Source organism: Apium graveolens, chromosome 11 (genome assembly GCF_009905375.1).
Source record: "Apium graveolens cultivar Ventura chromosome 11, ASM990537v1, whole genome shotgun sequence".
NCBI lineage: Eukaryota > Viridiplantae > Streptophyta > Magnoliopsida > Apiales > Apiaceae > Apium > Apium graveolens.
Window position 1 is genome coordinate 135,569,924 of NC_133657.1, and position 72,089 is coordinate 135,642,012.

The 72,089-nt window shown below is 34.9% G+C and overlaps 1 protein-coding gene across 2 annotated transcripts; it reads right to left on the minus strand.

Moving 5' to 3' along the window:
* Positions 1-26,901: 26,901 nt before the first annotated feature.
* On the minus strand, positions 26,902-45,490 carry LOC141697081 (nodulin homeobox). 2 transcript variants are annotated; one of them, XR_012564581.1, is made up of 18 exons: positions 45,275-45,490; positions 45,120-45,165; positions 43,721-43,846; positions 43,402-43,557; positions 42,594-42,677; positions 42,371-42,499; positions 42,092-42,301; positions 41,469-41,594; positions 40,857-40,952; positions 37,316-37,477; positions 36,805-37,087; positions 36,538-36,660; positions 36,386-36,455; positions 35,050-35,098; positions 30,771-31,268; positions 30,633-30,667; positions 27,290-27,960; positions 26,902-27,223 (listed from the first exon to the last, which is right to left on the minus strand). XR_012564581.1 is itself a non-coding variant. In XM_074501291.1 (17 exons), exons 2-17 carry the CDS (start codon positions 45,159-45,161, stop codon positions 27,426-27,428), a joined length of 2,724 nt encoding a protein of 907 aa, XP_074357392.1. In that variant the 5' UTR covers positions 45,162-45,165; positions 45,275-45,489; the 3' UTR covers positions 26,902-27,425. The 2 variants fall into 2 exon arrangements, 1 of the variants encoding a protein (XP_074357392.1); XM_074501291.1 differs by having other exon boundaries at positions 26,902-27,960; positions 45,275-45,489.
* Positions 45,491-72,089: the final 26,599 nt, after the last annotated feature.

A 72,089-nucleotide genomic window follows, 5' to 3' on the forward strand; every position in this document is an offset into this window, starting at 1 on the left:
TTATTATGAATTTTTGAACATTTTTCGGAATAAAACGGGTCTCCAAATCATTTAATAATTAAATAATAGGGCTTGAACACTCGAAAATAATTTTATAAAAATTATCGAGTTTGGAAAATAATTTAAAATAATATTTTAAAGCTCGAATTTATTTTTCGGAATTTTTAAATCAATTTTAAATAATTAAATCTAATTAAATAATCAATTAAAATTAATTAATAACTAATTAAATTAATTAATCAATTAATATTTAAATTAATTGACTAATTAAATAATTAATTATCAACTAAAATTAATTAACTAAATAATTTTGATTTATTTTTGAATTAAAATAAATTTTCAGAATTGAAATAATGATTTTCAAAATAAATAAAATGAATTTTCAGAAATTAAAATAGGATTTTTGAATTATTTTTAAATCAGAAATTCAGAAACCGTTTTCAGATGTTTGCAACTGGGTTTATAGGATTAAAATCGGGTCGAAATCCGGGTCAAAAACCGACCCAAACGGGTCACCAAGAAACTGAAGAAACCCGCCGGAAAATTGCAGAATCCGGCGAGGTTCTGTTTCCCGACGAAGTTCCGGCGAAGCGAAACACTCCCCTTCAGGCTTTTTTCTGCCGTTTTCACTACCCCAATTCGTTCGTGACTCTACCAGCAACATCACCATGTCAACTGCAGCCACAGCTGATCTACCGTTCGTCTTCTCAGGCGAATTCTCAATCAAAACCGGCGACCTCGAACGACCTCCGGCCACTATCCCGTTTTCATTCGTTTCAACACTAAAATCACTGATTTTACTACCAAAATAAAGCTTGTGCAATATACAATCTATATACATCATCAAAACAAGCCAAATATTGCTTAATCAAAAACCCCCAAATTCGGATATAAACCCTAAAATTACGAATTTCCAAATCACTAGTCCGTTGAATGATTTGAGGGCATAAACAGAAAAAACATGAAAATCTGAACATTTTGGTTACTCATACTTCAAATTCTGAAGTCTGCATCACCCTCAAATTTGGGTTTGATTCTCGGAACTTTTTAAGAACACCAAGAACACATATTCAAAGAATTTTCAGAAAATCAAACCTTAATTTCTATATGATACCGAACCCTATTTTTGAAGTATAATATACCAAATTGACCAGAAAAAACATACTCTACAATATGGAAGCATCAAATCACATCAACAACATCAAGAATAAATTTTCATAATTTAATTATCAAATAATTCGAATATAAATAATTAAATAAGAAAATTACTGTGATTTCTGGGCAGAAACTGATGATTGATTCAGAAAGAAGATTTCGAGAGCTTCGTTTGGATATGCTGCACGCCCGAATCGGAGTTCGATAACGCCTTCGTTCGTGTGTTTGATTCTGGGGAATGTATCGGTTTCTCGGGTTTTTCTCTGTATTTACGGTATTTTAACTGGTTGCAAATGAATAAATGGAATAAATGAAATAATAAATAGGCTATTTATATTTATGAAATATTGGATCGTTCTGGATCGTTTTGGATCGTTAAATTAGTTGCTTAGCCGCTAAGTAACTGTAAAAACGATACAATTCAATACCAGAATTGGATAATTATCAAAACTGGGCTTTTTATAAAACACCATATACGAAAATAACGTAAAAATATCCCGTCTTTTAAGAATACGGGTTTTGTTAATCACCGAAATGATTATCGTATTGAAAATATTGCGCCGGGCCGTACACGGGTCAAACCGTAATCCGGATCGAAAAAGTCAAAACACGGAAAATGTCCGAAATTACCAAATTAGGTTAGGAAGGAGTTTTCGGAAGAGTTTCGGGTTGTAAAAACGCAAAAACGGTTGAAGTTGGAAGATTCCCGGCTTTATAAAATAATTTTTATAATTATTCTGAAAATAATTAATAATTCATAAATCATTATAAAATCATATAACACTCCAAAAATTACCAGAAAAATACCACAATTATCTATATTTTACTCTTGACATATAAAAATTCAAATATTCAAATAATGTCACATATAAACATTCAGATATCAATTCTACTTTTCAGATAATTCACCAAAGTTCACATAAAATCACATAAACAATTCTGAATAATAATAATAATATTTGAAAATATATTGGATATTACAATCTACCCCCCTTAACAGGATTCTGTCCTCAGAATCAGCCTAGGAAAATAAATAAGGATACTTGGATCGTATTTCGCTTTCCAATTCCCAAGTCGACTCTTCAACCTTGGGATTCCTCCACAAGACTCGCACTAAAGATACAGACTTATTCCTAAGTACTCTTTCTTTCTTATCTAAAATCTGCACTGGTTGCTCTACAAAAGATAAATCTGGCTGGATCTCGATTGGCTCGTATTCTATCACATGGTTCGAATCAGGAAAATAACGCTTCAACATTGACACATGGAACACATTGTGAATATGCTGCATGTGAGGTGGTAACGCTAATTCGTACGCAACTTTTCCCACACGCCTCAAAATCTCAAAAGGGCCAACATAACGTGGACTTAGCTCTCCTTTCTTTCCAAATCTTGATAAACCCTTCCAAGGAGAAACCTTCAATAACACTGCTTCTCCAATTTCAAATTCCATATCTTTTCTGGTAGGATCATCATATTTACGTTGACGATCTTGAGCTGCTATTAATCTTTTCCGAATGAGTTCTATTTTCTCCTTCGTCTGCTGGATCAATTCTGGACCTAAAATCTTTCTCTCACCAACTTCTTCCCAACATATTGGAGATCTGCATCTTCTCCCGTACAAGGCTTCGTAAGGCGGCATTCCAATGCTGGCATGATAACTGTTGTTGTAGGAAAATTCAACTAATGACAAATGCTCGTCCCAACTTCCTTCAAAATCTAGCGCACATACCCTTAACATATCTTCAATAGTCTGAATCGTCCTTTCACTTTGACCATCCGTCTGCGGATGATACGCGGTACTCATATTCAGCTTTGTTCCGAGACAATCTTGAAAACTTCTCCAAAATCTTGAATTAAATCGAGGATCTCTATCTGAAACTATGGATACTGGAACTCCATGTCGTGTCACAATTTCCTTAAGATATAATCGAACCAATTTATCCATTGAGAATCTTTCGTTGATAGGAAGAAAATGCGCTGACTTCGTTAATCTGTCGATAATAATCCAAATAGCATCATGATTTGCCCTGGTTCTTGGTAATCCAACTACGAAATCCATCGCGATATGTTCCCACTTCCATTCTGGAATGTCCAACGGTTGTATCAGTCCACTGGGCCTTTGATGTTCCGCTTTAACTCGCTGGCAAGTATAACATTTACTTACCCATTCTGCAATTTCCTTCTTCATGCTTGGCCACCAATAGTTTTCTCTTAATTCTCGGTACATCTTCGTACTTCCGGGATGAATAGAATATTTGGAGTTGTGAGCGTCTCGAAGAATTTCATCTTTCAGCTCGGCTACGTTGGGTATCCATATTCTGGAAGAAAATCTTAATATCCCTTTATCATCCTTTTGACTCCCTATCTCTTCTCCTGTCAAACTGTCTCGTTCATGGCTCATTACTTCCTCCTGACATCTTCTTATCTTCTTCAATAATTCTGGTTGAAAAGACATTGCACACAATACCTCTGTAGACAAACTGGGGATACTAACCTCTATTTCTAGCTTCTCAAATTCCTTGATCAACTCCTCTGATGAAGTTATCATATTTAACCTTTCTTTTCTGCTCAGAGCGTCGGCCACCACATTTGCTTTACCTGGATGATAGTTAATAGTACAGTCGTAATCCTTGATTAGTTCTAACCATCTTCGTTGTCACATGTTTAATTCCTTCTGGGTAAAAATATATTTCAAACTCTTGCGGTCCGTGTAGATCTCGCACTTTTCCCCATAAAGATAATGCCTCCAAATCTTCAATGCAAACACTATAGCTGCCAATTCAAGATCATGAGTTGGATACTTTTCTTCATGTGGTTTCAACTGTCTTGAAGCATAGGCTATCACCTTGTCATGCTGCATCAAAACACATCCCAATCCTTTATACGACGCGTCACTATAAATCACAAAATTTCCTTGATCATCTGGCAAAACTAATACTGGAGAAGATACTAATCTATTCTTTAATTCCTGGAAACTCTCCTCGCACTTCTCGTCCCATTCAAACTTCTGATTCTTTCTGGTGAGCTTTGTCAACGGCGTAGTTAACTTCGCAAAATCTTGCACAAATCTTCTATAGTAACCTGCCAATCCCATGAAACTTCTTACTTCCGTTGGTGTTTTTGGCCTCTCCCAGTTGATTATGGCTTCAATCTTTGCTGGATCCACTTCCACTCCTTTATTGCTAATCACGTGCCCAAGAAATCGTACTTCTTTTAACCAAAATTCACACTTAGAAAACTTTGTGTATAATTTCTCCTGTCGCAGTATCTCCAAAACTATTCTTAAGTGCTCTGCATGTTCCTCTTCTGCTTTAGAATAGATCAGAATATCATCTATGAACACGATCACGAATTTATCCAAATACTTCTTAAATACTCGATTCATCGGATCCATGAAAGCTGTTGGTGCGTTGGTTAATCCAAATGCCATCACCAGAAACTCATAATGCCCATATCTGGTTCTGAACGCGGTCTTCGGAATGTCTTCAGGCTTGATCTTCAGTTGATGATATCCGGATCTTAAATCAATTTTAGAAAACCACACAGCGCCTCGCAATTGGTCAAACAAATCATCGATCCTTGGTAATGGGTACTTGTTCTTAATGGTCAGCTTATTTAGTTCTCGATAGTAGATACACAGTCGCATACTCCCATCCTTTTTCTTGACAAACAGTACTGGTGTGCCTCATGGGGATACACTGGGTCTTATAACTCCTTTCTCCAAAAGATCTTGCAGCTGAGTTGCCAATTCTTTCATCTCCACTGGTGCCATCCGGTACGGAGCTTTAGAAATTGGTTCTGTTCCGGGTGCTAGATCAATTGCAAACTCAATTTCTCTGTCGGGAGGTAATCCTGGTAGATCTTCTGGAAAGACATCTGAAAATTCGTTGACAACTGGAATCGCTTCTAGTGCTGGAACTTCTTTGTTGATGTCTACCACATGAGCCAAATACGCTTCGCAATTCTGGCGCAATAACTTCTTCACTTGAGCGATCGTTAAGAACTTCTTCTCTTGCCTATTTCCTCGAAATATTACCTTTTTCTTACTATCCAAGGTCTGAAGTCTCACTTTCCTATTCTTACAATCAATCTGAGCGTTATTTTCTGACAACCAATCAATTCCTAAAATAACATCAAATTCTCCTAACTTAAAAGGTATCAAGTTGGCATAAAAATGATGTCCTCCTATTTCAATATCGCACCTCGGGCACACTCGGTCGACGGAAACTTGATCCTTATTAGCTAACTCTATCATCAATGCTTGTTCTAACAACTTAACTTCGCAATGTAGTTTATCGACAAAACTTTGGGAAACAAATGATCTTGTAGCTCCAGAATCAAATAAAACTTTAACATCTATGGAGTTGACTGGAAGCGTACCTGCCACCACGTCTGAACTCTGAACAGCATCCTTCATAGTCATATTGAATATCCTAGCCTTTGGCTGGTCCTTTGCTGGTGGTCCTTCAATCCTTAGCACATTAGCAGTTGGTTCAGTTGTCTGGCAGTCCCTGGCAATATGCCCCATCTTTCTACATTTAAAGCACACTGTTCCTGATTTCTGAGCTGTAGTCTGACTTTGACACTCATTAGCATAGTGTCCCTTTTGATTGCACTTATAACACAACACATTAGCCTTACAAATCCCAAAATGCCTTCTACCACAAAATTTGCACTCTGAAGCAGGTGGACGATTGGGTCTCTGCTGATTTGAATTCTGAAAATGGTTCCCATTTCCTGGCTGTGGTTTCTTAAATCCCACACTCTTATTGTCCTGAAACTCTGGCCTTTTATTGAAACGGACCTGGAAGTTACCTTGTTGTTGGCCTCCCCCTGAGGTTTCTATTTTCCTTTTCTTCCCATCCTTCCCTTTTTGATACATATCACTCTTACTTTCAATCACCATTGCTTTCTGCACCACTGCCACATATGAAGTCAATTCAAACATGGCCACCCTATTCTGAATCCAAAATCTCAATCCCTGTTCAAACTTTCTTGCTTTCTTTTCATCCGTATCAACCTGGTCTGGCACGAACCTCGCTAATTTAGTAAACTTAGCTTCGTACTCAGCTACAGTAAGATCTCCCTGGTCAAGTTCAAGAATTGGATCTCCATTTGATTCTTCATATACCTTGGGAAATAATTCTTCAGAAACAGCTCTGTGAATCTCTCCCAAGTTATAAACTCACCTCCTTCCAATGCTCGCACGGATTCCCACCAATAGTTCGCCTCACCCTTCAGAAAGTAACTTGTAAACTTGGTCTTCTGCTCAGCTCCTGCTCCGACCAATTCAAAAGCCTTTTCCATTTCCTTGAGCCATGCATTGGCTTCCACAGGATCAGCACTTCCCTTGAACTCAGGTGGCTTCACTGCTTGAAACTGCTTAAAAGTCACTACAGGTGGTGCTGCTCGCTGCTGCTGTTGCTGTTGCTGCTGTTGTTGCTGCTGTGTAAGATGTAACATCTGCTGCTGCATCAGTCCCAACATCTGGATAATCGCTGGATCTGTACGGCTCTCGGTACGTGCCATTATTATGGTAAGAAACAAGTAACATATATAATAATCTGTCAAGCATTGTGTCAAATATGTAGCAATTCCTTAGCATATCAAAATTCGCAAATAGTATCTCTTCCCTGAATATCATAAACTTGCTACCTTATTAACACAAGCGACATGATTATCACATAATCCTGCTTATTATCTCAAGAATAATAACACAAAGAAAATTTACTCTGAATTATCCAACCCTTTTAAATCCTTGCTCGAAATCTTAACTAAACCAACAATATAGCAGGGCAATGACACAAGGCCTAAAGCTAAATGCAAAACAGGAAACCTAAACAACTTAACTACAACCTAACCCAATAACCTAAATTTAATCCTATAAAAACTAAACTACACGCGCCTATCTTATGTGATCTTCCTATGACTCATCTATGACAATCCTACGCCTGTTTCAGTGACCATAACCTGTAGCTCTGATACCAACCTGTGACGCCCTCCAAACCCGGGGTCTAGATTTGGGGGTCACTCGCCAATAAACCAAAATAAAATAATCACAGCGGAATAATATAATAAATACGACCCCTTTTTACCTACACTGGATCGATCACAGGTTATAGTATGGAACAGGCACTAATACAAATCAAATGTTATTACAAACCATAGTCTAATTAGTTTTACAACTTATTCAAATTTTATTACAAACCTCTAGACTAATTAAGCGTCCCAAACTGTCTACCTGGAAACTCACTAACTATTTACAAGCACATAACCTCTGGTCAGGCCTGGAACTTAAGCTTGCCCTGGCCTAGCTGAAAGAATCAAGATAAGAAACAAGTATGAGTGAAAGAAATGCTCAGCAAGTAGTAAATAGCTTATGATTTGGAATAACAACAGTATATCTGATGAACAAAACCAACTACAATAACTGAACAGTATCAAAACTGATATAAATTTGATAATAAACAAAATTTGCAATATATTATATTTTGGGATTGGAATCCTCGAACGACGGTGTGTTGCCGCCGGTGATCAGCCGCGGAGCAACACCGGTATGCCGAAGCATATCCAACTAAACAAAGGTACCCAAGGCACATATTGGCCTAGCAAGGTGTTATATCCTGTATAACACATAGCTCACACTGGACCGCCGCCACGGCCTCTAACGCAACCATCCATCCCATAGAAAAAAAACAATTTTCCGTCAAAGGAGTCGAATCAAATGACATCCTTAACCACATAACTCCCCATTTCTCATGGTCCGGAGTTTTATCAACAACCAATGGCGAAATAACCAGAACAATTAGTTATTCGCTAATCTCAATTCAAAACTTCACTGTATAGAGTAATTCATAGCGAAACATAAAACGTTTAACTATTCTGAACTTAGAATAGTATGGATATTGAAAGAATAAAGTCCAGAGTCAATATCAATTGAATGATAAATACAAATACAGGTACTTGCATAATATGATTAGAAATGAACGTCACTTGAACGATAAGTGAAGTTAGGGGTACTTGCCTGGTATGCTCAATAACCTCTTACTTTAACTCTGCTTCTAACTGCTGGCTACTATCTTCGTCTAACACTTGACTGCACTCCTTGCTACTCGATTCTATAAACAAAAGGACTATCTTAAGTGACAGAACTAAACTCAATCGACGTAACTCTACGTCTTGACATCTACCCGACCGTTTATAACTAAGCATGGCATATTAAACTGTAAACAGATAGCATACTTATCACATAACACATAATCATGACATTTGTATAACACGTAATCACATAATTCATGCAATACATAAGTCAGATCATTAAAAGATACGTCTCAGTGCGTTCAGAATGAAAATCAGGTCAATATTAGCATTTATCGATCAAATACCGACTCAAACTGATACACAAATCAAATGACATTGCAATATAAAAGAAATTAGGTCTCAAAAGTATTTTTATTGGAAGCGCAATATTTTTCTGAGTCTGTACACGTTCGTTTCGTATTAAACGGATAGACGGTTGATTTATTATGAATTTTTGAACATTTTTCAGAATAAAACGGGTCTCCAAATCATTTAATAATTAAATAATAGGGCTTGAACACTCGAAAATAATTTTATAAAAATTATCGAGTTTGGAAAATAATTTAAAATAATATTTTAAAGCTCGAATTTATTTTTCGGAATTTTTAAATCAATTTTAAATAATTAAATCTAATTAAATAATCAATTAAAATTAATTAATAACTAATTAAATTAATTAATCAATTAATATTTAAATTAATTGACTAATTAAATAATTAATTATCAACTAAAATTAATTAACTAAATAATTTGGATTTATTTTTGAATTAAAATAAATTTTCAAAATTGAAATAATGATTTTCAAAATAAATAAAATGAATTTTCAGAAATTAAAATAGGATTTTTGAATTATTTTTAAATCAGAAATTCAGAAACAGTTTTCAGATGTTTGCAACTGGGTTTATAGGATTAAAATCGGGTCGAAATCCGGGTCAAAAACCGACCCAAACGGGTCACCAAGAAACTGAAGAAACCCGCCAGAAAATTGCAGAATCCGACGAGGTTCTGTCTCCCGGCGAAGTTCCGGCGAAGCGAAACACTCCCCTTCAGGCTTTTGTTCTGCCGTTTTCACTACCCCAATCCGTTCGTGACTCTACCAGCAACATCACCATGCCAACTGCAGCAACATTTTCAATAAAAAAAATGTACTAAAAATTACCCTGTGGTCGCAGGTTAGTTTTTTTGTGAGAATAAAAACTAAGTGCAAATATCCTCTGGCCACAACTTAGTCCTCAGCCACAATTTTATTGTACAATCAATTATTTGTGTGGTTTATTTTTAGCCACACATTTGAATTGATATAAGTCTACACTCAAGCAGCAGAAGCAATTCAGAAGTTATGTTCATCTTCTCTCCCAAAGAGCTGAAGATTTGCAGCAAAGATATACATAGGAGATATACACACAAATCTATATCAGTTATTCTACTCACCGGAGTGACGTTATAATGCCCGATTTAACTCTTGTATATTCTTAGGGGCATTATAAACGTTACCCGATAATTAAATCCTTAGACAAACAAAAGCTAGATCATTGTATATGATTTAATTTATTGATCTTTGTAGAAGTTAGGAACTTTGCTGTTCTTAGATTGTATCCGGTTAATTTTATTTACCGGAGTGTAGCAACACCCTCACGGATTTATATATGAATATATACTTCCGTGAAACCTTGTGTTCCTCGTTTTATTGTTTCAAACACTATTCACCCCTAACCGAGCACTAAATTTTATATTCGCAAAAGATTCGAAATAATTTTTTAAAATTTAGCGAGTATCGTATTCAACCCCCCTTCTACGATACTTAGGGACCTAACAATTGGTATCATAGCTGACTGATTGATACACAAGTCAGGATCCTTAGCTCACTACAGTTGGTGTGCAGAAGCTGTTTAAACTCCAATTGACGAGAGATCTTGTTAAATAAATTTATTTTATTAATTTGCATTTACATAAATTTATTTTGTAAATTGGATTTAGAAAATTTATTTTATAAATTTAATTTAAATAAGTTTATTGTATGAAATTAATTTAAATAAATTTATTTTATAAATTTGACTAAATTAATTTATCATTTAAATTTTAGTAAATAAAAATTATTAATTTAAATTAGTTTTTTTCCAGGATTATTTTTAAGCTGCCATTTTTTTGGCTACCATTCATTCAATTTGGTTGTTCAAGTTACTAAATGTGGCAGCTCCGGATTAAAAACAAAAGTAATTGTTTTGGCAGCTTCAGGGATGGCACGCGCAAAATAATAAAAAAAGAACAACAAAAACTCTGAGCTCAATTTTGCAAATGTCTTGGCAGTAACTGTGAGAAACGCGTCTGGAAGCTCCTTACACGCGCGGGAAACAAAATGAAAAACTAGGAAACTAAACCTGGAACACACGCACCTCAATTTTCCAAGAAGGAATGTCGTTAATGGTGATCAACAATAAATTAGACTGGACACTAGAAACCAACATATGCACTATAACATGCTGATCAGTCAGGATATAGCGCAGATCTATACCCAACTGTATAGACCCACCAACATATAGGGTACCCAGGCACTATGGCTCAATAATCAAGGGTCCAACCATCTCTGGCCCTTAGGGTCCAGCTCATTCCTGGCCCTCATCGTAACCATCCAGTCCGTAGAGTCTTTTGATGTTAAGTCACTTTGATTTTAAAATATCCCAATTCAGGGTTCGTAAATAACCCGAAATAATGGGTATTTGCTCAAGAGATCAATCGATAATCAAGGAACAAGATCAATAAGGTACCTGCATAAATAAGAGTAATTGCAACGAAATATAAAAAATATTTAACTATTCCGAACTTAGAATAAGAATGAAGTATTTGTAGTATATCATAAGAAAGTTCAGGAATACTTGCCTCAATTGATAAACCTCTGATCTTTAACTATCTGCCATATCACTCCGTCTTGATGTGTCTGCATTTTCATTGATAGACCACTTGACCTTTCTTATCATTCACCATTTCAGGTTTAACTCTATTCTGAATCCACTTGTTTCATTACTATACGTAATCAGGCTTTACTTTTACAATCTCTGTCTGTCCTTGAACTCCTTGAACTATGTGTATCCATCATAAATGATACCATTCAATGAACTGAAAATATATAATTGTCTAGTCTATACATTTATCATTATCATCTACCCGCCTGATAATAACAGATAAGGATAATCTTTAATCATATAAAGTTTAATAGACTCGTGGAATCATAATTCACATAACACATAAACACATAATGCACGTATCACATATTTCATATAACATATAACTTAGTTCGTTAAAACATTCAACTCAGTATGTTCAAAACTGAAATCGAGTCGAAATACAATTTTATGATAATAACGCGACTTAGAAACATTTACGAATTTAAGCGACCTTTCGAAACGAAAGATTTTATGTCTCGAAAATATTTTTAATGGAAGAAGAATATTTTTATGAGTCTAGACGCGTTCCTTTCATATTAAACGGACGAACGGTCTATTTAATACGAATTTTTGAACATTTTTCAGAATTAAAACGGGTATCCAAATCATTTTATAATTAAATAACAGATTTCGAACACTCGAATTTGATATTAAAATAATTTTATAATAATTATCGAGCCTTGAAAATAATTTAAAATAATATTTTAAAGCTTAAAACTATTTTAAGAATTTTTACATCCAAACAAATAATTAAATATAATTAAATAATCAATTAAAATTAATTAATAACTAATTAAATTAATTAATCAATTAATATTTAAATTAATTGGCTAATTAAATAATTAATTATCAAATAAAATTTAATTAATTATTTAATTATTTAAGATTTATTTTAGAATTAAAAATAATTTTCAGAATTAAAAATATTGATTTTTGGGAATTTAAAATAAATATAAACATTTTCTAAAAATAATTATAAAAAGAAAATACATTTTCTGAAAATTATAAAACAGAAATCTGATTTTTGAATATTTTGAAAACATAAATCGGATTTTTAAAGGTTTTTAAAACAGGGATATTAAAAATGCAACGTTTGCAAAACTTGGGGGACTAAACTGTAAGTTTTACAGTCGTCTTCCCCAAGCTCGCCGGAAACGCCATGATCACCGGCCTGAAGCTTTTCCGGCGACCTGGTTTTCAATCCTGAACAAGCTCAGATCAACAGCGTCTACTCTACTCGATGCCAGGAACACTTCTTTGTTATCAGAATCAGCAACCAACAATTATTTTGACCGGAAAATCCAATCGAAGTTCCGCCGCTGGCGAACTTCGATTTTCCGATCAAAGCTTTACGGGAAACGTCTGTTAAAACCAGTGGTACCATTCGATTACTTATTGTACAATCTATTTAATGGTATAATCAATTTAAATCAAAGACCCTTGAATCAAAAACGCCCAAATTTTAATTAAGAATATTCAAAATTATAAATCCTAGTTTTAAAATCCGAGAATCAAATATCAATTTGAACATGTAATTGAACTGCAAATTAGTCATATAATATACCAAAATGACCAGAAAGAAAAGATCTACATGATTCTAGCATCAAATCACACAAACAACATGAAAAACAAAAATTCATATTTTAATTATCAAATAATTCGAATTAAAATAAATAAATAAGAAAATCACCTTGATTTCTGCACTTAAATGGTTGATTGATTCAAATTTCGAGAGCTTCGATTTGATATATGGCACGCCCGAATCGGAGTTCGATAACGCCTTTGTTTGTGTGTTTGATTTTTAAGAACATAACGAATAATTAGGGTTTTTCTGTAAATTATATATCTTTACTGATTGATTATGATTATACGAATAAAATGAAATAACTAATAGGCTATCTATATTTATGGAATATTGGTTCATGTTGGATCGTATTGGATCGATAAATTAGTTACTTAGTCGCTAAGTAACTGCAAAGACGATCCTATTTGATACCCGTATTGGATAATTATCCAAACCGGGCTATTTATAAAATACTTTATACGAAAATAATGTAATATTATCCCGTCTTTTGAGAATACGGGTTTTGTTGATTTATCGAAATGATTATCGTATCAAAAATTTTGCGCCGGGCCGCGCACTGGTCAAACCGTAATTCGGATCGAAAAAGTCAAAACACGGAAATTGTGCGGAATTATCAGATTAGGTTAGGAAATAATTTTCGGAAGAGTTTCGGGTTGTAAAAATGTAAAAACAGTTGAAGTTGGACGACTCCCGGCTTTATAAAATAGTTTTATAATTATTCAGAAAATAATTAATAAATTCATAAATCATTGTAAAATCATATAACACTCAAAAAATTACCAGAAAAATACCTTAATTATCTATATTTTATTCTGGACATATTAACATTAACATACTCACATTTTATTATATATAAATATCCAAATATTATTATCAATCATCAGATAATTCACCAAAAATTCACATGTTAATCACATAATAATCATCTATTGATAAAGATAATCATACGCTATGTCCCGGATATTACAGTGGTTGGCGAATGTGGTGATGGTGAAGAAGTCAAACGGAAAATGGAGAATGTGTGTCCACTACACCGACCTAAACGATGCATGCCCAAAGGACCCCTACCCTCTGCCCAATATTGATCAGCTGATAGATGCCACATCCGGACACATCATGCTAAGCTTCATGGACGCCTTCTCCGGGTACAACCAGATCAAGATGAACCCGAAAGACATACCAAAGACAACATTCATAACTCACAGAGCAGTCTACGCTTATGTGATGTTGCCATTTGGACTGACAAACGCAGGATCCACTTACCAAAGAGCAATGAACAAAATATTCAAGTCCCAGATCAAAAGAAATTTGGAGTCTTACGTCTATGATATGATTGCAAAATCAACAACCATCCCAGGACACATCGAAGATCTGAGAGAATGCTTTGATAACCTAAGGAAGCATAAATTCTAGCTGAATCCGAAGAAATGTACCTTCGGAGTTGGAGCATGAAAGTTCTTGGCCTTCATAATCAGCAACCGGGGGATTGAAGCTAACATGTAGGAAAAAAAGGCAATCCAGGAGATGAAGGCTCCCAGGACCCAGAGGGATGTGCAGAAACTAGCAGGGTCGCTAGTGGCACTCAGAAGGTTTGTCTCCAAACTAGCATAAAGATGTTTACCCTTCTTTGATCTACTCAAAGAAGCCAACAACAAGAAATAAATTAACTGGGGTCCGGAGTACCAAAGAGCATTCGAAGAAATCAAGGAATACTTATCATAACTATGACGCCCTCCAAACCCGGGGTCTAGATTTGGGGGTCACTCGCCAATAAACCAAAATAAAATAATCACAGCGGAATAATATAATAAATACGACCCCTTTTTACCTACACTGGATCGATCACAGGTTATAGTATGGAACAGGCACTAATACAAATCAAATGTTATTACAAACCATAGTCTAATTAGTTTTACAACTTATTCAAATTTTATTACAAACCTCTAGACTAATTAAGCGTCCCAAACTGTCTACCTGGAAACTCACTAACTATTTACAAGCACATAACCTCTGGTCAGGCCTGGAACTTAAGCTTGCCCTGGCCTAGCTGAAAGAATCAAGATAAGAAATAAGTATGAGCGAAAGAAATGCTCAGCAAGTAGTAAATAGCTTATGATTTGGAATAACAACAATATATCTGATGAACAAAACCAACTACAATAACTGACAGTATCAAAACTGATATAAATTTGATAATAAACAATATTTGCAATATATTATGTTTTGGGATTGGAATCCTCGAACGACGGTGTGTTGCCGCCGGTGATCAGCCGCGGAGCACACCGGTATGCCGAAGCATATCTAACTAAACAAAGGTACCCAAGGCACATATTGGCCTAGCAAGGTGTTATATCCTGTATAACATATAGCTCATACTAGACCGCCGCCACGGCCTCTTACGCAACCATCCATCCCATAAAAAAAACAATTTTCCGTCAAAGGAGTCGAATCAAATGACATCCTTAACCACATAACTCCCCATTTCTCATGGTCCGGAGTTTTATCAACAACCAATGGCGAAATAACCAGAACAATTAGTTATTCGCTAATCTCAATTCAAAACTTCACTATATAGAGTAATTCATAGCGAAACATAAAACGTTTAACTATTTTGAACTTAGAATAGTATGGATATTGAAAGAATAAAGTCCAGAGTCAATATCAATTGAATGATAAATACAAATACAGGTACTTGCATAATATGATTAGAAATGAACGTCACTTGAACGATAAGTGAAGTTAGGGGTACTTGCCTGGTATGCTCAATAACCTCTTACTTTAACTCTGCTTCTAACTGCTGGCTACTATCTTCGTCTAACACTTGACTGCACTCCTTGCTACTCGATTCTATAAACAAAAGGACTATCTTAAGTGACAGAACTAAACTCAATCGACGTAACTCTACGTCTTGACATCTACCCGACCGTTTATAACTAAACATGGCATATTAAACTGTAAACAGATAGCATACTTATCACATAACACATAATCATGACATTTGTATAACACGTAATCACATAATTCATGCAATACATAAGTCAGATCATTAAAAGATACGTCTCAGTGCGTTCAGAATGAAAATCAGGTCAATATTAGCATTTATCGATCAAATACCGACTCAAACTGATACACAAATCAAATGACATTGCAATATAAAAGAAAAATTAGGTCTCAAAAGTATTTTTATTGGAAGCGCAATATTTTTCTGAGTCTGTACACGTTCGTTTCGTATTAAACGGATAGACGGTTGATTTATTATGAATTTTTGAACATTTTTCGGAATAAAACGGGTCTCCAAATCATTTAATAATTAAATAATAGGGCTTGAACACTCGAAAATAATTTTATAAAAATTATCGAGTTTGGAAAATAATTTAAAATAATATTTTAAAGCTCGAATTTATTTTTCGGAATTTTTAAATCAATTTTAAATAATTAAATCTAATTAAATAATCAATTAAAATTAATTATTAACTAATTAAATTAATTAATCAATTAATATTTAAATTAATTGACTAATTAAATAATTAATTATCAACTAAAATTAATTAACTAAATAATTTGGATTTATTTTTGAATTAAAATAAATTTTCAAAATTGAAATAATGATTTTCAAAATAAATAAAATGAATTTTCAGAAATTAAAATAGGATTTTTGAATTATTTTTAAATCAGAAATTCAGAAACAGTTTTCAGATGTTTGCAACTGGGTTTATAGGATTAAAATCGGGTCGAAATCCGGGTCAAAAACCGACCCAAACGGGTCACCAAGAAACTGAAGAAACCCGCCGGAAAATTGCAGAATCCGACGAGGTTCTGTCTCCCGGCGAAGTTCCGGCGAAGCGAAACACTCCCCTTCAGGCTTTTGTTCTGCCGTTTTCACTACCCCAATCCGTTCGTGACTCTACCAGCAACATCACCATGCCAACTGCAGCCACAGCTGATATACCGTTCGTCTTCTCCGGCGAATTCTCAATCAAAACCGGCTACCTCGAACGACCTCCGGCCACTATCCCGTTTTCATTCGTTTCAACACTAAAATCACTGATTTTACTACCAAAATAAAGCTTGAGCAATATACAATCTATATACATGATCAAAACAAGCCAAATATTGCTTAATCAAAAACCCCCAAATTCGGATATAAACCCTAAAATTACGAATTTCCAAATCACTAGTCGGTTGAATGATTTGAGGGCATAAACAGAAAGAACATGAAAATCTGAATATTTTGGTTACTCATACTTCAAATTCTGAAGTCTGCATCACCCTCAAATTTGGGTTTGATTCTCGGAACTTTTCAAGAACACCAAGAACACATATTCAAAGAATTTTCAGAAAATCAAACCTTAATTTCTATATGATACCGAACCCTATTTTTGAAGTATAATATACCAAATTGACCAGAAAAACATACTCTACAACATGGAAGCATCAAATCACATCAACAACATCAAGAACAAATTTTTATAATTTAATTATCAAATAATTCGAATATAAATAATTAAATAAGAAAATTACTGTGATTTCTGGGCAGAAACTGATGATTGATTCAGAAAGAAGATTTCGAGAGCTTCGTTTTGATATGCTGCACGCCCGAATCGGAGTTCGATAACGCCTTCGTTCGTGTGTTTGATTCTGGGGAACGTATCGGTTTCTCGGGTTTTTCTCTGTATTTACGGTATTTTAACTGGTTGCAAATGAATAAATGGAATAAACGAAATAATAAATAGGCTATTTATATTTATTAAATATTGGATCGTTTTGGATCATTTTGGATCGTTAAATTAGTTGCTTAGCCGCTAAGTAACTGTAAAAACGATACAATTCAATACCAGAATTGGATAATTATCAAAACTGGGCTTTTTATAAAACACCATATACGAAAATAACGTAAAAATATCCCGTCTTTTAAGAATACGGGTTTTGTTAATCACCGAAATGATTATCGTATTGAAAATATTGCGCCGGGCCGTACACGGGTCAAACCGTAATCCGGATCGAAAAAGTCAAAACACGGAAAATGTCTGGAATTACCAGATTAGGTTAGGAAGGAGTTTTCGGAAGAGTTTCGGGTTGTAAAAACGCAAAAACGGTTGAAGTTGGAAGATTCCCGGCTTTATAAAATAATTTTTATAATTATTCTGAAAATAATTAATAATTCATAAATCATTATAAAATCATATAACACTCCAAAAATTACCAGAAAAATACCACAATTATCTATATTTTACTCTGGACATATAAAAATTCAAATATTCAAATAATGTCACATATAAACATTCAGATATCAATTCTACTTTTCAGATAATTCACCAAAGTTCACATAAAATCACATAAACAATTTCGAATAATAATAATAATATTTGAAAATATATTGGATATTACAATAACCACCAGTCCTAACTAAGGCCCAACCAGGAGAACCTATGTACCTATACTTATCAGCTGGAGCCTTAGCAGTTGGGGCAGCCTTGATCCGGGAAGAAAATGGAAGACAGCAACCAGTTTACTATGTGAGCCAAGTACTCAAGGATGCGGAAACCAGGTACCCGAGTTTGGAAAAGTTTGTTTTTGCCTTAGTCACGACATCAAGAAAACTCAGACACTACTTCCAAGGAAGAGAAATCAGAGTAGTCACAAACCAGCCATTAAGGAAAATAATTCACAAACCAGATGTCTCGGGAAGGCTTGTTAATTGGGCTGTGGAGTTAAGTCTGTTCACTCTAAGTTTCATTCCCAAGACTGTCATGAAAGCTCAAACACTTGCTGATTTTATAAATGAAAGCAACTTTCTAAAAGCAGAACCAGAACATATGAGTATAGACCCGGAGAGCAATCAAGCTACAAACCCGGGGGCCTGGACCTTGAAAGTAGACGGATCATCAAGCGAGAGATCGGGAGTCGGACTCATTCTAAAAAGCCCTGATGGCTTCGAGATATAAAAATCTATATCCTTCGGCTTCCCGACACCAAATAACCAGGTGGAGTATAAGGCATTGGTTACAGGAATAGAGATGCACAAAAAGCCTGGGCCCGAAAATCTGGCCACGCCCGATCCGGTCAAAGCCCAGTCAAGCCCAACCCGGTCCCGGCCCGGGCTTAGGGCCTCGACGGGCCCTATATTTTTAGGCAAAGCCCGGCCCAGGCCGGTTAAAAGCATGGGCTTCGGCCAGGCCCAGTCTTTGGCCATGCCCGATTAAAAACCCAAAAAAACCCAGTTAAAATATGATTATTCTAATATATTTTCTTATATATTTATGAATTTACATTTAGTATAAATATAAATAATACTTTAAACATATATATATATATATATTTACATATTCGTGATTAATAATATTATTTATATACTTTATTACAGGATTAATGAAAGAAGATATAGTTAGTACACGATATATATTTGGATAACATTGATAAAATATATTATTCAATAAACATGTTAATGTTTTACCAAACTTGAATATTTTCAACGAAGTAATGTTTTCATAAAATATTTTATGCAAACTGATACAGTTTTACGATGATCTAGTTGCTAACATATGTAGTCTTCAGAATCTATAATAAAACTCGATCCAGTTTAAATTAGAAAAAAGCGCAGCCCGATCCGATCCGGCCTAAAAAAACCCAGTAAGGCCCGCCTCGAGGGCCCAAACGGGCTCAGACATTTTCGGAAAGCCCGGCCCGGTTAAAGTCAAAGCCCGAAAAGCCTGACCCGGTCAAATCCCGGGCTTTTTAAGGTCCAGTCAAAGCCCGGCCCGATGGGCCTTTTATGTATCTCTATGCAGGACTGAAGCTCTCCAGGACTTAAACATCTACAACGACTCCCATATAGTGGTCAAGCAAACAAACAGAGAATATATAGCAAAAGACCCAATTCTGGCAAAGTATCAAGAACTGGTTCGAAGCTACTTAGTATCAATCCCAAGACACCAAGTCCTGCAAATATGTCGAGAAGAAGATGAAGAGGCTGATACCCTGTCCAAGCTAGTTCGGAACTCGTCAAATCTGGACTGCTCAGTTTACTTTAAAGAATTGAAAAGACCATCTATTGAAACCGAAAAATTCTTAAAAATAAACAACTAGAACTGGATGACTCCTTTTATCAACTACTTGGAAAAGGGAGAGCTACCAGAAGACAAAGGAAAGGCTCAAAGATTAAAAGCCAAAGCGGCCAAGTTCTTTCTTGAAGGAGGACTACCATACCGCCAGACCTTCTCTTACCCTATCTTGAAATGCGTCAGCCCGATAGAAGCTAATTACTATTTAATGGAAGTCCACGAAGGGATATGCGGAGATCATATGTCTGCAAAATCCGTGGCTCACAAGATCATAAGAAAAGGCCATTACTGGCCAACCATTCACCAGGATGCAATAGAGTTCGTGAAAAAATGCAATGAATGCCAACTCTTCAGCAATGTATCCCGAAAAAGCCCAGTCCAACCTTCCTTAGTCATGTCTCCAATTACCTTTATTGTTTGGGGCATAGATATTATGGGACCATTTCCCTGGGCTAGAGGAGATATCAGATACTTGCCGGTTTCAATTGATTACATGACTAAATGGGTGGAAGCAAAAGCAATGAGGAAAATCAACCAGCAAGACTGCATAAAGTTTATGGACAATATTTTGATGAGGTTCGGGATCCCAAGAGTCCTAGTATCAGATGATGGGCCATAGTTCATCGGATCAGAATTCGAGTCCTGCCTCCAAGAGCGCGGAATCAAGAACAAAAAGTCATCAGTAGCATATCCACAAGGTAATGGTCAAGTAGAAGTCGCAAACAGAATCCTGCTCCGAGGAATTGAGAAGAGACTTAAAGAGAGCAAGACAAAATAGTCAGAAGAACTGCCAAGTGTATTGTGGTCCTACAGGACAACCCCCCGGACAAGCACATGAGAAACTCCTTTTAAACTAGCTTACGGTACAGAGGATATTCTGTCTATCAAGGTGGGATCCCCTTCTCACAGAGCAATAAATTTCGATGAAGTAGCTAACGAAGAAGGACTCAGAACTAATATGGAGCTAATTGATGAAGTCTGAGACCATGTTATAGCAAGGATAGAAAAATGTAAGGAGAAAACAAAAGAACACTTCAGCAAGAAGTCTAGGGTAAAACACTTTCAAGTTGGAGACTTGGTGCTTCGAGACACAGAAGCCTCAAATCCTACAAACACTGGAAAGATAATGCCCAAATGGGAATGACCATACAAGGTGAAAGAAGTCCTAAGACCAGGAACTTATAAGCTAATGAATATGGATGACTCTGAAGTTCCCAACACCTGGCATGGACTCAGGCTAGGAAAGTTTTACCAGTAGCAGGGAAAAAGCAACCCCAACAACCAAAAACTTGTAGCGTATGGCAAGCAACCACTTTATTACTCAATATCTTGTATGAAGAAAATTTGAAATAAATGAAAAGCATTACTGATCTTACTTAGCAATTTTTTTACAAGAAATCACAGTCCGGGGCCGTACCTAAACCAAGACTAACACATCATTTGTTACTTAGAAATATTTTCTACAAAAATGAGCAATCACAGTCCCCGGGGATATACTTGAACCCGGACTAGCACATCATTTGTTACTTAGAAATATTTTCTAAAAAAATAAGCAATCACAAGTCGGGTCCATACCTAAAGCCGGACCAGCACATCATTTGTTACTTAAAAATATTTTCTAATAAAACAAGAAATCACAGTCCGGGGCCATACCTGAACTCGGACCAACACATCATTTGTTACTTAGAAATATTTTCTAATAAAACAAGCAATCACAGTTCGAGGCCATACCTGAACCGGGACCAGCACATCATTTGTTACTTGGAAATATTTTCTAATAATACAAGCAATCACAGTCCGGGGCCATACCTGAACCCCGACAAGCACATCATTTGTTACTTAGAAATATGTTTCTGAGAAAAAAGCATACCTAGTCCGGGGCCAAATTTGGACCTGGACAAAGCGCATACCTCTAACCTTAGAAAGTTTTCTAAGGGAAAAGCAACTGTAGTCCGGAATTACTGTTGAACCCGGACTAAAAGCAAAGTTTATACTTAGAAAATTTTACCATTCTCTATAAGCCGAAAGCAACCATAGTCCGGAACCATAATTGAACCCGGACTGGAAGCAAAATTTGTACTTACAAATTTTTTCAATTTTTTCAATTTTTTCAATTTTTTCTAAAGCAAAAGTCCTAACTATTCACTTGGAACATTTTCTAAGGCAGGATAATACTTGCAAATACTAATCAAAGCAAAGAAAATAAAACCAAATTGAAGCAACCAACCCGGATAAAGAGAGGTCCAGACAAAGAGAGGTTCGGACAAAAATACAATCAGAGTACTAAAGTTTACAAGAAAAAAAACCAAGTCAATTAGAAATACATCAGAATTACAAATATCAATCTATGACTCCGGAGCGTTTTCTGGAAGGAAGCTTGGGCACGGACCGTCGTACGACTCCGGCTCACTGAGTCCAGCTTCGATGTTCTGCTTAGCTTTAATGAACTCCTGAACAAAGCTATTCCAATCAGCTTCCGGATTCATCTTGATATGACACTCGGCAACAGTCCAGCAGAGAGCCACCTCAGGAGCACCAGCGTTAGCAATAGCCCTGTCATACTCCTCCAACTTCTTATAAGCATCAATAACTTCAGCCCCCGTCTTCATCGCAGTCAACTGCTTCCGGAGTTTCGACAGCTCAGACCTTATCTCCACGTATTCTTTCTCAGCAGCCTCATCCTGGGTCATCACATCATTCAAATGCTTATTCAACCCGGACAAAGAGAGTTCATTCGTAGACATTTCATCTTCCAGCTCCAAAAGTTCCCAGTTTTTATCAGAAATAACTTCCCGGGCGTGCTTAAGTTCAGAGTATGAAATAGCAGTCGCCCCGGCCATAGAAGCTTCAAGCTACAAGAGAAATTAACAGATCTAAGGGAAATTCTAAGAAGAAACTAAGGCAAAAAATAAGAATCGCAAAAATATCAAACCTATCCCCAAAGCCTAGTACATTCCTTCATCACGACGTCAAATTCAGCCTTATTCATCTTCCTCCACTCAGTTTGGGATGAGATCTCAGCCATAAACCGAGCAACCCTCTCTTCAAGCCCTGGGCTACTCCTACCCGGATGTTCCTCCTCCAAGCCCTTCCCATTATCTTGTCCGGATTCAACACCGGGGAAATTTTGTGACTTCCCAGCCCGGGGAAGTTTGGTGCCAACAGTCCGGAGGCGCTTGTTCTTTCACCCCAACTCCACCTCAGGAACCTCGCTCAAAGGTTCAATATCTTCTAAGTTATCAAAATCACCATCACCCGGGACCTCGACATCCGGCTCCGTGCTCCTGTTCTCCTCAGCTGAATCCGACTTTGAAACAGCATTGCTCTGCGAGCCTTCCTCCGGATGGGGCTGCGATCCGGACCCAGCCACCGAGGTTTTCTTCCTCTGCTTAAAAGCAGTCCCTAATCTAAGAAGAGCGTCGCTATAAGCAGAATCAGACATATTCGGGTTGTATTAAGGCAAACCTGTAAAGCAAAGCAAAAACAAACACATTAGTCCGAAAAAAAAATAATATACAACTCCGGATATAAATAATACTAGAAGAGTCCGGACTAAACTTACATCCAAGCCTGTTGATTGTTTTGTGGTTCATGAAAGTGTCCCGGATAAAATGGAACCTGAGAGACTCACAAAAATTAAACACAAGTTTAAGAGCTTCTGCCCTTAACTCGGCTCGCTGAAATCGGGTCTGAACACCCTCGGTGACTATGTATGGCAGATAATATAAATTCAACCCCTTAAGCAGGATAATCTCCCCATTCCAATTCTTAAGGGAGGATTTTGGATAACAGGCCTGAACCCGGACCCGTACCCACACTCCGCAGCCCGGAAACAAATTTCATAAAGGGCGGCTGGCTCGACTTAACTATGGTAAACATGTGATGCCACAGTCGGAAAGTAAGCTGCACCTTGAAGCTGTTGCAGCAAGCTATAAACCATGACATCCATTTGATGCCATTAGGAGTAAGCTGCATTGGGGACAACCTATAGACGTACTTGCACAAGTGTTTTAAAAATAAATGTAAGCGAGGATTCTGCCCGGACCGCAAGTGCTCCAGCCAAACAGGGACAAACCCATCCACCCGGCGATGATAGATCTTCTTCCCGGATAGAGGCCACCTCCACTCAATCCGGTCATCCAACTAGAACGCAGCCCGGATCGAGGAGTCCTGGGTAGTATGATCCAAAGCTGCATACGCGTCCTTAAGGAGATACGGCTCCGTAGCAACAATCATACCGGCAAATCTCTGGTCAAACTCAGCTTCATCATACCTACCAGGACCATTATCCGGCTGCCTAACATATCAGGAACTAAGATTTCTATAATACCATATATCCTTAATTTCCTCGCTCTTGGTAATGAAATAATTCGGGACATCTATCCCGTATCCCTCCGGAGTGCGGGAAACTTTCCTAGGGGATGTTTGCGCAACTTTCAACTTTCTAAGGACATGGGACTCCGAAGTCGATGCTTTCTTCCCCATCTCGGTTCGGTCAGAGTTAATTTCAGAGTCGGAATCAGAGGGTCCCAGGTAGCAGAAGAAGTACACTTTGGCACGAGCTTTAGTTCGGACCATAAACCTAAAAGCAATTAGATTGGTTAGTCTAAATTCTTATAAATTCTTTACTTTATACCCTATAATGGTCCGGACTACCCTATATTCAGTTTTAATATTTACACATCCCTAGTCCGGGAATGTAACACCCAGGACAAAGACTACCCCCGTACCCCAGAACCACAAAAATATACAGCTAAACCTAAAACAGTTGAGTCCGAACTAAGAATACCAGACCGGACTCAACTTAGACACAAAATACCTCAGATATAGAATTAACAGCAGAAATATTAGTCTGGACCGACCCCAACAGTCCGGACTCAATCACAAAAACCCTAAGCGTAAAAACATCCTAATCATAGAATCAAACACCAAAAGATACCAAAAAATACCTTTACATACACATATTTTACACCAAGAACATGTACAAACTCAACAAAAACAACACCAAATCAACAAAGTATCAATATGAACACAGATACTGCAATCAAAGAAGGGAGGCAACAAATGAAGAGGTGAATACTTACAAGCGAGAAGATTTCGACAAATGTAGTAGAGAACAGCGAGAATATCCCTGGCCTTCGATTCCTCCAAAGCAACGAAAGCAAATGACCGAAGAAAAGAGAAAAGAAAGAAAAGTTTTCGAGAGTAAAAATTTCGGAGATGCAATAAAAGAAAAAGGAGGAGGGGGTTTTTATAGAGAGGGACGGATGTGTACAGCCGCGCCACGTGGCTTCATCTTACCCGTTGATTTCCAAGATTTATATATACATACGATTATATATATAAACGGTAATAAATACCAATCATGATTACGGCACATCTTTTCATAAAAAACAACTGTAAAAATTCAAATCGTGGGGGAAAAGTCACCAATCGATTCATATTCCAGTTCGGATTGTTCTACCTCAACACAACCCGGACTATGGGGCATGGAAAGCACAAATTCTTCTAAAGACAATCTACCTTAGTCCGGCTTGATTGGGTTTGAACGGTTCGCTTTTAGGAGCCAATAATGTTGGTGTACAAGTTGTATGTTGGTGTACAGGTTGTGGCTCGAGGGTTGCCGTTTGTGCCATAATTTATTCAACCCTTGCCACCTCCCATGCATTCACCAAATACTAGAGCTGGCCAAACGAGCGGTTTTGCTCGGCTCGTTCGTAATTTGGTTCGTCAAAATTCGTATAATTCGGCTCGTAAACGAACGAATAATTATTCGGCTCAAACCGTCTACTCTAACGAATCGAACACGAATAGCATTTGAGGAAAACGGAACCGGCTCGGCCCGGACCGGATAATTCGTAACCGAACAAAAAATCTGAAAGCAGGTGAACCGCGAATAATTCATTCGGCCCGCGAATTATTCGTTCGTCTGAATACAACAGACACGCGAATTATTCGTTCGTTCGGCCCATGTATTTGTAGAATTTGTTAGATTTTGTATTTTATTTAAAATGTAAACACGGTTTGTTCCGTTTTTCTAAAGAGGAGTCCTCTCGAATCAATTGTAAAATTTTTTATAATTAATAAAATTTATTGAGGTACTGTCCTCTTTTCCTTCTGTAACATACTAATTTATTTTTCAAAAACTAAGTTTTTAAAAATACGATTAAAAATAAAATTTTACTAATCTAACAATATAATGTTAATCGATGATAATCTTTTTCAATATAAAAAAATGTAAATAAAAAACAGAAAACCAAAAAAAAAACAGCAATTCACCGAAACATAAATGCAAAAATGTAGTTGACTATAAAAATAAAAAGCAAAACATAAAAAAATGTAGTACATTGTACAATTAAAAAACAAAACATAAAATAATTTACTACACTGTACAGCAGTCAGCACTCAGTAGTACAGGAGCTCACAAAACACAAACACAACTCTATTCATTATTCGCCTATTCATTCATTATTCGCCTGTTCATTCGTTTATTCGCCCGAACGCCAAATTCATTTTATTCTCGAGCCGTTCACGGTTACATTTCCTGTCTAACCGGCCCGGCACGGCACGCACAGATATACGTGCCGTCCACGAGTTACCTGAGTAGTGAACCGGCCCGCCAGGAATTCCGTCCGGCCCGCACGGACCGACCGTTTGGCCGGCTCTACCAAATACATCCCCAGAAAGGCGAACGGATGACGCATCGTTGTGGTATGTTGCTGATTTTAACAAGTACAGAGAGACTCTAATGTACACGGTTCTCCACTATTAATTCAAATCTGGAGAATTTATGTCTGAGAGGATGATGCATAACTGGAAATTTGGACATCACAGTAGGTTTTTTGACATGTACACCGAATTTCTTATATGGTCTTGTATAAGATCTATGAGCAAAAAGTTAAAAAACTAATTCTATGAATTTACAAAAAAAACATTAAGTATAAAATTTATTACATGTGCTTCCGAAAATAACCCAAACATTTGTACGAATAGAAAGTATGTTAAACTAATTATTCTAGCCTTTCCAGATGGTGGTGGAAAATTGTGAATAAGAAAATGGGTACACAAAGGGGTAGAGGCTGAAAGGTCACCTGCCTGTCCACCATTACTATTAAACTACCACAATTAGTTTACAACCCCTACTCAGAACAGAACCTCATATTTTTCCTAAATTGAACCCTAACTAAATTCCAGCAGGATGATGTACATACAAGTTACAAAGGTTGATACAATTATCTGGAATTAACTACATTCAAACTTCGCTGTTACAAATCTTTACACCGATTTTTTCTAGAAAGCTACATTGATAAATTTCTCCCGACTTCTGTGCTGTGGCTGCAACTGGGTGTTCTGGATTCTTATCACAGGTATGACTTCACTCCATTCAGAAAGAAAACCTAGCTGTAATAGGCTGTCCTGGATGCTTATCACATGTATGACTTCACTCCATTCAGAAAGAAAACCTAGCTGTAATAGGCTGTCCTGGATGCTTATCACATGTATGACTTTACTCCATTCAGAAATACACCACATTTTCATTCTTGACTTTGACTTTAGAAAACTCTTAACATGCCCGATCTAAGGTAGAGGGCCTGAAAATCATCTCCACTGCAAAACGAACAGTTTCTTAAGATCCCACAACACTCTCATCACCCCGTGTTGTTTCTCTGCATTATAAAATGAGGTTCCTGTGTCTTCAAATGGGTGTGGCAGCCTTTTCAATTTCTCTCCCTTCAACTCAATAATGTCCACAACACATGTCCCTAATTCCTCTAAGTTTTTCCCATACCATTTACCATTCACTTGAAACACTTTACCCTTGCCAATCTCAGTTCCTTCCCCATCTACAACCATGACATATTGCCCTTCTACAGGGGTGATATCAACCAATTCTGCGACCACGTTTCTTGGGTTTTTATTGCAGTTGGTTTTTGGCAGAACTCCCCCGGAGTCATTTCGGATACCTACTTGTGGAACCCATGGGACAGCGAGATTCTCTACAGGAGCCTCGGACGATCCATTGACAGCCCTTATCCCTGAACCACCTTGTTTGTCATGATGAGAATTTTCTCCTTCCGCTACTCCACGAACATCCTTAGCAGCACGGGCAAGCTTGGCTCTGCGGTTGTTCAGCCTGTTCATCCAGGACATTACCCAATGAAAAGATTTACATTAGTCATATTACTAAAAAAACGTAAAGAAAACTCAATGATGTTCTAGGATTTAGCTTAATTCACTTGACAAAATTCACATCATTTTAGATTTCACTGTAAAATTTGGTAAAGATTAGCAGTTCAATGCCTTCTAGTGAAAGCTGAAGGATTACAAAAACAAATTTATTACGAGGGATCTTAGGCTTTAGATCTTGATATTGGCTTTAGATCTTGATATTGGAAAAGGATTTACAAATTAGCTATGACAATAGACACTAACAGCTATATAACTTTTTGGGTTAAATATCAAAGTGGTCACTGAACTGAAGATCATATATCAGTTTAATCATCAAACTTAACGGGGTATCATTTGGATCACTAAAGTAATAATAAATATCAAACAGATACCTCAAAATATGTGCTCGAGAATTAAAATTTATTTTATGGAGTTCTAAACATTTTTTTTAAATCTTATTACAACCAAATGAAAAGTTATGAATTCATAGTATTTTAGATGATTTTTTGAGATTTTTAAAATTTATCTACTAATTATGTTTATTTAAATAAAGCAAATGACTACAAAATTAAAAATAAATAGTAGATAAATTTTAAAAAATCTTATTATATTGTAGAAAATACTAGAATTCATACATTTTCATTTGGTTGTAATAGGATTCAAGAAAAATATATAGAACTCCATAAAATAAATTTTAATTCTCGAACACATATTTTGAGGTATATGTATGATATTTATTATAACTTTAGTGATTCAAATGATACCCCGTTAACTTTGATGATTAAACTGATATATGTCGTTCAGTTGAATGACCACTTTGATATTTAACCCATAACTTTTTTCACTTCTCATGGCATAAAAAAGTAAAAAAACACCCTAAAGCACCAAATCGCCTGAAAGGTGAGAGATATAAGGAATAAAAAGGGCATCACAGGAGAGTAGCGCAACGAAAAATCAATCCCACAATATTTTGGCATAAAAAGCATCAGGAGACAAAAATAAACCCCACAATATCAAGGCATAAAACAACAAGCATACAGTAATAGGCGAGTAATTAAAGTCCAAAACACCCTACACTACCAAACCTACTGATGTCCTAGCCTAATTCTACGAACGTAGTGTCTCCCCTTCTAAGAGGAAAGTCATCTAATCTAATCCAATGATGCCACTCCACTCTATACTTTTCTAGCGAGGTAAAGTATATATTCATTATATGATGTATTCAAAGAAAACAGTTTTAATGTGAGCACAGCTTTTCCCATTCACACCAGAGGAAATTCGAAAATGAGTTTTTATCACCTCATGGAAATTTATTATTTCGTGTAATGACTTCCTCTTTGGAACAGCAGAAGTTCCCTATAAGATACTGCCCCCATAAACTCTAAAGGAATCTATTCCTGGATTTGTTACAAAAAAAAAAAAAGTGGTGGCAGAAATGGATGTAATATATTATCAGAAACTAGGTGAACGAAGTCATTGGATATAAAAACTTAAGGTTTAGCAGGCAGGAAAAAATGTAAAGTCGGATAACAAATCAAAAAAGACGAAGCAACCTACTGTCAGATATTACGAAACAAATGGGTGGTAATGTACAAAAAGAACAGCTATCAACTGACAACGGGTTAAATGGAGCCTCCACCATCTGGATGCTGATGAAATAAATAAAATGAACATCCTCAGGAAGAATTAGCGTTCGTACTGACAACACACCTGATACGAGGCCTCAAAAAAAGGGTCTGGTTGTCTTCTATAACAAATATGATATTTTACCCGCCAATAGTGCCAAAAGACAAGAAAAGATTCCAAACAAGAAATTCAACAGTTTTTAATATAGAAAAACCTGAAGGCAGACTAAAACCAAGCTTCCAGAAAACACATGTCATCATCAAGGGCCAGGAGATAAATACTCAAAAGTGTATACTTCAGAGGGAACCAGAATCTAGCGAGGAGGTGATAAGAGTATAGATGGAACAAAAGCATGTTGCACTTGCATCAGATTGAACATAGTCCTTGTAGCATTGACAAGATTCATCCAAGTGACACGGTCAATTTTCTTGACCTGCGTACAGTTCAAACTTCTACCATGGTTCTTGACAGATATTGGTACGCTACTGCTCCCACATGTAAATGAGATTTAATCTCCACTTATACTAGGGAGTGAACTCAAGATGAAAAATAACAGCACTTACATAAACCCTTTTAACATAGATTTACTCTCTATAGTCTATTCTAATCTGTAAAATATGTAACTTGATATCTTCCTGCAAAAAGATGTATATATCCAAAGTCTAAAATTTCAAACCAGCACAATATTCAAAAAAAAAACCTTCCCCAGCATTAATTGACTGCAACAAAATGGGTAAACGTATTACTCTATATGCAATAGATTGACCAAGTCTATATGCATAAAAACAATTTCTTAAATTACGCACCAGCTTCACACAACCAACTTGAAATTAGATAATATCATGGTCTACAGAATAAACATCAGAAAATTAGATTCTGAAGACTAAATTTTTAGCATGTCAGCAACAAGAAGATCCACAATATTGCTTGCACTTAGTTGGAAATGGGATTGAAAAGGAAAAGTTCTTTCAGATACAAGCATAACACAAATAATATGGAAGATTTCCTTACCAATTTTTTAGTTGGGAAGCTGTCACCTCTGAACCCTGGCCAAGATATCAAGGAAAATAACAGTCAAGTATAGCTGAGTATATTTTAAGAAACCTAAAGATATACATACACATATATATAAAGGTACATAATACATACATGTTCACTCAACCGATCAGCCCACAACTGAAGTGCGGCTCTATGTCTCTGCATATCAGGTTTATCCTTGAGGGCCTCCTCGATAATGCCAGTTTGCCTATCATTCATTATTGTTCGTTTCCGTTTCTTCCGCTGCTGCTCTGCAAATTTTGTAGTTCCAGCCTTTTCATCGTCTTGAATATCGTCAATTTGATCGATGGAGTTCTTTCCCCGCGTGTCACTGGAATCAGATCCACTTGTTTCAACATTTTGAGCAACTCCCTCTATCTCAATCAAACCACACGCTGCAATTCTACCAGGTTTATCTTTATCTCTGCTCCTGTATTCCCTGGATTCATCATCAGCTTGATCAATGCCCTTGCACACATAGGACTGATCTACTTCTTGAAGAGCTAAATTTTTACAAACTCCCTCTTTCAGGTCACTAATGCCATTATTACGATCTGGAGAAGCTTTTACGGGAAGGACTGATGAGCATCCACCGGTGCTCTGAGTCTCCTAATTACAAGAAAACAAAAGTTTATCTTCAGATAACAATACCATCGATAACAAATTATATACATTTATTACAATCAACATGAAAAAATCCAGAGATGATCTCAAATTCAGATGGCTCATGCCACCAATGACCAACCAAGGAACACAGATTACTGAATGTTGTACTTGAATCATTTCTCGTTTTTGTTTTCCTGTAGTAACGAGAAATCATGAAAGGCAGGTTGCCACATGTCGGTATAGAGTTGTGAGTACAAGGGGTTACAAACCACAATTATGTATATTTCTCATATATATACATAATTTTAAAAAGGATATTGGTTCTCAAAATGTAACCAGATAAGGACCATTAAAAATCATTTTCAAAACACATCTGAGTATCTGATGCAGATTAAAGAATAAATGGAATGTATCTATTGAATATTGAATATTCTTATCGACAATATATAATATCTTGTTGTGAAGACAACAAGAGGTTTTTGTGATTAGCATTATTTAGTTCTATCATTTTCGGTATAAAGAAATTAATGTCTTTTATGTATTCGCTTCATGTGGGACTAGGTATTAATAAGATGATTCACAATGAGCCAAATTGACACAGAGCCTTATTTTTTTATTAGGTAATTAAATAACCAAACAGTGAATGTTATTCAATTAATATATTGAGTATCTCCATCTATAGGTTGTGATCCATCCTCCTCCCTTTTGTCATCTTGGTAACCCAAAGGGTTGCCCAAGTTATATGTATTGCAAAACTTGTAGAGTTTTCTCAACAAGTGGGGAATGATATGGAACACATGTGAAGATCGTAAGAAGTGTTTAAGTTGATCATCAACATGTGGTTTATATTATATAGTGTATAAACATTAATGTATTTATCTACATTTTTATATTTGGGACAATGTATTTATTAAATGTTTATTGATTCTTAAGGTAATATTCATCTAATCATTACATCAGGTTTAACACTCTATTTAAGTAATGTTTTCCCATAAAGTTAGACTTTTGATTACGGTAAGTCTCTCCGTTTATGGGTTGCGGTCATCATCTTTTCTCCCTTTTGTGGTTAAGGAACCTTTTTTATCATGTAAATTTTTGTTTTAAGACTCGTGGTCGGGTTTTCTTGAAAAAATAATGGGGACGCAAATGAAGATAGGTTTTTATGTCTATTATTACAAAGCTTTATTATTTCTAATAAGAAGAAAATAAATGTTGTTTCATATGTTGTATATGTAGGGATACATATTTAAATTATTTACAATAACCCTATTGCTAGTGGGCCTTACATCAACAGGTTTTATACTCTATATTAGTAATGTACCCCATTAAAAGTTAGACTTCATCGATTATAGAATTAATAAAAAGGAGGCGACTCAATTGGTTGCATTTTGGAAACTTTAGGGTGCAGTGGTTTTGCAGTCCAATTTTTCCCTATATTGTTACCATCAACTTTTAATTATTTATTAAAAATGGGATAATTCCTGAATTTGCAATCCAGACACAATTATCCCAAGCAATAGGAGAAATCATTGGGGTTGTCAAATCTTTTCTTTACGAGTCCTAGATTTTTTAGGCATCAGGCTGGTGCAATCATTGTCTCCAGAGTGGAGAACTCCCATCGGTACAGAATCTGATGCTTATAGTTTTCCAGAAGGCGTGCCTAAAATAGGTTTTAAGTTTTATCTAAAATCAAGTTTGAGGCATCATGTAATTACCAAGCATTATTTAAACGGGGTTTTAAACTTGAAATTAATATATAAACATGAAGAGTACTCGTTTGACCAAGTCCAAAGCATAAGTGAAACATAGGTAACTAAGATTATCACCAATTTCAAGTTACATAAGAAACATTTAAAAAACTTTACATTTACCCTGTTCATTGAATATCCCCTTCTATTAACCAATCCCCATTGCTTTCCTAAATTGCCCCGCAATTGTAGTTAATCTTTGAATTGGCAGAAAGTAGAAATATTGTATTCCATTATTAACAACATATAAGTTTAACAATGTTCTACCGTAAAGGAATTCATTCGTATCAGATCTTGTATGCAAAATTTGTACTTGCTAAAAGGATTTTTCATCTTTATTCATTTGCAAGGGTAGCACATTTGAGTAAAACAAGCCAGACGCCCTTCTCGCACGCTTTTAGATTTTACTGTCACAAAGTTATATATATTTATATATATAAATGTTTTATATATATTTACATACATACATATAGTTGTATATGTAATATTGTTTTAAATAATACATATAACATTGTTCTACTAACGTATATACTTGTACAATTACATTAACCGAACAGAACCGTTATGAGTCAGTTTGGTTTGGTTCAGTTCTCAATCGGCCGGGGTACAGTTTTCATGTCTTGTAAACCAAAAAAATTAAGACCAGTTCTGTTTGACTCTAAAACTGGGTAAACCGACCAATGCTCACCTCTATTATATGTGTATGTATGTGCAAGTGCAAAGATTTTTAGGGAAAGTTCATTGATTGTATGGTGTGCGTGTATGTGACTACAAATATCTATGGGTCAAAACACATTGATTTAGCTCGTGTACACAGTAAGAAGTTCTTAATCATTGACTAGTAATTGCTAATAATGACCTTAGGATGTTGAAAAAAGTAATATTAATATTATGCAAGTTTTTTGCTCAACATTTTAATATGTAATTACATTTACTGGGTAAATCACTAAACCTCAAAAATAAAAATTCCCTATAATTATACAACTTATTGGATTTACCATCCTAGTATGAACAATATGTTGCATACCTATAAATTTTGATAATATGTTTATACATTATCTTGATAATGTACACAACCATGTAAATCAAAACATATTTTATTTGCTTGTACAAACAAATATCAATAAAATTTTAAATAATCTACGATGAAATGAGAGTAAAACTTGCGACTACAATTTCCAACTCAAGTGCTTCCAGAGCATGGTTTTATCTAACTTTTTCCACAAAATTCATACATACTAAGTAGAAAAAGGTGTTTGGTACCTATGAAGTAGAAAAAGGTATTTAGTTGGCATGCAGGAGTTCTTAGGAAATGAAAGTCATAACAAGTAATCAATAAGGGGTAGTAGGTAATTACAACTATCGCGTGGCACTTCACACCCCGCAGAAGTTCCGCTTCCCGTGTAAGTATCAACCAAACAACATTTCTAAATCTCATATCCTAGCAAGTTAGAAGTTCCAGGGAAGTCTAATGTCAACCAAACAAGCACTTAGTATATAATATCCTCTATTTTTATTCCACTTCATTCACTTTCTCTTACATTTCTTTGCTTTCCGTTCTTAAAAGACTCGGGAGTGAGGCGCAAAATTTTAATTACATTTCTTAAGCAGTACAATCATCTGCACCAATATTCTAAAGTTGACTAACTATTGATCTGTTCAAAACACTAAAAAAAATATCATTATACTGAACCATGCGAATTAACATGTAGTTTGAATACTTTAGAATCCCCATTGCATGGAAGGTAGTTTGGCAATTAATAATGTTCACCTCAGTTTCAAACTTTTTTTGTTTTTCCAACATTGGAACTCCAGCACCATTTCGGAATATATATGCTCAATGACAGAATCATGAAAGAAAAATATAAACTTCTAAATATATATATATATAGTGCCCCTTCATACGATCATTTATTTTACATGTGACGGATGTGATGAAAAATCATGATTACAAATAAAAGTCCCTCTCAAATGAAAAATGGAAGGAGCAATAATTAACTCATGAGATATCAGAGAGAATTTGAACAAAGTCTTACTTGCTTTTCGAGAGTACTCAACATTGGTCCTAACTGGATAACAAATGCCCTGCAGTGGAAAATTAAAGAACTTTTAGGAGCTGTCAAATCAAAGCGTTGTATTTAATTGCTTACTCATAGCACTAAATATGATTAATACATCGAGTACAAATTTGTCTCTGCAAAAATAAATAATGCACATGTATATAGTCCTTTCACAGTTTTTATTCAATAAAATGAAAAGATGGTCATCTTATTGAAAAGTAGAGCCGGCAATATCGTACACGACACGAAAACGACACGAAAATAACGGGTTTGGTTTTACATATTCGGTACACGAACACAAAACTACACGAATAAATTTAGTGTTGGTTTTGGTTTACCTACAGGTACACGACACGAAACGAAAGTATACAAAATCAATAAATATTTAAATATATATTAAATATAAATATTGTATCTATAACTTTTATATAAAATAATTAAAATTTTAAACTTGAATAATTGGGTTTGGGCCATTTAGATTTTGGGCCACAATCTTTAATCATTAGTTTGTTAAACTACTAGTCGTGTAATATGAAATAGACTTGAACAAAACATCAGACTGAACATCTGGAGTCTTAGGGCTTGTACTTCTTCGTCTCTTTCACCTTGTTTCAAAGCCGCCGCTCAAAGTTCTATCCCCGATTAATGGAGGAAACAAACAATTGGGCTTTCACCGTGATTATGTCCCTAATGTTATGTGTGTAGATACACATATATCGATTGTATTTCCGTTTATTCAGTATGAGTCCAACAATTAAATCAGCTAATCGAAGACAAAGATGATAGATGAATACAAAGAATGCAACAATCGACTGTGCTTTGTGTACTATTTTGCTTTTTCCTTTCGTTTACTTCTTTATTTTTGTTTCGTAACCATGTAGATAGTAGATACACGATAAGTACACGAAATTTTTCGTGTACCCCGTTTCGTTTTGTGTTAGACACGAATTTTGTTTCGTGTTTCGTTTTTGAATATTAGTGCACGAAAAAATTTCGTTTTGTTTATAATTTACCTTGCTCAGACACGAAACAGGAAAGTACACGACACGAATTGCCAGGTCTATTGAAAAGTGAGCATTATCTTATTATGTTGTAAACATGTAGCAAAAAATGTCAATCCCCGCGAGGGTCCAAGATGGACAAAGTGGGTGCACGAGTGTGTTCAACTTTAAAAAGAACAAAAAAAAAATTTAAAACAATTATAGTCCTTCAAAGGCCTACTAAAAAAGTCTTATCCGATTCTAGAAACTATTAAAAGATATCCTGAGACAAAAAACCTAACCAATAAAAAAATTGCTTCATATTTAATCACCTCAAAAGCTGCACGTCCTCCTCATTTAAGTAGCTAGGGATCAAAGATTCTGCATGACTTAACAAGGAACCTTCACAAGTAACTCGGTAATTAGTAAATATAATATTAGATGTCCTTAAAGAACTAATCAATAACAAGAAAAATAAACTTACTGAGATTTTTGCTAATTGATGCAACTTTTTCAGCAGCAGGGTAAGAGCACAATTTATTAGATGTCTTAGACGGTCCCTTTTGCAAGCACTGGAAAAATTTGCTAAGGAAAAGATCCTTCTCCTCTGGTAGATTTAAAAAAAAAACTTATAAGTTTACAATGCAAAATGTAAAATAAAGGTCAATTAATACTTAAACCATCTAGGGAGCACATTTTATGTGTCAAAATACTGAGGGTTCATCAAACAAGTACAATTTGATGCATTTACCTTTGCAAATATCTGGAACAAAACAATGAAGATTTGCAATTACTTTGACCAGTAAAGATGTTCTTTGATGTGCATACGAAACCCGTGGCGTGTTACAAGGAATGAAGGCATATTGTGAACACGTCACAATAGATGGCTTTAAAGAGAGTAAATTTAAAACCCATTCAGCTGCCAGAAATGGGTCATACTCCAGTGTTGCATCTTCTTCCCAAGCCAGGTCAGAACACCAACTAGATAGGAATTCTCCATTTCGAAGTGAAAGAAGGGTGGTCAACACCTCAGTCTATACATACAAAAATAACTATCAAAAGCTTTAGAAAATCGATTTTTTATTTAATAAGATACTGCAGATGTAATATAAAAACATGATAGATCCCCTAGGTCAGAATAGGAATAGAAATGCAACAAAAAAAACCTTCAGAAATAAAAAGTTTAAGGAAATTAAAGAGTTCGATAGTCTAAATACATTGGAAAACAATGAATATTATCTACGAAAGTGGAGAAAACTTACAATGTGTATTGTGATATAAGATCGAAAATTTGAATCATCTGAAAATACATCTGCAAGACGCATAGCATTAAGTTGCAAATGTCCCTTTGGAATATCTTTGTCCGAGCAAGAACTTGGCTCTTTATGGGATTTACTAAATGATGTCTTAAGTAATTCAAGAACCTGATCCACAATAATCATTCAGAGTCGATCAGTAAACAATTTGCAGCAGGCTCAAAATATACAGAAAAGATGCAAGAGGAACTTTACTTGTGAAGGGCATAGTTAATACTTCTGGATAAAATAAAACACCTATATATAGCATGCAAATTTGTTTCAAGGAAATTGACCTTATTGCAAGCTAGGAAGCACCGACACTCCAAAAAGGATGCCGTATGCGTGTCGGTAGAGCCGGCAATTTCGTACACGACACGATACCACGACACGAAAACGATACGAAAACAACATGTTTGGTTTGATATTTTTGGTACACGAACACGAAAGTACTCGAACACGAAATTACACGGATGAATTTAGTGTCGGTTCTGGATTTACACTTGGGTACACGACACGAAACGAAAGTACACGAAATAAATAAATATTTAAATAAATATATCAAAATTATATGAATAAATATATCTTCCAATAATATTTTACATATAATATTTACAGAATATAGATACAAAATATATCCTAAACATCCTAAGGACACGGCACGGCATCGACACGGCTGAGTACGTGTCGGACACGCCATGTGGCGTGTCGACAGAAAAAGGCTACCGACACAGGTTCGACACGCGACCGACATGGCCCACCGACCCAGCCCATATAAAAAGGCCCAAAATCATCTTTAAAAGCCCAAAATCATCTTTAAAAGCCCAAAATCAGTTTTTAAAAGCCCAAACCATCTTATATTATCCCTAATTTTATGTCCCTTGATAAACCGGAAATGGAAGTTGTTCTTTTTACACAAGATGATCATTTGAATGAAAATGTAGAATAGATCTTATAGTAGTTTATCACTTATTATGAAGGAAACACTATTATTATTATGAATGAAGTTGTTCAATATTTGACATATACAAATCTTATATTTTATATTATTTTTTTTACTTTTTTTGCCGTGTCCCGTATCCAGGACACTTTGATAATTGACGAATCCCCGTGTCCCGTGTTCCGTATCCCGTGTCGCCGTATCAATGTCGGCGCTTCCTAGATTGCAAGTAACTAAAGCTCAAAAAATTTAAACAAGATGTTGGTAGAACCGAGTTCAAAGTCTAAGAAAAAGATATTACTAGGAAAAAAGGGAAAAGAGGGCCTATGTTTCAAGGACTAGAAGTCACATCACTGTAAATCATGAATTTATCAATCCCTTAAATTTGGGACCCATGTTTCATGTTTGTTTAGAAGGATAAATACACGGGATTCTTCTAAAGAGAACTTTTATGCCCTTGCCATTAAATGTATCTTATCATGATCTTTATCATTGTGAGTGGAAAAGTGTCCATGTCATCAGTAATAATTGTGTGTTGAATTAATTTCACATGCTGCAAGGTGTGAAGATAGGTTTTTAACTTTCTAAACATATAATAACCTTATTACATATATAAATGATTCATACTTATGTGTATTAAATATAGGGCATGGAACTTCTGAAGGACACAACAAAAGAGTACATTAGAAACTTGTATATTGTGTCCAAAAAAATAATAAATGATAAAATTACACAACGCTATTTTCACAAAATCTTTCCAAAATATCAATAAAAATCCGTAACATAAAAGGTTCCTATGATGACCTTTAAAAGCACTTTTCCCATTTATATGAATAATAAAAATCTTCGGAAAAATATTCATTCATAAAACTTCTAAGTAGAGATAAGGAGAGACCTAACTAGTACAACATTCCATTTGTTCCTGTAGAGAAATTCTGACGATGATTACTGGTGAAATGTACATTAGTCCATGTAATATTTAGATCCTACATGATACTTGGTTGGAGGAAGTATAACAATAGTACAGTCACCCTAACAAGTCATTTTACCTCTTCTAGAACCAGGACTGTATAAACCATACATGATAATAATTTGAAAGACAAAGCCAAAGAGTTTCAAGTCTAAACCATTTCAAGAACTGAAGAGTTTCAAGTCTAAACCATTTCAAGAACTGATTTTCAAGGATAAGTCATAATAAAATTTGATATAAGCAAGACTTATATCCTAAACATACAAAGACATCAATTAGCATGAAATTACAAGAGTGCCTATATGTCGGACATGACAGGCTACACTAACAAATGTTCGCCTACATGGCTTCTTTGCAGGACAATGTTTCTTCCTACATGAAGTTGTATTCCAGGAAAATTATCCAAGCTCCTTGCACATTGATTGAGATTATTCTTTCATTAAAATTCAATGTTCTTGTAATTTCTCAAGAATGAGTTTTGTAACAAAGAAAACCAAAGGACACTAGTAAATAATGGAAATTTTACTCTCTCATTTAGCAATTAAAAAAAAATCTTCTCTCAAGTTCAAATATTTTCTTACCCAGGGAACCTAAACGACATTAAGGCTGAAAAGCCCAGTAGAAAAAATCATATGCTTCCAGATCTGCATAAATTTTTTTAATATAGCACTGAGGCAGAGGAAATTCAACACCAAAGTGACAACAGTGCATGAGGAATATATACAAGAAAGAGCTTTGTCGAGTCCGTTGAGAAACTTTAAATTTAAGAACAAATTAACGACTTTGCATGAGAAATAAATACATAAAAGAGATTTCTAGAGTTTAATGAGAAATATTAAGCACACAACAGTAAGCACTCTTCATTAAAAAATAACCCGAAACCTAGTAACAGTATAATCATATATTATACATATATATAGGGTGTCAATCCATGAAGGACTTCCTTATATAGAGATCCGTAGAGAACCATTATTTAAAGAATATAAATACATAATTTATTTCATTTTTCATCATATATGGTTACAAATTTTAATTACCGAGTTAATGATGAAATTGCACAATTTTTTTTATTTAAAAAATAATTGTAATTTGATGAAATAGTTTCACGTGGTTTTGTAGTAAAATCACAATAAAATCACACTTATCCAAAATTATTTCACAATAGAATCAAATTTAAAATCATTTTTTTTCAAATTTCAATTGTTAAACTTTTTATTATATTTACATATATAATTAGTATTCTACATTAGCAACAAATTTGATGAAATTCTATAATAGAATCAAGGGTTCTCTACGGTTCTCTATATAAGAGGGTTCTCTCTTGAAGAAAGTCCTATATATATATAAAGTCAAATAAAGGTACTGGCGGAAATGTGATACTAGATTATGACATAACATACGAACCTCTAATGCAACAGATGTCGTCCCAAAGCAAAAACATATATTTTATATATATACGTGTGCGTGTGTAATCAATTAGCAAATATATATATATATATATATATATCCAGTCGTAAAAAGAATAAGGTACTGGCGGAAAATCCCACAATGTACCTACAATGAGATACTACTAGAAGATATCATTTTAACATACGAACCTTAAATGCAACAGACTTTGCTAAAGTCAAGCTTTCAGTGGTACTAGCAACCTCATCCAAGTAAGAAATGCTTTCTGCTTCACAAAGATTTAACATCTGCAGAAGATACAACTAATCTAATTAACAGCATTTATTCACAGAAACATTATGATGTGAAATGTAGTAAATACTCAAAGATGCTTATTAGTTATAAAGAATGCAGAAATATGATTCTCAACTTTAGAAATATGATTCTCAACTTTAGGAAGCTATTAAACAAGATTTTAGCTTCTTTCTTTTACTCGAAAACTTTGTAATGGTAAAAGTGAGCAATCAGAATTTGTGGACTCTACTAATGTCATTCAAAAAATCTGTAATATTAATTTTGTCACTGATTTTGCTTTTTTTTCAATTAAAACAATCTGGGTCATGTTACCCATGCCTATTTCAGGTCATATTCGAGTTGAATTTTCTGACCATTGAAATTTGAGGGTCAGGTGCAGGTCCCCTCAACTTTGCAACATGACTCTGTTCACTCGAACCCGTCCCGAAACCAGAATTCTCCCCCGCCCCCTAATACTTGGGAAAAAAAGTATACGTCTTGGCAGTAAATTACAAATCAATTTGACTTACAATAGAGAGCACTTTGGACTTCATTCTAGACACAACCCCTCCAACAAAATGTGCATCAGGAAATGCTGTTATGTCCAAGTCCAAAACAGCTTGAACCAACAAAAGAATGCCCGCTTCACATAATACCTGAAATAGGTAGAAAGGCATGTCATATAGCTTAATGATGACACCAGTTTGGAATGTTTTAACTACCTAGAAACTTAAAACCATAGATCTGAGGAAGATGTATCATCCATTTTAATTCAAAAAGGAACAAACTTTGTAAATTTAGATCATAGACAGAAACAAAAGATGTGCACCTATTTCTATATTTTGTAAATGCTACAATCAAGCCTCAATTACTCATCATGACATTCCAATATTCTGTTTTCTTCTTCACGACTGGTGAGACTATTTTAACTACAAATGACTTTCCACTTGCAAATGCATCTTAATTTAGGTAAATGTATACCACCCTTCTGGTTTATTCTCTAAAATATGTGTACTAGCAGATCCAAATCAACCCAAGTACTCGTATTCATATACATAACCCAATAAAAATTACAAACATTTTTAAATTTACATATTATAGCGTAATCATAGACCTGTCAAGCAAAAGCATATATGTAATTTCAATTGAATACCTTGTGCTTCAAAAGGCGATCTCGGAAATTTTTTTGCTGGCACAATGAATGTAGGAATGTCAGCGAAACTTCGCATTGGACAGACAGATGCTGAATGGACTCTTCATCTGTAGAACCCGAAGAGTTAGTACTGCCACCAGAGATCCTGATCCGGAGAACCTCGACATCTATAAGTACTGCAGAAAAAGCCGCATCCATAAACGCGTCAACCTGTTGCATGAAAATTTTAAGATAAAAAGTTCCTGCCTAGAATTGTAGAGGGGCAAAAAGAAATGTTACCTTTGGATGACCAACTATAACATTAGCAATCTCTGACGCTTGAGGGGAAACAAATTTATCAAAGAGAAGTAGACTGCTGCCTACAATTGTAGAATGCAACAGCATGACAGGAGTTGAAGGTTGATGCACCTAGACAGAAACACACAAATCCTAGTTTTAATATGTAATTAAAAGTCAAACAGATGTTTAAAAAGCTATAAGAATTAAGAAATGAAAAGGAAACCTGCGTATAAAAATTTAGCGTGAAAAGCACATAAAAGATCAACTCAACCAATTGTTTTAACAAGGGGATGTCCTCCAGCATTATCTGCGCCAAAAATATCAAGATAAACTAAAAAAAGTTTTTTCCCATATGGTAAGATATTCATAAAACCCTGTACAACTACTCCATGTGATCTGTGTGTGTAAATATGCATGTGTGTGCGTGTGCGTGTGTGTGTGCGTGTGCGTGTATATATGTATTTAAATACTGTATATAGACCATTGCTCCATGAAGAACACTCTTATATATAAAACAGCAAAGAACATTACAGAATCTTACATAAAATTGCATTTAGACTATAATTTTTACACCCAAAAAGGTTTTTAATGAATAAAAATAGAATCTAACAAGAATTAGGATCAAATGTAACATTACTACACATATTTTCATGGTTAATACATAGAAGATTGAATACCGGATTCTACACCGGATTCTTTGTTACATTTGATTTTAAATTTTAGATGAGATTCGACAATAGATTCAATATGTTAAGCTTAATTGTTGTTAAATATCGTAATTATAAATTGATGTATTGTGATGGTGTCCTTCATTGTTCTTTATATGAGGTGTTCTTTGTGGAGTGCACCCCTATATGTATACATATACATATATATATAGAGAGAGAGAGAAAGAGAGAGAGTATTTATGTATTTACAATCGAATAGAAAAAAAAAGGCTTGATTAGCACCTAAGTAAAATATAAGATGCTCTGTCCTATCTGCTAGAAGTGTACATATACAAATATATATATGGGTTAGTTTGTGCTCACCTGCTCAAGTTTGCTGTGCCGAGGGGTTGTGTCATACAAGTTACGTAAAAGGCGGATTCCGAACAACGCATATTTTAAAAGGTCTTCATCCAAGTTTGACTGCACAAGCTTAGCCATAAGGTGTGTAGGAAGTTTGGCAAGGTCTTCAATATCAATCTGAAAGTAAATCAAGATTTATGGATAGAATGTTAGTGTGATCATTTTTATTTAAAAAAACCTGCAACGTGAAAATATATAATGATACACCAGATGCTAGAATAATTTGAGTAAAAACAATTATGCAGATTGTGCATTAAGTATGACTTCCACTACTACTAACCTGGATAGACGAAGCATTAGCAGTGTTGAGCGTAAGTGTATTATTATTTGAGTCCTTAAATAGCTTACCAAGGTCTTGACAACTATGCCCATGCAAAATGCTAACTGCCGAAATAAAGTCAATCACCTAAAAAATCATAAATTTAAACATTAAGCAAATAAATATTGGTTTATGCTAAACAGACAGTCATAATTCTACATGCATAAAATAATATCAAAATTTAAACCATTGAGAAAAGAAGTTCACATAGAACAACTTTTAGGTAAATTAGCTAACATATAATTTTGCATGAGTTTATACCAGAAAGAACCAGTACATTAACAGAAGTAGTTTTCAAACTAAAGTTAAGTTGGCATGCCAGACAGACCACTAGACAAGATAAAGTCATCAACAAAATATCTTATCATGAACTGCAATTTTACCAAGGGATACCAGTGAAGCAGAGGACCCTTCTCCTTGAACATGCCAATACAATTCTAAGGCCCTTCTCATCCATGACCACATATTCAAAATAAAAATACATTCATAAACAATACCTCTTATCACCATAATTATGGTTATGTAAAATGGCAAAGGGGCTTACGGGTTTTACACACCCCAAACTCCGCCCATTTCTTACCTCCATGGAGAGGTATAAATCCAATGTCTTTCTTTTGTTTTCAGTAGAAACTAGAAAGCAATTTGTATTATGCTATATAATTAAGGGCACACGAATAAATTCCAAGGGCCACTTGGACCCATGTGCCAGGATCTACCCTAAAAAAAACTTTCCTATTTTTTTACATGTGTTGGTGATTTGCATGGAGTACTGTCTTATGTAATCAACATTAGTTGCACGAAAGTTTAATACATCAAACTCTAAAAGAGTAATCTTAACAGAATTTAGAATCAAGTAATAAATTAAACATTCATCATTTTATTCACAAAATGTGACAATTTCGTATCACTCATTTTTATATTCACATTTCATTTACATGCTATTTTCATCACACTTCTTCTTTCAATTTTTTGAGACTATTTCATTGAAACAAAACTTAAATTTACAGCCTTTATATCTTTTTTTCATCATTTCCTTCATTATTAATCTCATTGTTTTATAATATTTGTTCTCCAACCACTTCCGAGCTTTACTAATTCATCATCTTATAATTAATCCAGTACTAATTCTTTACTCCAATAAGTAGTCTTTACATTCCAAATTTTGCTACTTCTCATTTTAACATCTCTCTGCCGTATTAAACATGTAACTTCTAAATTAAAAAAAAATACAAAATTGAATATTAACAGAAGCACATAATGACATATCTACACACACATAAGTCATTTATGCACAGAAAGAGAGGGGGGAGAAAGAGAGAGGGGAGAGAGGGAGAGGGGGGGTAGAGAGAGAGAGAGAGACCTTGGGGTTTAATTGACGAGATGAATCATTCCCAGACCTCATTTTCCTGTACCAAGAAACACACAATTATATGACACATACATATACACACAAACACAGGATGAGTGAAGAAAAATGAAGATTAAAAACATGATGATTAACAGCAAAGAAGTTACCTAAGGTGAGGGATATGATTAATTGAAGTTGAGATGAAGCAATTGAAGCAGATTGAACAAGTAATTGAGCTAAATTGAAGCAAGTTATGTATATAGATTATAGAGATACAAGGGGGTTTTTGGAGACCGAGTAGATGGAATGCAAGAAGCTGAATAATATTAGGGGTCCGACCTTTTATATCAAAACCCTAATACCGTGCGCTGTTCTTGCTATCATACGCCTTCCAATCTGCACTGACTTATCCGTAAATATTCTATTCTATACTCTTTGGTCTTTATTTAAAAACAAAAATCTAATATTTTTCATTTTAAAAAGGACTCTACTGACTTGAAAAGAAATAGAAATGAAATATTGCGAGGGAAGTCGATTTGTCCCGTTCCGATCCGAACGAGACTAATCGAATTACAAATTTTACGTCTGGATTTGTGTTTGGGATTTATTTTTAGAAATCATGCACATACATGTTTAAATTTTAATTTATTATTGCATCAATTTTTATAGTATAATATAATTTATAAAAGTAATTTTAATATTATTTTTTATTATAAATATATATATATCAATTCGAATTGCTATTTAAAATATGATAATAAATTTAAAACATATTTATATGTTATGATTTATTAAATTATTTTATTGAAATTGAATTAAAAATAACTAATATGTTATTTAATAAAAAAATATTAAAATTCCCGATTATTACCGGGGATCTCCATTCCCTATTAGGGACTGGGATCGGAGAGTAAAATTAGGGACGGGGATGGGGGAGTAAAATAGTCCCCGTTTGGGGATTGGGACCGGTTCAGAGAACGGGTTAGGATTCCGGGATCAAGGGTGGGAACGGGGATAGCACTCTCCGACCTCGAAATGACCCGATGCCCATCCATAAACCTACTGTATCGACCATTATTTTGAAACAGTTCAGATGAAATAAAATAATATTTGATATAACAATCTAATTCTATTATCTTTAAAATATTATGCTCAAATGATATTTCTATATAAGTATATAATATTTTACCATTATATAATATTTGTATAATATATTATTTAATGAATATACACGCAAAAACGCTATAAGCTACTAAAGTAAATTGTAAATTATATATATTTATGTTATTTAAATATCATGTATATTTAATTTCATTTCGAACACTCTCGATTCAAATAAAGATAATATTTTAGTTCTATTTCTTTAATACGAATGTAAATATTTCGGAATGATATCCAATTTTCCGGATATATTCGATAGCCCTATGTATATTGAAAAAAGGACAATTTTTTATTTTTATAGTGTTTCCAATAAGTTAATTAAAAAATACTAATAATTTGTTTGTAAATTAAAAATAATATAAGAAAATCATTTAGAATCTCCTTTTAAATTTTAAAAAATTTAATCCATTTTGAATCTAGTAAGCTTTACAAATTATTACGTGATTCAATTATTGATTCAAGTTTTGATTTTAATAATTATAATAATGACGAATCCGTGCGACCAAATAGAGCACCAAAAGAGGCTGATCATATTACATTGTGAAGGAAAAATAGCTTTGGGATTTGGGAAACTACATTAGTGCATAGATACTAATTGAGCACGTATATAAAATAGTTTAATCAAACATAATATTATAAAGTCGGGTAATAAAAGGAAGTATGTCAAAGGAAATACAACAAGGGTTCATTTCATAAATCTAAATCAGTTATATGTACGGTTAATATTTCTGTCAATTTCTGAACTAATAGTAAACGCAGATAAAACCCTTTTGTTAAATCTGAATTACATATTATTAAAAAACTTATCTATAAAATTTAATATCATTTTATAATGTCATATATAATAATATAAATATTATATAAAAAATTAAAAATGATAAAAAATTGTTCACATTATATTCAAAAAGTAAACCAAAAGCTGTAAGAGTACAACTGGACAAATTCAATAATAATAAAATATTAATATAGAAAAATAATTGATTTTTAATAATTAGTAACTTTATAAGAGTATTTCCAACCATTACCTCCTGTTAGCTAAAAATACTATGTGGCACTCAGATATAGAGATTAGGTAAAAAAACAGCACTCCAACCACATAGCCAGCAAAAAATTTAGATAACCTTTATTTGGTGTTCTATATTTGTTGAATCTGTAGGCTTATCTTCCATATCATATTTAATTCATATTTAAACCTGAATCTACACATTAATACATACATATATTTATATAATATTTAATACATAAATATTAAAATTATTATTTTATATATAATATTTTTAATTTATATAATGTTAAGTATGAAAATATTGTTCTCTTATTAACAAATTTTATTAATTATTTTTAACAAAAAATATATATATAATATAATATATATTAGTAACTTTTTATTAAAAATATTTTTGTTATATTTATATGTTATTATATTTTCAGTTGTAATAATTATTAACTTACAATTGTATGTTTTTTCTTGTATTGAATTAAGTATTAACTAAATTTATTTTTATTATTTAAATTATATATATACATATAAATCTGAAAAATAGAAATAAAATAATATTTTTGAATATAGCTAATGATTATAGCTAATATCATTGGAGTGCATGGCCATATCCTGATTTGATTAACAATTTTAGCTATCATGGTTGGAGATACTCTAACCTAACAAAACAAAAGTTTAGTTGGTTAAAAAAAAAATTGTATGAGAGTTATAGATTTATAGATTTATGGACATGATCCAATGGTTCACCTAGAATTTTATGTTGGAGTCGTCCAACTCATTTTAGGACTTGTCCAGAAACTAATATGTTAAACAAACAATCTGGATCCTTCCTTTCATCCCGTTCAGTTCCGTATAGTATTGTTCACTTGTTATCAAATGATGTCTAACTAATGGTCAAGAAAGGGCAAGACTGGAAAATAGACCATAATTGTCGGTTGTCACCAACTGGTATATATAAAAGCCTTAAACCACAAGAAAAGTAAAATGACAATCTAAAATTTAAATAGGACTTACAGAACAACATATCTTATATGGGTTTTACGAGACGTCCCGACTCTTTAACATTACCCCATATCCACTAGTTTTAGTTCCTCCCATTTCGGGCAACATTTAACACATTCCACATGTAACTTACCCATATTGCACTAAATTAATACATAATAAATTATAAATAGAATAATCGATAGAATATGAACATTAATAATCCAAATGTTATAAACAAAACATAATAGTGCTGGTTAGGTATTAAGTGCAACACGGAAGGGGTGAATGTGTTTTTGTTATCGATTTTACAACGTTAAAGCAAGTGCACGTATCGAACAAGTAGTATAATAATTTGTTCCCACGAGAACTAATTTAAACTGTTAAATATCAAATATTATCGTTAGCTTAATTCAAGTTAAAGTAAAATATGATTTAAACAATATATAACCTACTCCTAATTATGAAAAAGTATAAATCAAATTAAGAATCAAACAAGAGAGAAAGTATCTAGGCATTGTTCTACAAGTATTCTCGTCATCTCTAATTGCATGTTTTAATTGATAGACTAGGGTACATATATAATCACAAGGATCTTGTGATTCTCAAATGTTTCTAACTCATAAGATTAACTCTCGTATACCTATGCAGAATTTAAATTCATGAGCTCATTTACGTATAGCCCTAATTTGACTACTCGAGGTGCTTAGGTATATTTATATCCTAAACACAAATTAATATATATGTTAATCTCAAGTTATATTGATTAGTTCTAAACTCGGGTCGTCTCTTCCAAACATGCCCCCAATTAATAAATCAATGTCAAAGTTAATTACTCTTTGAGAAACAATAAACACGAATCAACATAATCAAATATGGTGAACACATAAGAAAGATCGAAAAGGACACTTATACAAAAACTCAAGAATCCATTAAAATCCTATAATAACAATTAATTTAACATCTTAAAGAAAAACACAATAAATAAATTAAGAAGATAAGGGAAAGATGACACTTGTGATGTGGCTTCAATCTTAATCTCCATATGCATCTTCTCTAAGTGTCTTTCATGTTCTTCTTCTCTCCGTTATTTTTATGTATCAAATACGTGTCTATTCCATCTCTAATTGCCACTCTACATGTCTAACTAATATGTATCATATAATTCATGTGTTTTAGATGCCAATACAGGAATAAATTAGATAATTCGAAATAGGACAATATTTTAATTTAAAATTCGTGGGCTGACTTCGTGGACTGATTCTGGGTTCTTCTGATCAGATACAAAGATCAAGCCCAGGATAAAATTGTGGGCCTCTTTTCAATCTTTCCGACGACTACTTATGAGCCTAAAACAAACGTGAAGATCTCCCGATAGAGCCAAAACAACAAACACCTTAAAAGTTGTCCAAAAGATCAGTATTTTCAATGAATCAACTCCAAAATTTCTATTTTAAGCTCCAATCCATTATTTTTCTTCATTCCTACAATAAAACATTAAAATAAATTAAATAAAATACCATTTTCATGTAAAATGACTTAAAATATATGGATAAATTAATGATAAATATCTATTTATCAAATATCCTCACACTTAAGATTTTGCACGTACTCAGGCAAAGAAAGAAAACAAAAACTACATCCTAAATTATTAATACCACTTTCGCAGGATACACGGTTGCATTGAGCATATGCAACAAGCCTCGTTTTTCCTAACAATCTAATAATAGAATTACACAATAGGGTTGAATGTAATTCTGGTTCCTTTTTGAAATAATAAAATCTCTTTGCAAAGTATATCTGTGTTTGAATAAGAAAATATGCGGAATAAGAGATTTAAGTATTCAAGACACAAAGTAAGTAAACACAATGGTTTAAAAACTTTCTGGTGGATTGATCTTTCCACCAGAGATATATATATGAATGAGAACTCTGTGATGCAAGAATGCACACAGCTGCTTACAAGTGTTTACAAAAGAAGAACTGAGAAATTCCTAACAGATGTAGCTTTTTTCTATTTCACAGTTCAATCGATTATAATTCTACTTGCTACTTTTAATTTATATATTACCAACTTACACATGAAAAAGACAAACAGATAGAACAAATATCTAAGTCTATTCACATGTTGTTTCATCTCTCTATCCAGCATCTTTGTATTTCTTCATGAAGGGTTTTTAGCACATAAACGCAACGAAAACGTAAATTTAAATCTTAAAAAAACCGAAACCCTCCGCAGGATCCATGCGAAAAATAATATTTAATTCGTAGTTCAGTATGTTTACGTTAAGAAGTTTTACGTTAATGAAAAGATGGAGGTTTTTAATAGTGATCCAAGAACGATGAGCGGAGATCCCTAGCAGCTGCTCCTCAAGTATGAAGCACTCCATCGGTATCTACCAAGAGATCAGTGTAATGGAGGAGGAAGAGGTTGAGAGAATTAGTTGGCTCCCTCTATTTCTACTTTAGAATTAGGGTTTTTTATTTGGGTTTTGGCAAATAGGGTTTATAATAGTATATTTATAGGCAAAATTTTCAGTTGAAAATTTTCCATAAAATATTATTATTATTAACCTTTTAATTGATTATTCTTATTAACCAATTAACTAATAATTAAAATACCTTTTAATCATTAATCCCTTTTCTAAACACTTTAGAAAAATAATTCTCTCACTTGATTTAATTTCCAAAATTAAATTCTTAATTAATAATATTAAGAACTTTTCTTAATTAATTTATAATTAATTAAATCTCATTTAATCAATTATTAAATTTGCTAATTAATTATTTATTTCACAAATAAATAATTATCAGCCATTATTAATTAATTCCTCCACCATTAAATCATTCTCTTTTATGGTGTGACCCTGTAGGTTCAATATTAAGCCGGTAGTAGAAATAAATAATAATAAAACTATTTTATCGTTATTTATATAAATTCTCTAATTCATTAAATATGATTAATTAATTAATCATATTTATTCTACATCGTGAGGGATACTTCTCAGCATATCGCGACTATCCGGATAATACGAATTCACTGCTTAGAATACCAAGAACCCATTCAGTGAATAGTTACCGTACAATCAATTTCTTCTACCATGCAATGTCACGATTAAATACAAGGCATGAAACTTGTGTCAAGTCTATCTTATTTAATCATATGCTTTCCCATTCACTATGCTTAGTTCTAATTAATGTAAATTAGAAACTCCTTTATAATTTCATTCACTCTGGCTAGAGATTCCTGAACTGTTGGAAAATATGGGTATAAGTCCCATATTGGTAAGTCATATTTTTGAGCATTATAACTAAAAGATGTGTGAGATATGATGATATTCTCTTAATAATGGAAATTATTATTTTCCATTAGAATTTGGCTCAAATATTATGGCATAAATTAATTTGATTTTGTTTCAGATTAATTGATATGGTGTATGTCTTGATATATTTAATCTGATTCTGTTTCAGATTATTTATGGAATAGAGTAGCTTGCAAGTATTACACCGACTCCATAATTAATGATATTTAATTATGGAAAAGAGTAGCGCACAAGTCTATCTACACCTATATAAACACCTCTAAGGCGTTAGGGTTAGACACACCAAAAACATATTCGCCTCTAAATACAAATCTCTCTCTCTCGGTGATAGTTTCGTGCCCGTTCAAGCTCGCTGAAGGTGCTCGTTATCCGTAACGCCGCCGCTACCTCGTTTTATCCTGGGAGGCTATCGACTCGCACATACGGTGAGAGGCGAAATAGCTTTAAGGAGACAGTTTCAACTGGACTCGAGGATCTCTCTTCTGTTTATATCTTTTCTTCCTCCGTTTGATTTCGTTTACTCACGCACACAATTGTTTGATTATTTGTATTAATCGCAGATTGTTTTAACAATCTTAAAGCTATTTCTTTATATTCATCTGTGACTAATACATCTGTATCTGCTTGTTTTGTTGAGTAACAGATCGATGGAGAACCAAACTGTGAACGATTCGATGAACATGACGGCTGATCCCAACGCACAGATCACTGGATCTGATGGGGGTCAAACGCCTGTTGGACATGTGCCTTCGGGACATGTGCCTGTGGGACACACTGTCATTGGACAATTTAGTGTTCCTCTTGGACAGATATCGGCAGGATTCACTCCTCCGATCATACCTGCGGTGCCTACTGGTGTGCATACACTTGTAGTACAGACGCACGTACCATCTGTTCCACCCGTGGTGCCTGCTGCACCTGTTATGCCAACTGTGCCTGCTGCACATGCTGAAAAACCTGAGAAGTTCAACGGAATGAACTTCAAACGTTGGCAACAAAAGATGCACTTTTATCTGACCACGTTGCATATGGATCGCTTCCTTAAGGAAGAACCACCGTTGCTCACTGCTGAGAGTAACATGCAGACTGTGTATGCTGCTGATGCTTGGAAGCACTCCGACTACATCTGTCAGAACTATGTGTTAAATTGTTTGTCTGACTCGTTGTATAACGTATACAGCGTGAAGCCAACAGCTAAGGTCTTATGGGAGTCACTTGACCATAAGTATAAAACCGAGGACGCTGGGGCAAAGAAGTGGATTGTTGGCCGCTTTCTTGATTATAAGATGGCAGACTCTAAGACTGTGGTCAGTCAGGTGCAGGAACTGCAGGTGATCATTCATGACATTCATGCTGAGGGAATGGTCATAAGTGAGTCTTTCCAAGTTGCTGCTGTTATTGAAAAGCTTCCACCTGGATGGAAAGATTTCAAGAACTACCTTAAGCACAAGCGAAAGGAGATGTCTATGGAGGATCTTATTGTTAGACTTCGTATTGAAGAAGACAACAGAGGGTCCGAGAAGAAAGTTAACGTTGCCACTGAGAAGGCAAACATGGTGGAGCATGCTCAAAGCTCCAAGCCCAAGAAGGCTAATTCTGGTAAAGGGGCAAAGCTGGCACCCAAGGGAGGGATTTCAAAGTCGAAATTTCAAGGGAAGTGCTACAACTGTGATAAAGTTGGTCATAGGTCTTCTGACTGCAAGAAGCCCAAGAAGCCCAACAAGAAGAAAGAAGCAAACATGGTAGAGAATATCTCCAAGGAGATGGGTGACATAGACCTCTGTGCTACGGTCTCTGAAGTGAACCTGGTCGGTTCTAATCCACGTGAATGGTGGATTGATACTGGTGCTACTAGGCATGTTTGCTCAGACAAGGCGGTTTTCTCTAGCCTCAAAGCTTCCGATGCTGGTGAGAAGCTCTACATGGGGAATTCAGCAACTTCTACCATTGAGGGTGAAGGCACGGTGATCCTGAAGATGACCTCTGGGAAGAATCTGACTTTGAAGAATGTACTTTATGTGCCTGATATTCGCAAGAACCTTGTGTCTGGTTCTCTGTTGAATAAGCATGGCTTTCGCATTGTAATAGAGTCAGATAAAGTTATTTTGTCTAAGAGTGGTATGTTTGTAGGCAAGGGTTATTTAACTGATGGGCTTTTTAAGCTCAATGTAATGTCCGTTAAGGACGATAATGAAATGAAGAATTCTTCTGCTTACTTGCTTGAGTCTCCTAATTTATGGCATGCTAGATTAGGACATGTAAATTATGACACTTTACGACGTTTAAGTGCAAAAGAATACATACCTAAACTTACTATCGATCCAAAACATAAGTGTGAGACTTGTGTTGAGGCAAAATTAACGAGATCATCATTTAAACGTGTGGAAAGGAACACCAAAGTGCTAGACCTAATACATAGCGACATATGTGATTTAAAATTCGCTCCAACAAGAGGAGGAAACAAGTATTTTATTACATTCATTGATGATTGTACAAAATACTGCTATGTATATTTGTTGAAAAGCAAAGACGAAGCTATAGATAAATTTAAAATCTATAAGGAAGAAGTTGAGACACAACAAACTGAGAAAATCAAAACGATACGAAGTGATCGTGGAGGTGAATATGTTGAACCGTTTGGGGAATTCTGTTCACAACATGGTATAATCCATGAGGTCACTGCACCATACTCCCCTCAGTCAAATGGTGTGGCTGAAAGGAAGAATCGCACTCTGAAAGAGATGATGAATGCGATGTTGTTAAGCTCTGGGCTCCCACAATCGATGTGGGGAGAAGCCATCTTAAGCGCAAATAATATTTTAAATATTACGATGCGCAAGAATAAGGATGTAAGTCCTTATGAAATGTGGAAGAAAAAGAAACCAAGTTACCAACACCTGAAAGTGTGGGGGTGCCTTGCAAAGGTACTGATCCCTACACCGAAGAAGGTGAAGATAGGTCCTAAGACTGTGGATTGTGTCTTCATCGGATATCCTCCACACAGCACTGCATATCGGTTTCTTGTTCATGAATCCAAGATTCCTGATATTCAAAAGAATACCATTATGGAATCAAGGAATGCCTCATTTTTTGAGACGATGTTTCCCTGTAATCCAGGAAACCAACAACCTACGACGTCTAAACAATCTCATGAGTCTGTAGATGACGATAATGAGAGTGATGAAAGTGAAGATGAAAATGTGGGGGTAGTGAGAAGGAGCAAAAGACAACGAACGGAGAAATCCTATGGGTCTGATTTTATGACCTATTTGCTCGAAGAAGGTGACCCAAAAACTTATAAGGAGGCGGTTACCTCACCTGATGGGCCTATGTGGAAAGAGGCCATCAAAAATGAAGTTGATTCAATTATGCAAAATCATACTTGGGAATTAGTGGACTTGCCAACTGGTTGCAAACCATTAGGTAGCAAGTGGGTTTTCAAGAAGAAGTTGAAAACTGATGGCACTATTGATAAGTATAAGGCCAGACTTGTAATTAAAGGATACAAGCAACAAAAAGGCCTTGATTACTTTGATACATATTCTCCTGTAACGAGAATAACGTCCATAAGGATGATGTCTGCTATTGCTGCAATGCGTAATCTAACTGTACATCAAATGGATGTGAAAACAGCCTTCCTAAATGGGGACATAGATGAGGAAATCTATATGGAACAACCCGAAGGGTTTGTTGTCCGAGGACAAGAAAGGAAAGTTTGTAGATTGGTGAAATCATTGTATGGTTTGAAATAAACGCCTATGAAATGGCATGAAAAATTTGATGAGGTCGTGCTGGCCAATGGCTTCAAAATCAATGAATGTGATAGTTGTGCCTATTACAAGGATAACGAGAACAGCTATGTCAAGGAGAATGACAATGGCTATGTCATGATGACGCTATATGTAGATGATCTACTTATTGCCGGAAGCAATGATAAAGTGATCAAATCTACCAAGGACATGTTGAAATCTAGATTCGACATGAAAGACATGGGACTAGCAAATGTAATTCTGGGAATTCAAATTTCTAGAACATCAGAGGGTCTCGCATTAAGTCAACCACATTATGTTGACAAGATCCTTGAGAAGTTTCTTAAGGATGACTTTGAGAAAGCTAGGACACCTGTGGATATGACTTTGCACCTATCCAAGAACAAAGGTGTAGCTGTTTCCCAATTGGAATACTCGAGGATAATTGGTAGTCTGATGTACTTCATGAGTTGTACAAGACCAGACATTGCATACTCAATTAGCAAGTTGAGTAGGTTTACGAGTAATCCGGGAGCTGATCACTGGAAAGCGATTATAAGGGTACTAAGGTACTTGAGGGGAACTCGAGACTATGGACTGCACTATGGCAGATACCCAGCAGTATTAGAAGGATATACTGACGCAAATTGGATATCTAGCAAGAAAGCACTTAAGTCTACGAGTGGCTATGTGTTTACATTAGCTGGAGCGGCAATATCATGGAAATCCTCAAAACAAACGGTGATAACTCATTCCACGATGAAAGCTGAGTTTGTGGCACTAGATAAATGCGCCGAAGAGGCTGAATATCTACGTCAGTTTCTGGAGGATATTCCAAGATGGCCAAAGCCTGTAACTGCAATAGGGATTCACTGTGATAGTCAATCCGCTATTGGCAGAGCACAGAGCACGATGTATAATGGAAAGTCTCGTCATATACGACGACGACACAGTTCCATTAGATAATTGATCTCAATCGGAATTATCACTATTGACTATATACCGTCAAAGGATAATATCGCGGATCCACTAACCAAAGGGTTATCAAGAGAAGTGGTTGAGAAATCATCGAGAGGGATGGGCCTTAAGCCTATTGCTTAACGGCATCATGGTGGACACCCAACCATTGCTGACTGGAGATCCCAAGAACTTGGTTCAATGGGACAACTAAATCATGATGACCAAATCACTGTGGGGGTAACCCCTGGCCTGTTCCTATGATGAGGAAACAGTGAGACCCGTAAGGTACGAGGTTAAGCTTTGAGCCTTTAATGATCTTTGATGAATACATGGAGCTCAGGAGTGAACGCATGGAATTCAGTTGAGTAAACGCGGGTTACTCTATAAGATAAAGATCACCTATGTGGGAGAGAAGTGGGGCCGCTTCAAAGGAGAATTGCGAGGCACAATTCTTTAGAAACTTCTGCAGAACCAGGACGATGTTCCATGGCCAAAATGGACATACTCATGAGAGCTGAACGAGTCAGAAATGATATAGTGATAAGTATATCATCGTTTACATAAACGGTCGAACAGTTCAAGGACAAGCACGTCTACTGTCTACCAGTAAAGTCGGTATGCTTACTCGAGCGAAGGTTCAAGGAGCATTCTCTACCTATCGTATGTTATATCTAATCGAAGAAACTATCACCAAGTCAAACTCCGTGTCTGTCTGTCTGTCTGTCTAGTGTGTGCTACTAAGATCACCAATCTCACCCATGTGGGGGATTGTTGGAAAATATGGGTATAAGTCCCATATTGGTAAGTCATATTTTTTAGCATTATGACTAAAAGATGTGTGAGATATGATGATATTCTCTTAATAATGGAAATTATTATTTTCCATTAGAATTTGGCTCAAATATTATGGCATAAATTAATTTGATTTTGTTTCAGATTAATTGATATGGTGTATGTCTTGATATATTTAATCTGATTCTGTTTCAGATTACTTATGGAATAGAGTAGCTTGCAAGTATTACACTGATTCCATAATTAATGATATTTAATTATGGAAAAGAGTAGCGCACAAGTCTATCTACACCTATATAAACACCTCTAAGGCGTTAGGGTTAGACACACCAAAAACATATTCGCCTCTAAACACAAATCTCTCTCTCTCTCGGTGATAGTTTCGTGCCCGTTCAAGCTCGCTGAAGGTGCTCGTTATCCGTAACGCCGCCGCTACCTCGTTTTTTCCTGGGAGGCTATCGACTCGCACATACGGTGAGAGGCGAAATAGCTTTAAGGAGACAGTTTCAACTGGACTCGAGGATCTCTCTTCTGTTTATATCTTTTCTTCCTCCGTTTGATTTCGTTTACTCACGCACACAATTGTTTGATTATTTGTATTAATCGCAGATTTGTATCTTATTTAATCATATGCTTTCCCATTCACTATGTTTAGTTCTAATTAATGTAAATTAGAAACTCCTTTATAATTTCATTCACTCTGGCTAGAGATTCCTGAACTAGCATAAGTGGATCAGCATTGAACATTCTCTTCCTTCACTGAAAGGGGTAGATCCTTTATTGATCATACACTATCTTCGCGTACAAATTCCTACACCCATTAGAGCCCTTATTATTGTCCCTAGAGACTAAGAACTAAACCAAAGTATAGTTCAGTGTACACAAGATGACTATGATGACCTCAGGTCTAAGGATACTTGTACAACTATCACTATGTGAACATCTACTGACACGTGAGTGAACTCCATTAGTTGTAAAGCTGTGTGAGTCATGTTCAGTGAACTTATTCTATAATAAGCACCTACATACTAGCTATAATGTCACCACACAAATGTCTATGAGAACAGACATCCTTCATAATGAAGCAAGCATAGTATGTACCGATCTTTGCGGATTACTAATTACCAGTTAGTAATCCTACGACCAGGAAATATTTAAGTTCAGAGTTATCATCTTTTAGGTCTCATTATTATGATCTCATCATAATCCATAAAAAGCTTTACTCTAAATTATGGTATATCTTATTTAAACACTTAAATAGATAAAGCCCGCAATAAAACCAAAACAAGGCTTTTATTGATATCAATGAAATCAAAACAGATTACATAAAAGTTATTCCTAAATCATCATACATGATTGGACTTAGGACACATCTCTTTCACTTCAAGTAAGCATGGAAATGGAAATGCTCTTTTATTATCTCAAACCTGCAAATAGGCTGCCACATTTCTTTTGTATACAATCAACCCATGTGACTGTCAAGTCACTTTCAACTGCTATTTGAATTGGTTATCCGTCGAGACTTCAATGTTATCCGTCGATACTCCACATGAGTTATCCGTTGAGTCTCTAATGGATCATCCGTTGAAAGTGTCTTGAGCCATCTGTCGAAACTTTGTAGTTTATCTGTTGAAAGTATTTTCTTAGCAGTTGATACTATTTTATTTATGCAAAATTATAAGGCATATAATATTTACAATTAGCCAACCTATTTTGCATATCTTTCTAGTAGTCAATGTTAGTGTTTGTGCCCTAAATACAACACTATTATGTTTATATTATGAAACATTTGGATTATTAATTATGATTATATGGATTAATCTTTAGTAATTTATTATATATTTATTTTCTGCGATAAGATGTTAGATTAATAAATATCCTTAGAATATGATATGTAAATATATATCTCTAAGTACGTGACTTAGAAATGAGATTATGAGAATAGTATTGATATTCCTAAAGGTCCCTAGTCAAGTATTATTGTTAAGGGACGACAATAAATACATTGAGACTAGTGTGTTTTTTGGTTGTTCACAAGATGATGGACTTCATTCGCAACTGCAAATTGAATTATTACATGCTCGAGTCTCCAGTGATTTACTTTGAAGTTGTGGAGCAAATCTGGACTACAGCCATGTACAATTCCAAAGATAATACTATTACCTTCTCTCTTAAAGGTAATGACTTCTGTATCAACTGTGATGTAATTCAAGCTTGCCTTCATTTGCCTGAAAATAACACTTCTATTCCACACACAGATACAGATGTGAGCACCATGCTTAAGTATATGGTCTACTCTCTTGATTCTTCCAATTTAGGTGGAATTAGGATAATGGGCATTAGAAAAGAATGGAGCTTTTTCTGTGACTCATTCATAAAAGTGTTTTCCGGTAAAATTAGTACTTCTGATGCAGATACTTCAACAATGATTAACATGCTTTATATGCTTCCAAATGAAAAATATTTTAATTTCAGTAATTATTTCATGTTAGAATTAGGGTATGAGTTAGGAGATATCAAGAAAAGGTCCAAGAATATATATTATGCTAGGTTTCTCATGATGCTATCAAATCATGTTTCTAAAGACCTCTTGATTGAGAACCCAAACAACAAGCTTGCTTATTGGGTCCAAGAAAATAGGGTACTTGCTGACTTGAACGGGAACAAACTGCACAGTGATGTGCCTCTCAACTACTTGCCAATCATGGAGGCACCTCAGGTAAGTGAGGTAAATTTTTCTAACTCAACTCATTCCCAACCCCAAATTTCTTTGACTCATATGATGGCTATGACATGTGTGACCATAGAAGGCTCATAACTCCAACATCAGGGATTCAAATCCTTGTCTCCTCCAACATTTTCAAATTATTTTTGACAAGGCAGCTGAGGTGGCGGTCACATGGCAGAGGATGATGATGTGTTGTTGATGACAAAGCAGATGATTGGAGATAATAAATCAATGGGACAGCTGCAATGTGCCTAATTGTAGCATTCTGGGCTGGTCTAATCTTGATTATTGGACCAACCATGTGTCATTAATTGATCTATTAAGCATTAGCAACTTGAGCTTGGGTTGTTGGATGCTTAGTATGGTACAACTGTGCTGATAACAAGTGGGATGATAGGGGATTATAAAGCAGCAACATGAATAAGTGCACGCGGTTGAGACGCATAAATGTATTTGCACATGCGTGAACATGATATTGAAGAGCATGAGCATGCTAAAAGTGCATAATTTCCCAATAGCTTGCCGAGGCCTCGCACGGTCATGCCAGGTACCTGCATGAGCATGCTTTTACTTGCATGTTCATACCTTGCTAGGAAGAGAAGTCAGAAGTGTACATGACTGAAACAACATGATTGGCTAGAACAACAGAATTATGAACGCTGGTGTCCAACATGTTCTGCGTGATCATGCAAGAGACGTTTGCGTGCTCATGCTTTAAATCAAGATAATCATGCTGAATTATTTCCTATATTCTAATAACAAAATCTTCACATGATTCAAATACATATAACATTCTTGGGTTCCCTCCCAAGAAGCACCCTTCTTTATCGTGTTTGGCTAGACATAATACCAATCTTCTTACTCGAAAATTTTACACCTGAGTGTAAAATCATGCACCACATTTCCTAATGGCCATTTAATTATCTTTTTCGGAGCCACATCCTTGATAATAAGATTCAGCTTCCTCCTCTCATCAGAAGAGCTTGTAACATTGTCCTCACGCCATATTCCCATAACAAAAGAGTAGATAACATTCTGAATATTTGATATGATCAAGCCATTACTTGACTGGTGCTTTTGTAGAACCTTCAAAAATAATACTTCTTTATCAGGAGGTAGATCAGTTGAGAATATGATTGATAAAGTCATAAATGAGCTCGGATAAACTTCTTTAGAATGAGAATGCATCTTCAATTTCAAATCAGGTGGTTCTTTAATAGAAGCTTTTGGAGGGACTTCTGAAGATAGCACTTTCAATGACTCAAAACAATGTACTGTCTCCGTTTCTTGGGAATTACCCTCCAGTAAGATAAAATTCTCCTCTTCCCTATTCTCATGTCCAGAATTGAGAATATTCATTTGTTGCTCCACTTGATCTTTAGATGATATATGCTCTAATTTATCATAAACTAGAACATCAATAATAGAGTTCTCCGAAGATTCATGTACATATCCATCAAGTTTAGATATCGTCTGAGAGACCTCCACCTCTTCTTCGCTCTCAACTAACGTGGGTTCAGAATTCTTCTTCATATCGTCAAGCTCTTGTTGTTGAGATTCTTAAAAACATGAATAATTAGTGTTTGTGGGTGAAGTTCCAAGATAAACTCCTTGATTGATCCATGAATAATTGGGTGGTTGCACCAAGGCCTGATTGACATCAAAGCAAATTGAATTTGGATTGGAAGGATAGTCGTCATAGGTATGAGCACCGCAACAAGAAAACACATGAAACATTATTAGCTTGACTCCTTGGTGGACTCGGGGGTTCCCATATAGGTTGATTCTTTTCCATGCATAAATTCTTAACTGTTGTGAATATGTTGTGTACTTGATGATTTCATTAACAAAACAGCTTGGTAGATTTTACTTAGTGAAAAATGTAGCACTCGATGGATAAGGATTATAGTCCCGACGGATGACTCAATATAGTACCGAGGGATGATGATTTATTATCCATCGAGTGAGTAGCTTATGTAACAATAAGTCTGTAGCACATTTCTGCATACACATTGCTTAGATTCTGTAAGTAGTACTCAAGTCATGTTGACTTTAACTAGATATGCAGAATAGGTTGATTAATTGTATATAAATGATGTCTTGTAATTCTTGGGTAAGCAGTTACAGAGAAAGAGGGTTTGGAGATGGAGAGAGTAAAATTGCTTTGAAATGAAGAGAAAGATAAAAGTGAAATGAATAGTCAAAAAGCGGCTTTTATACTTTCTCAGATATAGTTAAATAAAAATTACAAATTAAAATAAAGTACCCAATGAAAATTGCCAAAAAATAGCCGTTTAAAAATGAAATAAACTATAGAAGTTCTAAGGATTATCCATCGACATATACATACACACTATAAGTAAATTTGATGGATAAGGTGTAGACTTAACGGCTATGATTAAAACCAATCAACGGATATAAAATGTACCATTATCCGTCAAGGGATAAAGTACCCATAAATATATTTGACTTTCAATGGATGTTTAAGTTCAACGGATATTAATTCTTAACGAATAATGAACATCCGTTGAGAGATTAATTTTGACTTAGCCAAAATTTCATCTTATTAGGAAAAAAATTTATTTCTGGTTGCATTACAAATTGCTTAGACATCAAAATAACTTTAAGAATAATTGAGCATACCTAACTCACTTACCAACCTAGTGAAAGTTGACTTATCAAGTGGCTTGATAAAGATATCTGCAAGTTGTTGCTCACTTGGAACAAAGTGAAGTTCCACAGTACCATTCATGATATGTTCTCGAATGAAATGGTACTTGATGTCAATGTGCATTATCATTGAATGTTGCACAGGATTTTCAGTAATGGCAATATGTTGCGTAAAATACTGATGTGCAAGTGTACACAATCGCAAACTTGTAATACAGTAGTAAATTCCAGATATCGTTCCTCAAGGACTGTATGTTTGTATAAATCACAATTAATACCTAACAATTCGGTTATAGAAGATGGGTTGATTTTTATAACTAAACTAATTAATAACAACTAGATTAACTACCTAAATTATATTAGCAAGAGATTGGATAAATTTCGGATACGAGAAGCTGAGTCAAGATAATTATTTCCCCCTAATATCTTCATGTCGGCAATAAAGTAATGTAATATTATTACAAGATCACAGCTCACCAGCTAGAATTCAATGGTCGTAGGTTCCTCTCAAAATCACAATGATATAATTCCTACAAAATAAACTAACATATATCTATGTCAATTTACTCTTCAGAATTTATTTAAGCACCAATTCACAAAGCTATGCATGGTCACAATATATGTTTATACCGTAATAATATTATAATCAAAAGATATAAGCATGCACCATTCAAGTATTGTGTCAATTAACTATAACCCTCTCAGTATTATAATTAACTCGTTAATTTACTAGAGTTGATCAGAAAATAGCAAATATGTATCATGATATCCACTTGAACGAATAAACTGCAACTGCATACAATATTTCTTATCACAATACCAACAATCCCATACTAGGGTTCCATAAAAATCCTAACTCATACAATTTTAGTTCATAATCAATGTATTAAAACAAACCCAAGATAATCAACACAATACATAAAAAGATAAGAGAAAACTAAGCCAATTGAATGTCTCCAATGGTTGAATTCTTCTTCGTTGATGGCTTTTTCTCCTCATCCCTTGTGCGGCTACTTGTCTCTTGACTCCCTCTATGTATATTAGGTCTGATCTCCTTATCTAATAATATCTAATAAAAGTCTTTTTTAATAAATTAAAACAAATACAAGGAGATTTCCCAATTAGAATTGAATTCCCACAAAGTGAAAATTCGTAGTGGACTTTTGGGCTCTGATTTTGGGCTGATTCGGCTGGACCTTGAATTCAAGAACACTTCTGAAATAAAGCTCTTCTTATAAGATTTTTGTGAGATGTTGAATCGTCAGAATCGGACTTCTAGAATTCCAGATATGGCCCAAACAGTGTAGACTGCACAACTGGCCCATAAAATCTGATTTTTAATCAAATTAAACTCCAAATCTGATTTTGTACACTCCAAACCTTCCTTTATTATATCTCCTTGATACCTATAATAAAACATTAATATTTATTAAATAAAAATCCAAATCAATGCAAAATAATCAAAATATAGGAATAATATTAAGATAAAGTGCGCGCTCATCACATCCCCACACTTAGCATCTTGCACGTCCTCGGGCAAAGAATAAAAGAAAAGTCTAAGTCCTAAACTACTAGTACCATTGTCGTAGGTGATCACGGTTGCATTTGCCATATGCAACAAGCCCTTTAAACCCCAAGGTAGCCCAAGTGGACGAGTAAGGTCTCGTGAGGGCCTATAGTGAATATACCCACAAAATTCCCATATTTTTTCTGACTGCCAAGTCTCAAACATGAAATATATCATAGCATTCCACACATGCAACATAGAGATGTAATAGCTCATAGATGCCATATAATGCAGTTCTCAACTTTACACACCAACATAACTATTCAAGCACACACACATAGTCTCACAAGACTAAAATAATCATGAATAACATCAAAGTCTTAATCAACAAGAAAATAGCATGCTTTGGATAGAAAAATAACCTCACAAACACTTAAATCACACAAGTGTTTAGGTTTAACTGTATCACTCAATTTCAATCAAATGAACATGTGCTACCATAAGCTTACTTGTCCACCAAAATCTCTAGACTTTGCGCATGTATAAATCAAAAGGTCTTTGTCAAGGGTTGTAACGAGTCTTAGGCAGTGGGTAGGATATCAAATAAATAGGTTAACAAGTGGCTAAACTTGATAACTAGCAGAGCGAAGTGTTCACTTTTAATTATAGCACCAACATGAAAAGTAGATCAGGTACCTTCCCACTTTCACATTATACAAACCTCTGAACACCAACTTTACTTGATCTTCTTCTTGCTCAATTTTTTTCTTCTTTGTTTAAAGTCAAGTTATTCTCCAGTAACCAAGGACAGTGAAAAGTCACCAGGACATTGTACTTAATACCAACACATGTACATGGATCGTTCCTTTCATATGACATTACACTTGCCACCCATTGATCTCAAAGAGCACTTGATACTTTTTTGCAATGCATTTTTTTTTCATTCTTTTTTTTCGAAGATCAAGTAATTGATTCATCTCGATTCCCACCAAAATATCCCACTTGAACAAAAAATCCCCACACTTAAAATTTTACCAATCCCAAACATAAATCACCATGCTCTACTAGTCAATCAAGACAAGAATAAATAATTAAGCTCAAGATTTATTTGGTGATATATGAAGAAACAGGTTATAGGCTCAAGGAGGATTACTAAGAATTAATTTTACAGGGTACTATTTGGGATAATACGGTTAGGGCTAGTGCCTTTATCATTTTTACACATACATAATATTAATATATGCACGATCGGGTTTAAAGCAAGTTCTAGAGCAACATGCACAATAAAGAATAGCTCACAAAAAAATAGATTGATAAAAAATGCATCAATCATAAATTAAGCACAGGATCTCACAGGTAATAGCATGCTATACTCATCAAAATTAACAATAACGTACATTCAAGTTTTGGAATTTTCGCAAGCACGTACAGGACATCATCATGCATTAGGTATTTTACGCCAAGGTGACATACATATGACACACGAAAAATAAGTCTACAAGGTGTGTACTTATCCTTATTAACACGCTATATTGACACGACAATCAATTTTTTAAATTTTTTATTTTTTTAAATTCCTTATTTTTTAACTATGATTAAAAAATCTAAAAGAAAAGGAAAGAGAAAAGAAAATTATTTTAAAAAGAAAAGATTTTTTTAATGTTGGAAACCCATCCCCACACTAAAGTGGTTCATTGTCCCCAATTAACAACATATATAAAATATACAACTAAAAGATTCTAAAAAAATACAAAAATCAAAAAATGAAAACTAATCTAAAATTTATACAAAGAAAGGTAAAAAATACTCCCCTAATGTCGCATGAAGTGCCGCTTCAAAAAGAATCAAGAAGAGTGATGGGCTTCCCATTGTTTAGCTTTAGGTCCAGCTTAAGAATATATATAAGTGAATCAACTCAATGACCATAAAAGTGTTAAAACTCAAGTGGTTGTAACTAGTGATTTTAATAAACTCTAACTTGGATTAGGTTTAGGACTGTTTTTGGCATCTCTATATAGACATCCTTAAGGCTAAAATTAGGGTTATATTTTTTATTAGATAAAAATATAAAACTCTAGCAGCTAAAGGTGAGAGAGAGATGGGGGGGAAACAAGTTCGTTCTTGGTGCTAGTACACCCCTCCTCCGTACCAGCTTTCGTGTGGATACCTCTACGGTGTAGATCGTCAAGGCGGGATACGTGGTGTTCGGTTAAAGTTAGGATCTCCTTTTGACAACCATAATCATAAAGCTTTTTAAGGTAAAACATCTTTTCTCCGTAATTATCCGTTCATTATACATAGATCCTGCGGTAGGGATTTGAATTTTTTTTATTTTTCCGTTGCATTTTTATGCTCGAATCCCTAACAGTCAACATGACTTAGAATTTTCTACAACTTTTAAACTTCTAAGTTATTACATTATACGGAAATGTGCTACAAAAACTTATTGAAATATAAGCTACTTTATCAACGGATGAACAAATATGGTTATCCGTTGATAGTTACAAAATCACTTAATTAAATCTACCAAGGTGTTTTGGTGAATTATCATCAAGCCTACAACAAATTCATAACAATCTCCCCCAATTTATGTCTACTAGAATTATAGGCATAAATTTAGGAGGACTTGATGATAACCAAACACCTAACATAAAATAAATAATCAATAACATATAAAAATGATAAGTGATGCATTATATTGAAAATTACACAAAAAAGTTCATAGAAATCTCACAAGCCATTTTCAAGGTGCTCCTCTAGACTGAGCAAATTAATCCTTTTTCCTTGATTGTCTAGTCTACTTTCCCAGTTTCTCATTTTTTTTTCTTCTATTTGGTGTTGGAGTTGTCTATAGAACTCAGATTCATCTTCATTATTGAGATCCAACATCTCCTGCATTTCTTTGAGAGTAACATTACTTGATATTTTCATCTGGTCTTCAAGTCTAAAGAATCTTCCGGTATTTCTTTCATCCTTGAACTCCATCAACCAATATGGTCTCAAATGCACTCTACTTCCAGTGTAAGGAATAGATAAGATTCTTGGTAGTGCACTTGGATCTCTCCGACTTCGTCTTATTTGTTGAATTTTGTTGAGTATCTCTGTTTTCGCCCCCTTGGTGAATCCAAAATCTTTCTTCATTGTAGAGAGTACTTTCACCAAGATACTGTAGCCTTTATTGAGAATACTATGTAGAGGCCATGTGATTTCCTTTCCACCCCTGTACCAGAACACTAATCTTTCTGGGAGACTGTTATGGGAATTAATTACTCTTACTTCATCTAGCTCATCCATGTAAAGGTTGATGTCTGAGAACTTTTTTATGTCACTGATAAAGAGTTGATCTCCTTTGTTGATTGTTGGCTTGGGCTTGGATAAAGCTTTAGATTGGGATAAGACAGGCTTGACTTGTTTTCTTGCTTAATTTTTCTTCCTTTTTGATGTTGTTGGAATTGGAATATTTAGCTCGGGAATGGGTAAGCTATCCTAGTCTATTGTTTAATCCTTGGGAATGATTGGCACCATGAAAGTTCACACCAGGATGGACCTTGAATTCAATTTGCTCCCCTGTGGGAATAGTTATTTGACTTGTAGTGTTAGACTTGATTGTTTCAGCTTCCTCTTCTTCATCTTCAATAATTTTCTTTTTTACTCCAAACTTCCAATAGCCTTTTACTGACTTCATTAGTTCTTACTTCTCTTTAAAATGAGGTTTTCTCAGTTTCAGTTGGAGTTGCAGGCATTTCCATTTTTCTTTTAACTCCTTTAGTGGCATGCTTCTTCCTTCTTTTTTGAGCTCCAAGTCTTCTATTTTCCTCATCTTTAGCTTCTCCAAATTGAGGGTGCTTAGCCATCACACAAATCATCTTGGCATATCTGTAGATTCTTGCAATTCTTGACATAAGCAAAAAGTCTTTGGTGTTCTTGAAGCTTGCAATTAAGGTACCCATCAGTTTGTCTTCATCAGGCCTGAGAGGAGAGTAGTCAACCAACATTGGGTGCTTTAATGATATAGTCATACTTGCTTATTTAGGCTTTAGCACCACAAAGTTGTTGAACTCATTCTTTATTGAGGTTTCACCCTTAACTCCTTTTCCCAACTGCATTTCTTCTAGGGAAATTGGCTTCAACCGTGTGAAGTGTTTCACATATTTGATTTGAGTTGTAGTTGAGCCAAAAACTTCTGAAATTATTTGATCTATCTTTTGTCTTTGTTCTTTCAGCTTTAGTTCAGCTGCTGCTAGGTTGATCAGATAAATACAGTCTAACATTATTGGCTTTATGAAGGTAATAGCTGGAACTATTACCTTAAGGACTTGTACATGCACATTCTTCTCCCCCTTTTTGTTATCATCAAGTAAGGCAGGGTTGGAAGTTTGAGCAACCACCAATTGTTAAAGAAGATGTGTCTGAGTTACTTGATTGACAATTATCTTGGTAATTGAATTCTCCACTTGTGTCAGTCTTGAATCCAAGGCCTCAACCTTTCTATTTAAGTCAGTTTCCTTCCTGAGTTTCTGGTGAATGTCTCTCATTGTTGACTCAGGAAGTTTATACTCTATTCTTTTATTGAGGTCCTATTTAACTTCCTCAATAGTGTTCTTGATTTCATCCACATCTTGATTTTATTTGAGAGTCTGAATTTTATGCAGTTGCAGAGATTCAAGATGGGCTTGTAGAATACTTTTGGTACTGGCATTGGTGGTGGCTTGAATGGTTGTTTGAGTCTGATGAATGAGCTTGAATAGTGTGGATTTGAAGTGATGAAAACTGTAATCTTTGGTGAACATCCAGGCTGGAGTGTTTGTAGATGAGCTAGGTTCTGCATCTCCCCCTATGTTCATGCCAGTTTCATCAATATCTTCTTCATGAGAATCATCTCCAAAAGAACCACCAGAATCATACTCAAAATCATCACCAGCTGTAGGTGGAAGAGAGTTGATTGCATTATTTGCCCTTAGCATGAGGCTGTAGTTTGTACCGAATTCAGAGTCTTCTCTGCATCCTCATTATCTTGTTCAGCTAAGATTTGATATGCTAGAACAGGGTGAGTAAATGCCTCAGCATCAAAAGAGATGGAATCTAGAACAACTTGATATTCTTAATGAAATAGTCTCTCTTTGTCTGCCTTTGACATTCTTTAACTCACTTGTAATGGGTTCCTCCCATTGTTCTTCTATACTTGCTTTTCTCTCATGTTCTCTCTCTTTTTGCATCAAGGGCTCCCATTGGCTTCCCACCCTCACACCCTCACATTCACCATCTAAGGTGGGACTCATCTCACTCATATTTGCCATGCTGAAAGAAATAGCATGTGGAGGTTCACTCTTTTCCTCTTCTTTTGTCTGAGAGAAACTCATCCTCTCACTCAAATCACTCATTTCCCTCAGTCCTAGAAGTGATTATACGACTATTAAGTCGTCTACACTAGTCACCATTTTGGAAATATCAAGTTGTGCATAGACTTTCAACGGATAAGAGATATCAGTCGAAATAGCAGCTGTGAGTGTCAACGGATAATTGTTGTTAAGCTTATCCGTCGAGAGATAATCACTTGTCAATGGATGAGGAATATCTTTCGAAGAGGTAGAAATGAAAGAGTTAGGAGTTGAAACTACAATTGAGTTTGTGGTGATTGATTTGAGATTTATATGCATAGACTTATCAATAGTTTCAGAAACAAAGGGCAAGTGAGCCAACAAATCATCAATAAGATGATGCTTACTTTCTTTAGATTTTGGCTCCTCCATGAGTTTCAAAGATAGAGAATCATGAATTGATGTGTTTATCATATCCACATCTAGTGAGTTTGTGGGAGAATTGTGTATGAGAGGTATTTCAATTATGAGAGAATTTGTATATGACTCGATGAGAGATGTTTCAGTTGTGAGAGAATTTGTATGTGACTCCATATTTATTGGAGCCACATCAATATGACTTTGAGATGGTGCTTGAACTGGGTCTTTGACTGCAGTTGGCACAATGTGTGTGCCCTGCGACTCCCCCAATGTTTTCAACTTCTTCTTTCTGATATAGGTTTGAGTTTGATCTGTGGTGTCCTTACCCCTTTTATTTTGTGCTTTTGGAGGATGTAACTAGCAATGTGCCAATATCCTTGTTAGGCTGGGATACACTAACCTATCTCACTTTATCCTTAGGGTATCTTTGATGTTCACCATGTCCCTCACCTTTCTCACTACCCTTCAAACTCCCCTCATGTTTATAGTAGTTTTTGAAACTAAATTCTTTTGAGAGAAACTAGAGTGTGGTTTATTTGATTTGGATTTTGAAGTTTTAGGTTTTGTGGCTTGGGTAGGCATCTGTTAATTGGTTTTTGATTTCATTTAGCTAGCCATCACTTGGTTCAATTGATCAACTAAAAGAGTTAATTGGTTAATTTTACCAACTTATGGATAGTTAGATGGAAATCGATTCCAATTAGATTAATTCAAATTCTGACATGATTTTCATATCTGAAATCAAAGCAATTAGAAATTTGGAGGAAGTAAGGACACCCGTAGAATTCATAAATTTAGTGGAATTAGCGTGATGTTACTGCAAGCGTGCGAGGCCTTATCTAGATGAATATGCCATTCTGCAATAATCAAGAGAAATGAAAAGTTATTGGTCCAGGCAAGTGAGAAGAATGTTTTCAAGAACTAAAGGCTTGATATAAAGTAAAAAGAACAAAGAAGGAATTGGTAACTAGGGGTGTAATCAAGCCGAGCCGAGTCGAATACTGCCAGGCTCGGCTCAAACTCGACTAAAATAGTTCGGGATCGAGCTCAACCGAGCCTTTAATTTCAAGTTCAAACTCGGCTCGTAAAAGGTTCGTAGGCTCGAGTTCGGCTCTAAAGCTCGAATTAATTCACTAAATATTCAAAAAAATTTGAAATATGATCGGTTCGACTCGAGTTCGGCTCGAGTTCGACTCGATAATAAATAAATAATATATAAAAATATTAAATATTTACGTAAAAATATATTTAAAATAAAAAAATAAAAATAATAGAGTCTCGATAAGACTCGCGAACCTTACGAGCCGAATAATTTGAAGCTCGAGCTCAGATCGGTTAAAAATTTAAAAAGCTCGAGCTCGGCTCGATTATTTTCGAGCCAAATTTGAATTTTTTACGAGCCGAGCTCGAGTAGCTCACGAACAGTTTGGCTCGTTTACACCCCTATTGGTAACTACACCAATATGAATGTTATTAAATAAATTTTATCATCGGCAATAATGTTTCATGAAGGACTTGAATGTATACCAATATAGAACGACAAAGTAATGGGAAATACTCTAAAATACTAGAAAACTTGTGAATAAAAGTATTTGATGTATGGTGGAAGTTGGCAATGATAGTATGTGAACTGAAGAAGGGAATGTATTAATTACGTAAGGAAGAAGGCATATAACTTACACAGACCCCAATAATTTGAAGCATATCTTCAATTTGAAGAAGTTAAATATGAGACAGAGGATAGTTGGAGTTGGTTAGAAATAAAAGTTGTGTGATTAGTGATTATTTGATTAAGGCTAAGGAAGTAGTTGTTAATGGATTTTGATAGTTCTATTCGCAAGAATAATAAAAGAGTTCAAATACTTATGAATTGAAAGCTTTCTTTTCAGTGTTATCCACAAAAATGTCTTATCTAATGATGAACAAATCAGTACTATTAGGAAGAAGGAATCACTTATGTTACGAAGAGATAATAAGTCATGAGAATGGAGAACTTAACTAGGAAAGTAAGTGGAATCAAAAGGATGATAAAGAAATTTTGTAAAATTTTCCAAGATATAAGTAAGTTATGAACGTCAGGTATGCCAGAGCTAAAGTAAAGGACAGAGTGAAACGCCTATAACTGGAGATAGGAAATTCATTCTTAGAATATAATTAAATATGGAGAGTTAAAGGAAGGTATTGATTGACATGGTATAAGAATGAAAATGGAAGAACATGTAAGTAAATGTCATATCTATCGAAGAATCAAAGCCAACATCAACGGTTACATATACCATTGTAACTGTTTCAAAAATGAGTATAGCTCGTTAAGGAACAATATAGTAGAATCACTTGAAAACCAAAGCCAAAGCAAGTGTTATTTGAATTATT

Coding starts and splice junctions, on each gene's coding strand:
- LOC141697081 (XM_074501291.1), bottom strand. CDS start 45,161: ATGAGGTCTGGGAATGATTCATCTCGTCAATTAAACCCCAAG. Junction 43,558..43,720: donor CTAATGCTTCGTCTATCCAG/GTTAGTAGTAGT, acceptor ATTTACTTTCAG/ATTGATATTGAAGACCTTGC. Junction 42,302..42,370: donor TTATAGTTGGTCATCCAAAG/GTAACATTTCTT, acceptor TTCATGCAACAG/GTTGACGCGTTTATGGATGC.